The sequence below is a fragment of the Eucalyptus grandis genome, chromosome 2, assembly GCF_016545825.1.
Source record: "Eucalyptus grandis isolate ANBG69807.140 chromosome 2, ASM1654582v1, whole genome shotgun sequence".
NCBI classification, from domain to species: domain Eukaryota; kingdom Viridiplantae; phylum Streptophyta; class Magnoliopsida; order Myrtales; family Myrtaceae; genus Eucalyptus; species Eucalyptus grandis.
Genome location: NC_052613.1, coordinates 56697237 through 56764998, shown reverse-complemented (window position 1 = coordinate 56764998; position 67762 = coordinate 56697237). Strand labels below are relative to the sequence as shown.

At 40.9% G+C, this 67762-nt stretch overlaps 10 protein-coding genes across 13 annotated transcripts; 6 read left to right on the top strand and 4 right to left on the bottom strand.

The window, feature by feature from the left end:
- The first annotated feature begins 958 nt into the window (after positions 1 to 958).
- On the top strand, positions 959 to 3325 carry LOC104434068 (protein RICE SALT SENSITIVE 3). The gene is made up of 7 exons (XM_010047019.3): positions 959 to 1220; positions 1438 to 1488; positions 1609 to 1785; positions 1933 to 2038; positions 2167 to 2208; positions 2318 to 2374; positions 2574 to 3325. Exons 1-7 carry the CDS (start codon positions 1084 to 1086, stop codon positions 3102 to 3104), a joined length of 1101 nt encoding a protein of 366 aa, XP_010045321.2. The 5' UTR covers positions 959 to 1083; the 3' UTR covers positions 3105 to 3325.
- A 3938-nt stretch (positions 3326 to 7263) lies between these two features.
- LOC108957826 (WAT1-related protein At5g40240-like) lies at positions 7264 to 9426 on the top strand. Its single transcript, XM_018869279.2, has 7 exons — positions 7264 to 7485; positions 7592 to 7657; positions 7794 to 7907; positions 7991 to 8225; positions 8323 to 8481; positions 8577 to 8728; positions 8988 to 9426. The coding sequence occupies exons 1-7, from the start codon at positions 7298 to 7300 to the stop codon at positions 9145 to 9147; spliced, it is 1074 nt and encodes a 357-aa protein (XP_018724824.2). The 5' UTR covers positions 7264 to 7297; the 3' UTR covers positions 9148 to 9426.
- Positions 9427 to 10303: 877 nt separating this feature from the next.
- On the top strand, positions 10304 to 16480 carry LOC104435740 (WAT1-related protein At3g28100). Its single transcript, XM_018869280.2, has 8 exons — positions 10304 to 10454; positions 10714 to 11065; positions 11167 to 11232; positions 11359 to 11472; positions 12017 to 12260; positions 12351 to 12509; positions 12600 to 12751; positions 16061 to 16480. Exons 2-8 carry the CDS (start codon positions 10881 to 10883, stop codon positions 16218 to 16220), a joined length of 1080 nt encoding a protein of 359 aa, XP_018724825.2. The 5' UTR covers positions 10304 to 10454; positions 10714 to 10880; the 3' UTR covers positions 16221 to 16480.
- An 8348-nt stretch (positions 16481 to 24828) lies between these two features.
- LOC104434066 (WAT1-related protein At5g40240) lies at positions 24829 to 28059 on the top strand. The gene is made up of 7 exons (XM_010047018.3): positions 24829 to 25093; positions 25199 to 25264; positions 25415 to 25528; positions 25976 to 26219; positions 26316 to 26474; positions 26565 to 26716; positions 27650 to 28059. Exons 1-7 carry the CDS (start codon positions 24906 to 24908, stop codon positions 27807 to 27809), a joined length of 1083 nt encoding a protein of 360 aa, XP_010045320.2. The 5' UTR covers positions 24829 to 24905; the 3' UTR covers positions 27810 to 28059.
- Positions 28060 to 33555: 5496 nt separating this feature from the next.
- Positions 33556 to 58040, bottom strand: LOC104431583 (4-coumarate--CoA ligase-like 7). Of its 2 annotated transcripts, XR_005548377.1 has the most exons (7): positions 56386 to 58040; positions 56090 to 56279; positions 55559 to 55704; positions 55020 to 55087; positions 54817 to 54919; positions 54038 to 54241; positions 33556 to 33796 (listed from the first exon to the last, which is right to left on the bottom strand). XR_005548377.1 is itself a non-coding variant. In XM_039306534.1 (6 exons), the coding sequence occupies exons 1-6, from the start codon at positions 57397 to 57399 to the stop codon at positions 54128 to 54130; spliced, it is 1635 nt and encodes a 544-aa protein (XP_039162468.1). In that variant the 5' UTR covers positions 57400 to 58040; the 3' UTR covers positions 53889 to 54127. The 2 variants fall into 2 exon arrangements, 1 of the variants encoding a protein (XP_039162468.1); XM_039306534.1 differs by lacking the exon at positions 33556 to 33796 and having other exon boundaries at positions 53889 to 54241.
- Positions 33570 to 37225, bottom strand: LOC104434065 (4-coumarate--CoA ligase-like 7). Its single transcript, XM_010047017.3, is given in 7 exon segments — positions 33570 to 34000; positions 34579 to 34681; positions 34781 to 34848; positions 35322 to 35467; positions 35854 to 36043; positions 36150 to 36709; positions 36712 to 37225. Coding segments are annotated over 7 exon segments (1632 nt in total). The 5' UTR covers positions 37163 to 37225; the 3' UTR covers positions 33570 to 33886.
- On the top strand, positions 37979 to 41814 carry LOC104436172 (filament-like plant protein). Of its 2 annotated transcripts, XR_005548378.1 has the most exons (4): positions 37979 to 38432; positions 38832 to 39134; positions 39313 to 40667; positions 41469 to 41814. XR_005548378.1 is itself a non-coding variant. In XM_039306535.1 (3 exons), exon 2 carries the CDS (start codon positions 39783 to 39785, stop codon positions 40446 to 40448), a length of 666 nt encoding a protein of 221 aa, XP_039162469.1. In that variant the 5' UTR covers positions 37979 to 38432; positions 39313 to 39782; the 3' UTR covers positions 40449 to 40667; positions 41469 to 41814. The 2 variants fall into 2 exon arrangements, 1 of the variants encoding a protein (XP_039162469.1); XM_039306535.1 differs by lacking the exon at positions 38832 to 39134.
- On the bottom strand, positions 44624 to 47048 carry LOC104428538 (cation/calcium exchanger 4). The gene is given in 2 exon segments (XM_018866256.2): positions 44624 to 46007; positions 46010 to 47048. Coding segments are annotated over 2 exon segments (1908 nt in total). The 5' UTR covers positions 46785 to 47048; the 3' UTR covers positions 44624 to 44874.
- A 304-nt stretch (positions 58041 to 58344) lies between the features above and the next one.
- LOC104434061 (lactoylglutathione lyase) lies at positions 58345 to 61859 on the top strand. Of its 2 annotated transcripts, none has more exons than XM_010047012.3 (9): positions 58345 to 58456; positions 58710 to 58829; positions 58920 to 58981; positions 59294 to 59354; positions 59565 to 59644; positions 59735 to 59802; positions 60610 to 60699; positions 61119 to 61261; positions 61496 to 61859. In XM_010047012.3, the coding sequence occupies exons 1-8, from the start codon at positions 58346 to 58348 to the stop codon at positions 61217 to 61219; spliced, it is 693 nt and encodes a 230-aa protein (XP_010045314.3). In that variant the 5' UTR covers position 58345; the 3' UTR covers positions 61220 to 61261; positions 61496 to 61859. The 2 variants fall into 2 exon arrangements, with proteins under 2 accessions (XP_010045314.3, XP_010045315.2); XM_010047013.3 differs by lacking the exon at positions 58345 to 58456 and adding an exon at positions 58465 to 58626.
- A 1233-nt stretch (positions 61860 to 63092) lies between these two features.
- Positions 63093 to 64848, bottom strand: LOC104434062 (transcription factor RAX2). Its single transcript, XM_010047014.3, has 3 exons — positions 64577 to 64848; positions 64183 to 64312; positions 63093 to 63834 (listed from the first exon to the last, which is right to left on the bottom strand). Exons 1-3 carry the CDS (start codon positions 64827 to 64829, stop codon positions 63162 to 63164), a joined length of 1056 nt encoding a protein of 351 aa, XP_010045316.2. The 5' UTR covers positions 64830 to 64848; the 3' UTR covers positions 63093 to 63161.
- Positions 64849 to 67762: the final 2914 nt, after the last annotated feature.

The following is a 67762-nucleotide window of genomic DNA, read 5'->3' as shown; positions in this document are numbered from 1 at the left end:
TGATAGTAATGTATGGACTGATTCACAGCTCCCATTACCTGCATAATCCGACATGCTCGGCTAACTTACACATGGCGGTGCAGTTTGTTTTACATTGGATTGTATGTATGACTGATATTACAAGTTTCTGCCAAACTCAGATCAGGGAGAGAGAGAGAGAGAGAGAGAGAGAGAGAGAGAGTTTTCTGTTCGTTACTAAGAATCGAAACAAGAACACGCTCGGATATATTTCTCAAAAACTGACTTAATAAAAGTTTATTTAGCTTAGTTGAGTTCATCACTAAAACCGTTTTACACAATCTCGGCGCACACATCATTAGTCCTTGAAACAACGAGCGAAGACCAACGGGGGACTTCGAAAAACCAAGGCTTGGAAGGGAAGGAAGAGCTTGGAACTGGAGGCTGATTGTTGTGAACAGTGAAGGGGAAAAAGGAGAGATGGTGGGCCTCTCCAAATCATTTTCCTTTTTAATTTATGTCATGATTAGGTGTAGCCTCTATCTTTTTCATACACAGCGACGCAAAAACTCAACACGATTTTTTTTTTTTCTATCAATAAATGAAAAAAATCTAGAGAATCCGTGAGATCGATTTACATACTTGGGGATTAGAGATGGAAAATCATATAGAGTCTAACATGATAATTTTAATAATTCGCTAATTACATGATGTTAATGATGTGGTATATATGATATACTAACTAGACTAATCATATCTCAAAAATCTGGTGGTATATGTACACCGAAATCCAAAAGGAGTTAAAATTACATAAGTCTTGCATTAGATTTGTATTCTTCTCAGCAATATACAAGTTGAGAGAGAGAGAGAGAGAGAGAGAGAGAGAGATTTTCTAAAAGACAAGTACAAACGTGAGACATACTTCCCTCATGGTGGCCCTATATAAAAAGGGTAGGAAGGAAGGCTAGAGGAATAGGATTTTTTTCCTGGTGTCAAAGATAGCGATAGAGCAGATTAAAGTGGGGAGAGAGAGAGAGAGAGAGAGAGAGAGAGAGAGAGAGAGAGCGAGCGAGGGCTAAAAAATAGAAGGGAAAAAGGCCTAAGACTTCCTAAGAGCTAGATTCCATGGAGGAACACCTCAACCCACTAGCAGTCACTCATCTCCTTCAACACACTCTCAGAAGCTTGTGCCTGCATGAGAACTCCCAGTGGGTTTATGCTGTCTTTTGGAGGATCTTGCCTCGGAACTATCCACCCCCCAAGTAAGGATCTAAAAAAAATTTATTTGTATTCGTTCTTCCATATGCTTTCTATATTTTTATTTTCCACAAGAGAGAAGGTTCCAATAGATTTTTATTGAGGAAGGATCACACCTGAAGATTCCCTACCTGTTCATCAATAGTATACCTCGTCACTGGCATCATCATCATCATCATCATCATCATCCTCATTATCATTGCTCCGATCTTCATGCTTCAGATGGGAAGCTCAAGGAGCTTATGAAAGGTCAAGAGGAAATAGAAGAAACTGGTACCATCTCTTATTTCCGTCTAGATGGAGTTTCTTCTTTCCCATCCATACGGGTCATCCATTTTCTTTTTCATTTTATTTAACGCCATCTTTCGGTTCTGCCCACAATACTAATGGCAGGATATTGGTTTGGGAGGATGGCTTCTGCAACTTCGCTGCATCAACGGCGGTCGAGTCCGCCAGCGGCGACTACCCAAGCTCCTCGGCGTATGGCAACTGCGAATTCCCGCAGTACCAAGGACTGCAACCGGAGCTTTTCTTCAAGATGTCTCATGAAATATATAACTATGGAGAAGGGTAAGCAATGAATTTTCATGTTCATTTTATTCCATTATTTCTTCCTCTCCGGCCGAGCAATGTAACTGTCCTTGCCGATTCTTGTGGTTTAACCCCTGGATGGATTTAGATAGAGAGAGGAGAGCCAATGACTTTTTCTTTGTGCAGTATAATTGGAAAAGTGGCTGCAGACTATAGCCATAAGTGGATACACAAAGAGCCAAACGAGCAAGAAATCAACTTCTTGTCAGCATGGCACAATTCAGCCGAATCGGTGAGTAACTCGGCCTATTAGTCCTCCATTTTGTTACCCTAACTTACAACTTTATCACTAATTAATTTAATTGCAAGTCCTTTATGAATATCTTCTCTAACTTGATGACATGCTACATCCATCAACAGCATCCTCGAACATGGGAAGCACAGTTTCAGTCTGGTATAAAGGTGTGATAATAAGTGTAAAACCACAGTTTTTGAATTTAAACTAGATGTTTTAGACAGAATCTTTACACGTAAGTATTTTCGCTTTGATCGGAAGCTACATATGTTGCAGACAATCGCATTAATTGCAGTTAGAGAAGGTGTGGTTCAGCTTGGTGCTGTCAACAAGGTCCACTATTTCTCCCCTTCTCCGTCTTCCACTCTTAGAAAGAACAAAACTAACTTTGATCATGTCTGCGTGTTTCTCACCTTTTTTGCCCCTTTCTCCCCTAAAGGGTTGGGGAAAACAATAGTACTCTTCATGTATGCTGGCAGTCTAGTTCATTTTTCTCACTTTTTTTTTTACCTTCCTGAAACGTACATAAAAGGTGGTAGAAGATCTCAGCTACGTTGTACTACTGAGGAAAAGGTTCAGCTACATAGAGAGTATTCCCGGAGTGCTCTTGCCTCACCCATCATCTTCTTCGTATCCCAATGTGGGATACAGCGGTGCACCAGACGCCGCATGGCAGTTCCAAGCAAACCTTCAACCGCTGTCTGACTTCTGCGACCCGTTCAACCAGCCTTTCAAGGTCACGCCGTCCATGAGCAGCCTTGAGGCGCTCCTCTCAAAGCTCCCATCGGTCGTGCCGCCGCCGGGGTCCGAGTACTGCCAGGAGCAACCACCGCTGCAGTTCATGACTCCACCACCCCAGAGGCCGCCCCTGGTGTTGATGGCCGGGTCGGAGAAGGTGGAGGCCAAGGAGGAAATGGAGGAAGAATACGGGGAAGGAAGAAGCAATGCCGTCGGCGAGAGCAGCAGCTCAATGTCGGGTTACCGTCGACCGGCGCACACGCAGTATTTTTACCACCGTCAGGACGTGAACTCAACGAGCAGCGCCAGCAACAATGGGTTCTGACTAAGTGACATCAATACAACCTCCACATTCAATTTATAATTTAGGAAAAATGGATCTCTAACGTTTGTAACTTTATGTTTCAGTCTATCTGTCTCTCTTTCTCTCTCTGTGGGTACTCGCTAGACGAGGCTTGACTTGCATGGCAGAGAAGCAGTTCCATTGTCAGATGGATCTCTAAAGCTTAGTATGAAATAATGAATCCTGCAGTCCAGTCTTTTGTATCTGCTCCTGTATGACACTTTGCAGTGGATGATGGGAGAGAGACTAGAAAGACTTGTCACACATGCGAATGCGTTCGATGAGTACTTACATGCATATTGTATATGCATCCATATCCATCCTTCACAGTACATGGAAACAATGCAACATGACATAAAAAAGAATGGCCATCGCAAAACCAACCAGAGCCATGAGAACCGCTCTCCTACCTCAGTATGAATTCCCATTGGCAAGCATCACTAGCTTAATTTGCAGTTGATTTAAATCATAGCAGGTGTTGTATGTTAAGATAATTGTTTCATTGCATAATTAATTCTGAGATTTTTCATGAAGAACACGGTAACATAACAGGGAGAAAAACTAGCTAAGACACCAGAAGCTTGAAGTTGCCATGTAAATGGTTTGGCTCGAGTTTTCATCTCATTTGATAGTCCAATCAAATCATATTTGAAGAATCTATGGAGTCCATGAAGTCTTCATTTGGTTCTTAGATTATAGGTGATTTTTTTGCATCACGTTACCTAGGATAAATTTACCGCTCCATTAAAAGAGTGGATTTTCTTTGTTCAAGTAGATTTTTGAAAGAGTTCTTTTTTTTTTCTTTTTTTTTTTGGGGTCAAATTTTGAAAGAGCTGAAAGAGTTGATAAGTGTAAAAAAAAAAAAAAAAACAGAAAAAAAAACTGTCGGATATAAAAAGTTAGTAATTACCTACTTTCCGGTAATTTATCAACTCTTATATCAATTTACGATCATCGTTCGAGGAATTTACTACTATATTTTATTATTAAATTACCAAGTTGATATCTGTTAACACTTCTTATTTGATTTATTTACGAACATTTATTTTTTCTTTTTTCAATTGTTAACTTTTGTTCTTATTTTTCAATTTTTATTTGTCATTCCTCTAAATAATTATATTGATCAATTTTTTATACAAATTTACAAACATTTATATGTGCAACTTACCAACTGTTGTCATATTATATTTTGCGTTATTAATCCTTATTTGAGTTAGTTAGCAAGCTTTATTTATTATTTAAATGATCAACTTCTCATGTTATCTAATAGAACTCATCTTATTTTTTGCAAACTTTTACTCATTTTTATTACCAACATCTCAAATTTGCCAATATGAAAACACCAACTGTAATTTGAGTAACTTATGAATTTATCTCCGATTAAATAAACAACTATTTATCGGCTATCGTCTCTCCTTTAAGTTGATACTAAATGTATATTTCTTATATATACCGATTTTTTTTTTTTGGAATCACCATTTTTATTTGCATTTCTTATCGACTTTCTAAACTCACCAATTATTTATAGAAATTGTTAATATTAATTAGAGTAATTATCAATTTATTTCCAATTAAGTTAGCAACTCTTATTTGTGTTAGTTTCAATGTTTATTTGTATTTGTTAACAAATTACTAACTTCTCTTGTCTTTAAAGAAGTTCTCTTATCCTTTATACTAGCTTTTATCTACATTTGTTACCAACGGTTAATTTTGCCAACTGTTATGTGAAAGTACTAACCTTTATCCGTGTGAATTGCCACCTTTTCTTCAACTAGCATTAGGTTCCCACCTCTCATTTGAGCTGCTCAGCAATATTTGTCTGTTTATCCTTAACTTTATCAACTCAGACCTTTCTATTAAGCTATTACTTTTATTTGCCTTAGTTACCGACTTATTAAACTCACTAACTTCTTTTATTTACTTTTCTTAGAAAAAAAGTGCCAGTCGTTTGTTTTGCTAAATGCTAATAGTGTTTTGACGCTTACCAACACCTACTAAATCAGTAAGGAAAAAAAAAGAAATCGTATTTCTCGAGCACGATTATCCATCCGAGCCGAAGATGATATGTATCGTGGGCCGAGGCACCGCAATACAAGGAAAAAAGGCCACGGGCTAGACATTTTATGGTCTTTCTCTCAGTTGTAATTGGAAATTGGAAGATAAAGAAGGATACTTTGATATTCCTATTGGGTTAGGCCATTCCAGCCCCTTCAAAATTCATCCCTGGGTCTAAACTTCTCACCAAAAGATCAGAAGATAGGTGCAGGGCCGGCGATGCTCAGCAGCACGAGCTAAAACACAAATTATAGAGGGAAAACACAGAATACGAAATGGCACTATATGTTTACACGACTTAACATACCTTCATCGTAATTCAGTTATTTGACATGTAAAATAAAAATTAACATGTTTTAGGCCAGCACGAATTACAGGCATGATTATCACGTGCCAACATGAATCGCCAACCCTAAATTGATGGGGATAATTACCCAAAAAGTTCTAAATCTATTATATTAATATCAATTTGATCATAAACTTTTTAATGTGGCAATCTAGTCTTAAACATTATAACAATTTGCCAGTGCAATCCGCCTAGCTTTTTTTAGTTGGAAATTGTTAATGTGGACGTTTGTCATCCTATGTGACAAGATAATTTTGATAAAAAAAAATTGATTTATTGATTTATTATTTTTCCCCTATGGCCGCCCTAGAGTCGCCAGCATGGTGCTAGCTACTGGGTGAAGGTCCACAAGCCCTTATCATCACTACGCCAGAGCTGCCTTGCCCTCGCGGACCACAATGAAAATAGAAAAAGACAAAAGAAATAAATACCGTTTTCCTGAAAAATAACTCTTTAATTTTCCAATTTCATGGTATTTTGCTTAAACCAAAAGAACCCTCAATCTCTTTTCAATATCGGCCTTTCATCTTCATTTCAAGTTGTCATAAGGGAGAGGAAAGAGCGACCAGGACTAGGCCCAACGGATTTGGGCATTTGTATTGAGATGAAACACCGTACCTCTGAAAAAAAGATCTTGTTTCATTTCGGCGCAAAAGATTTCGGGTTGGATTAGGTCCACAAACACTCTTCTTCTAGCCTTAATTGATGTCTGAGATGGGAAATTCGTTCTAAGACAAAAAATTTCCCTAATTTCTTCTATATGCGGAATAATGCAGTAAAGAAATAAATGGGGAAGCATGTAATGTCCGGTTTCTGCTCGAAGGTCAAATTCCGATAATATCGATTGATTTGATCTCCATCTGAATGTGATCTTTAGAGCAAAAAATTTAGGTTTCAATAAATTCCCATTTATCACTCTCGACAAAATTCCACACTCTCAATGTTTATGTTATTTGGACTGAACATTTCATTTTCATGAATATTTTCTATTTTCGTTGTCGATTAGTCGATCAAGTTGGTGTTACTTGATGTGCTATTAGAGCTAGATAGTAATTACTTGAGTGCCAAACATATCAAATGTGTCTAATCATTTCGTGCTATAAACATGACAAGCTTACACACTAATTCATGTTTAAACGGACCAAGCAGGTCAATGCGCTTAAAACACAATTTATGTTGTGTCTTAAACGAGTCGACCCATTTATGATGTGAACCCGATCATGCCAAATCAAAACCTATTTAATTATGTATGTTGGCATGGTGGAAAGGGATTGTATCGAGAGTTGATGGCTCTAATAATCGGATGTACCGGGTAGCAGAAAATATCCTTTCATAAACAGAGGCGCTGGCCAAAAAAAGGGGAAAGAGAAGAAGTTGATTTCCCCAGAAACTACAGATGAATGGGCAGATCCTTATTGAAACGTCGAAACAAACCCAATTTTGGATTGGCCTAAATGAAGTTGCCCGCAAAGAAAAGAAAAGCAGCAGAACTGTATTTGTTATTCCATCATTATCGTTGTCGTTATGTCATAGCAGCTATACATGTTTTGTATATTATCACCTCAAAAACGACCTCCTCATCGTGCTCGCCCCTGTTCTTTTCATAGCCTACAAGCTCTACAGGTCCGCAAGCGACGGGTCATATTTGTATTCGACGATTTTAAAGTCAGACAAAAGCATCAAACAAATGGCGGGTCCCGCAACACGTAGGAAAACCTCCAGTTTTCTCCAACCATTAGCCCACGAGCTGAGAGAGAGAGAGAGAGAGAGAGAGATGGGGGGGAGAGCGAAGGGTTCACTCCCGTTTGCGGGGATGATCATGGTAGTTCTGGCTCAAGCGGGCAACATGGTGGTGATGAAAATGGCCATGTCCGACGGGATCAACAAGTACACCATGGCCTTTTACTGTAATGTCCTCTCCTCTCTCGTCCTCCTTCCTTGTCCCTTCATCATCTCTCGCAGGTTTGTGCTATGTCTATCACACATCAACTCCATTAAAGTCAGGTTTCAAGGGGCGGAAAAAGAAGATTTAAGAAACCATGTCTTGTTTGTTTGCTCTGTTTGGCAGGTCAGGGTCGTGTCCTCCTCTCGCTTTCCCTGTACTTCGCAAGATCTTCTTGCTCGCTCTGGTCGGGTGAGTGAGTGAAGTTTCTTCGTTTCACATGGAATTTGCTTTTCTTGGAAATCTTTTGAAGCAAAAGGTCTTAATCGACTGCTGAAAGTTTCATACGAAAAACAAAGTGAATTTTCGACTAGTTTGGATGATGCAGATGCGCATCACAGACGAGCGGATACGTCGGCATCGAATACAGCTCCCCTGTTTTGGGCACGGCCATGATGAACCTCATCCCAGCTTTCACCTTCATTCTCGCCGTTATTTCAAGGTTCTTTGTCTCTTCTTTCTTGTTATCTGCAGTGAACTTAATGATCCTTCATTTGAAAAAAATGAGATTGAATTAAAAATTAGGATGGAGAAAGTGAATTGGAAAAGCTCAAGCAGCCAAGCTAAGCTTGTGGGAACCATCGCATCAATTCTCGGTGCGTTCGTAGTCACTCTCTACAAGGGTCCACTGATTTTTAGCCCATCTTCGCCTCCTGCTTCTGTCCAACCTGGTCTTCTCTCGCAACAATCGAATTGGATTCTTGGAGGGTTTCTCCTCGCGGCTGAAGCTTTCTTGATATCATTAGCATACATTGTACAGGCTAGCACCGATGTCCTTAACTTTTTCTTAAAATATGAATGACACCAAACCGAAGAGAAGGAAGACTCGACAAGTAAAAGAAATTCCAATGTTGCAGGCAATTATCCTCAAAGATTACCCCGTGGTGCTGAACATAATGTTCTATGGAATGTTCTTTCAAACAATTTTTTCTGGGCTATTGTCCTTCGTTACAGTGAGAGAACCACAATCATGGATTCTTAAAGTCGATATGGGTTTGATCGCTATTTTGTACTCGGTAAGGACGTACTGTACTATCGTGGCTCCTAAAGTCTAGATTTTGGTCCGACTTCGAGGTTGAAGATAAAAGTCAGATTGATATTGTATATGCAGGCTTTGGTTGCTAATGTTTTCAGAATCACGTTGAGTACATGGTGTCTGAAGAGAACTGGACCTGTTTACGTCTCCATGTTCCAGCCCTTGGGAACTGTATTTGCTGTTGGATTGGGGTTCATATTTCTTGGCGAAAAGTTACACATTGGAAGGTACATGTACTCTTTCCTCTTCTCTATTGAAATGCCTGAGCCTTTTTTTTATAATCAAGAATCTAGTCGACTAGAAGAAATTCAGGAAGATGTGTTCATCAGAGAGAGAGCTCCTTCATGAGTTCAACTCTGGAGATCTGCCAGAGTCTCTCCGTTAAGGAATCAGTGTCGGTCATTACAAAGCACACATAAATGGACAAAACAGGGCAGCTTGACGTGGACATGCCTTTTTTGTCTGTCTCTTATTGGTTCTGTGCAGCTTGATCGGAGCAATCGTGATTGTGATGGGATTCTACGGGGTAGTGTGGGCCAAGTCCAAAGAGGAAGAGAAGACGATCGAGGGCAGCGGGGTTGAAGAGAGCTTGGCATCCTCCAGCGACAAGATTCCTTTGCTCCGAAACAAAGCTTCCAGAGTGTAGATATTAGTACGTATTCGTAGAGACATTTTCCTTTTGCGTTTTTCGAAATGAATTCGACTTGAACATTCCACTGTGAAAGAGATGTGGAGATACCAATAGAGGGGCATCGCCTGAAAAATGAAGAATTTCGAGAAGATTTCGACTACCATCTTCGTTTTGGTGCACGCACATTGACCTTTATGCTCGCTTTGGAAAACCTCTACTCTGCGCTTTGGCTTTTGTTAATGTATCTCAACTTGCATTTCCATCCTATATGATCTTAATCCCTTCTTGGGTCCAGTTGCCATTTTCTTACCCAGATTATCGTCATCACTCTCTTCGCGCCCCTTCTCTACTCCTCCTCCTCTCTCTCTCTCTCTCTCTCTTTGCCCCGTCCTCTCAGCTGTTGTCCCTCTTAGTCGATTTCGCTTAGTCCGTCCCAATCACGGATTTATACTGCTCGGAGCTGGAGAAGAGAGTTAACAGCTGCAGCGGATTATGGTGCCGTCTGGATGGCAACATGGCTGCTCATGAAAGTTCAATAACGACCCTGCAATATGGTGCAGCGGCTTGGCGAATGCTGGACAAGGCAGTTCAATGAAAGGCGGCGAAATCTAAAGAAAACGAAATGGAGCATAATTCAAGAGACGAATCTAGAATGAACTCGAATCGATTCTAATGTTCAACCGGAGAAGAAACAGCCCGGTAGGTGTGGTGGTGAGTAGCAGGTGAGTTGGTGGCAGCGTGATAACCTGAAGACGCACCGGTGAGCGCTGGGTCAGAGCAGGATAGCCTCAACAAATTCCCATTTTATCAACCTCAGGAAAAGTTTATTCTATCAATTTATATTTTAATCTGATTGAATTTTTATTTTCTTGCATATCTTTTATTCTTTTTATCGATTAGTCAATTAGTTTGTTGCTAATTGATGTGCTATTAGAACTAAGCGGTGATTACTCTAGTATTAAACATATTAAAGCGTGTTTAATCATGTCGTGTTAAAAAGATGTCACGTTTAAAAAATATATATATTGATTCGTGACTAAACGGGTTGAGTAGGTCAATTTAGGCAAAACACAATTTTCGCTATGTCTTAAATGAGCTTAACTCATTTATTACATTAACCGGTTTATATCAAATCCAAACCTGTTTAACTAAGTATCACTATGCAAACCGATCGTGTTGAGAATTGACTAGTCTAAGATTAGTATGAAGCAACCCGGGTACTCTAGAAGCAAATCCCCCAATATGCACAAGCCAAAGTTCAAACACTGGTGCTGGCTAAACGCTGGGAAAGAGAAGAAGTGGATTCTCCCCGTAAATTTCAGGTAATGTTTTATTGATGACTGAGCAGATCCTTTTTGAAACGTGAACAGATCTACGATCGTGTAGACGAAAGATCACCTGCAAACCACCCAATCAACGAAGGCGCCGTCCGAGAAAAGAAAAGTAGCAGAGCTATCGTCATCCTCTCATCGTTTTTGTAATTGCAATGATACACGTCTGATATACTATGACATCGCAAAAGCCACATCAATCAAGCTCGCCACCGTCGTTTTCATCGTTGGCAAAATCGACCTTCTGCAGGTCCTCAACCAAGAAATTCGCACCAAAAGTAGGTGAAAAGTCAAATCAAAGCATTAAATCCACGGCGGTCCCGCAGAACCTGGAAAAACCTCGGTTTCCTCCGACTATTAACCCACGAACTGGGAGGAGGGAGGTGTAGAGAGAGAGAGAGAGAGAGAGGGAGAGAGATGGACCTCGCGAGGGGTTCACTGCCGTTTATGGGGATGATAATGGTGGTCCTGGTTCAAACGAGCAACATGGTGGTGACGAAAATGGCCATGTCCGATGGGATGAACAAGTATACCATGGTCTTCTACAGTAACGCCCTCTCCTCTCTCGTCCTTCTTCCTTGTCCCCTCATCATCTCTCGCAGGTTTGTGCTCTGGCTAACACTCCCTAACTCCATTGATGTCAGGTTTAAGGAAAGAAAACGGTTTTAAGAAACCTTGCTTGTTTGTTTGCTCTCTTTGGCAGGCCAGGATCGTGTCCTCCTCTCACTTTCTCTGTCCTTCGAAAGATCTTCTTGATCGCTCTAATTGGGTGAGTGAGTGAAGTTTACATGAATTTGCAGACTCTGGAACTCTTTTGAAGCAAAAGGTCTAATCAACTGCTAAGAGTTTTATACGAGAAACAAAAGTTAATTTTGTAGTAAGTTGGATGATGCAGACTCGCCTGCCAGATGTGCGAGTATGTCGGCATGGATTACAGCTCCCCTGTTCTGGGCATGGCCATGATGAACCTCATCCCAGCTTTCACTTTCATTCTCGCCATTATTTCAAGGTTCTTTTGTCTCTTCTCTCTCGTTATCTGCAGTGCACTTAAAGAACCTTCATTTTATAAAAAAATGAGAGAAGCAGATGATAGTGTGGTAATTGGATGATGGGGGGTTAATTTTACATGGGTTCAGCTCGAGGTTGCGAGCGATTTTTATCAAAAATCAACAGTTCCTGTTTCAACTAGGTCCGGAGAGATTCGCTTTGCTACCACTTAATTCAGTTCTCATTTTCTGTGCATGTGTCCTTTCAATCTCGGCGCACTTAAAGAACCTTCATTTGAAAAATAAAATAAAAAAATGAGAGAAGCAAATGATGTTGTGTTATTTCTGTTGATGCTGGATCCCTAAAATTCCCAAAACGAGAGTTGCTCTGCGAATGAATATGTCCCTGAAATGGAACAAATTCAAGATAGTCCGGTGCTTCAGCAAGAGAAGGCAGCAGCACATTCATAGGAAAGACAAGAGACAGCAGCGCACAATGTGTCGTCGAAGATGATCACAAGATGAACTTATTCTATTCTTTGGTTTGTTGATGGAACTGATAATTAGGATGGAGAAAGTGAACTGGAAAAGCTCGAGCAGCCAAGCTAAGCTTGTGGGAACCATTACATCAATTCTTGGTGCATTCGTAGTCACTCTCTACAAGGGTCCGCCGATTTTCCTTTCACCTTCGCCTCCTCCTGTCCAACCTCCTCACCTTCTTTTTCTTCTCTCGAGACAATCGAATTGGATCCTTGGCGGGTTTCTCCTTGTGGCCGAAGCTTTCTTGATATCATTATGGTTCATTGGACAGGTTAGCACCGATGGCCTTACTTAGAATATGAATGACACTAAAACAAAGCTAAAGAAGAATTGACAAGTAAACATATCTCGAATCTTGCAGGCATTTATCCTCAAAGATTATCCCGTGGTGATGAACTTAATGTTCTATTCAACGTTCTTTTCGACTGTTCTTTCCGGGCTGTTGTCCTTTGTTACAGTGAGAGAACCGCAGTTTTGGATTTTGAAAGTCAATATAGGTCTAATTTCTATATTATACTCGGTAAGCGTGTGACATAATAACTTCTAAACTCTACATTTTGGTCTTGACTTCGAGGTTGAACGTAAAAGTAAATTACTATTGTATATGCAGGCTCTGGTTTCTGGCGTCTTCAGAGCCTCATTATGTACATGGTGCCTGAAAAAAACTGGACCTGTTTATGTCTCCATGTTCAAGCCCTTGGGAGTTGTATTTGCTGCCGGATTGGGGTTCATATTTCTTGGCGAGATGTTATACCTCGGAAGGTACAAGTACTCGCTCTTCTTCTTAATTGAAATGCCCACACCCCAACCTACTCTGTGATCAAGAATCTAGTTGATTAATAGTAACTAAGAAAGATGTGTCCATTAGAGAAAAAAGCTCCTTCATGAGCTAATCTCAAGCACAACAACACGTATTCTTTGTATATATAATATAAACAGGTTTGCTCTTCAGTTTAACTTTTTATACGAAAATTGCTCAAGTCTAAGGATTTGTCACGGTCTCTCTGTCAAGAAACCAGAGTTTAGTGGTTGAAAGCATACATAAATGAACAAAACAAGCAACGAAAATGAGTTGCATGAGGATTATAAAAGAATTATACCTTCTCTCTTCTCTCAAGAATTCTAGATATTTTTAAGTTACCTAAACATCTAGATATTTTTACGTTGAAAGATATTCTAAGAAGGGTGTAGAAATCTCGGAATATATTTTTCTATAAATATCCAGAGAGAGATAGAAATATCTGGAGATATTTATTAAGAAGTATCTAGGGAAGATATTTATTTAGAAATATCTAGATAATTTAGGAGGTAGAACCACCTCCATAGGCGGATGAACAGGCTTAAGCTCTCATTGGAGTTAGTGTGCTCTGAGTGAGCTTGGCTCCCATAAGTGCGTGTGCTTGGCACCCATGAGTATGTATAAGTTCTCTCAACTTTATATCGTAAGAAAATGCCTCAAACAAAAAAAGTATGTGTTTCTTTAACTGAGCCTTGCGTGCCTTACTTAACAATTGGTAGCATAACTACGCCTTTAAGTTCCACAGTTGGTATCAAAGCTACACATTGAAGTTCAACAAGTAGTATCAGAGTAGGCAGTTGAGGACTGTGAATCTGGCGATTGAAAGTTGTGGTACGCAAAAATAGTGGCTAGGAACCATTGTATGTGAGCAGATGATCAGGGACTGGAATATGCTGAAACTATATCAATTCACAGTCAAGGAATGTAATCGGTTGATCTGGAACCAAGCTTACTTGGTATAATCTCCGGCATTATAACCAACTCATGATGATAGATTTCTCAAGTTTGGCAATGGCGTAGAGAAGCTGAACAACTCCAATTATAATAATTGGAATGCCTGCATGCAATTTTACCTGCTAGGTTAAGATTTGTGTGATATTGTTTGCGATGACAATACCACATCACTCATGGATGATGAAGAGCAGGAAGAAGGGGAAGATTAATGTTGGTAGGAGACTCTATGCTCTTGTTGTTATAGGAGAAGATGAATTGCTACAGCATATCATGAGCACAAGGACACCTTGGCAACACTATTCTCTAGGACGAATGATGCCAACCTACAATGGTTGGAAAATGAGCTATTGACAATGAGCTAATATCTTTCCAAAGTTAATTTATTTGTGAAGAAATTTTAAAGTTGGATTCTTAGAATGCCATCTCTAGGAATAGGATGAGAATAATTATCGTTCATGGGTTACGGTCATAACATAATGGTATTGTTATAGCTACTCATGGCCTAAAGATCCGACTTTGACCGAGCTGGAGAATTTATTGGTCAATCAAGAGGATTTAGATAAACAAATGTCTGAGGTCTAGGGAAAGGATGATGAAAGTGTCCTCTTTAATAATAAGAGAGATTCAATGGCCAAAGGAGATTTGAGGCTAGCACTGGAGAAGAGAAATAGAGGAGAGGTCATGGAGACTGGCTGGGGAGACCAGAAGGGAGGAGTGCTCAGGGGGAGCTCATTGGGATTGGGATTATGATAAAGATGACAATGATGATAAAAGCAATAAAAGGTGTAGCAAATGGTGCTTCAGGTGAGGTAAAGGATGACACTTTGCCAGGGCTATTCAGGCACATAGAAGGAAATGCCGCAACCTCTACCATGAAAGAGAACCATAGTGAAGAGAGTTAGATTTCCAAGTGGTGAATTGGAAGAGCTCGCAGCCTCTCCCACTATCAAGTCAAATGATGCGACAACCTTTGTCACAATCTTGGATAAGAGCAAGCTAAGCACACACCCAAAAAGGTAAGTGGCGGCGCCAATGAGCAGCCTTGAAAAAGGGCTGTAGGAGATGCAGAAGATGGAGGCAAAGAATGGAGAAGATGTTGAAGGAGAAGAAAAAAATTGCTAAGGCAGAAGGAGGAGGAGCTCAAGGCCAAAGAAAGAGAGCATGAGAAGCTTTGGTGTGAACTTAAGAAGTTGCAGAAGCTTAAGAATTCAAGCCTACTGTGACATTCTCAGTTGGTCAAACTGGGAAAGATAAGAAGGAGAAAAAGAAAGGATGTATTTAAAAATTGTGGCCATCTCCACCTTATATCTCGATGGAAGGGCGTGGAGAAGAAACCCTATCAGAAGAAAGACGAAGTTATCTCCATCTAAGTGCTTCAAATGGAAGTGAATTGGTTAAAGCACCAAATGAAACTGCGAATGAAAGGCTTGGCCACATAAGCTACGATCTTAAAACTCTTACAAAAGAATAGCAAAGTATGAAGGCTGGGTTGAGTGGGATGCAGGAAAAAGAGACTGAAGCACAGGTCGAACTTGGCGTTGCCGAAGTCCAAACTTCACAAAATCTAGTCGAAAGTTGCAGTCACAGAGGTAATTGAAGTTTGAGGGCTTTATCTCAAACATCTGGAGTGAGCGCAAGAAATAGGTGAAGTCAGGAAGGAAAAACAGAGGTTAAAGGAAGAAGCCGAAAGGACAACTAAAGAGTTCCAAGAAACAATATGGCATGATGGCTAGATCCACATTGAGAAAAAAAATAATTGTTGAGAGGGAGTGTTGAAGAAACGCACCTCCTCTTTTCTCTTAAAAATTCTAGATTTTTCTAGACCACCTAAATATTTATAAATTTGGTTGTAAGAAATTTTAAGAAGAGTGTAGAAATATCATAGGATATATTTCTTTAGAAATACCTAGGGGAAGATATTACTATTGAACTATCTAAATATTCTAGGAGGTAGAACCACCTACTTAGGCCTATAGATAGGCAAGGGCTTTCATTAGAGCAAGCGTGGTGTGAGTGAGCTTGTCTCCCATAAGTGTGTGTGAGAGTGTATGAGATTGTGCTTGGCACTCTTAAGTTTGTATACGAAGTTTTTCCGACTGATATTATAAGAGTGTCACCATTGAAAAGTGCTCGTGTTTCTTTAAACGAGCTTTGTGTGTCTTACTCGATAGTTGGTATCGAGGCCATGCCTCTAAGTTCAACAGACTGCGTGATAATTTTAAGAGAATATCCTGTCTCGATTGACGCGGGCATGCCATTTAAAAGAAATATCTTTAGTTAACTTGCCTTTTTGTTTCTCCCTTTTGGGTTTTGTGCAGCATAATCGGAGCGATCGTGATTGTGATGGGATTCTACGGGGTGATGTGGGGAAAGTCCAAAGAGGAAGAGACGACGATCGAGGGCAGTGGGGTTGGGGAGAGCTTGGCGTCCTCCGTCCATAAGACTCCTCTGCTCCAAAACAAAGCTTCAAGCGTGTAGATATTCTTGGCAACATAAAGAAAAAAGAAGGAAAAAGACGGAAATTTGTACATATTATTAAGGCGTAGCCTTTTGTCTTTGGAAATTAATTCGAGATGACTATTCCAACAAGAACTAGATGTGGAAATGCTAAGATAGGGACAAATTTCGATTGCGGTATGCAATCTGGTGCACATAAATTAACGTGTATGCCCACTTTGAAAAACTTGTATTTAGATCTTTTGAGAAATGAAGGAAAATTATTTAAAAAGTTCTAAACTTATTGCATTTCTATTAGTTTGGTCCTAAAATCTTTTAAATTGATCAATTAAATTCATTCGACTAATTTTGACCTGGAAATCGGCGACGTGAACTCAGTTATCGTACCTTATATGACAATGGACAATTTTTGTAAATTTTTGAATTTTTTAATCTTTTTTTTAATCTTTTCTCTTTTCTTCCTTTTCTTTGTTTTTTTTTTTTTTTTGGTGCCAACGAGGGTCACTAGCAACCCTCGCTGGTTGCAAAAGCCTCACCTTGGTGATGCCGTAAAGGCCTTGGGGGAGGCCTTGGCAGCCCCATTGGCCATGGGCAAGGGGTGTCAAGGATGCAACAACTTCAATTATAATAATTGGAATGCCAGCATGCAATTTTACCTATTGGGTTAAGATTTGTAGGATATTGTTGACGGCGATTATACCACACCACTCACGGTTGATGAAGAGGGGGGAGGAAGTGGAAGATTAAGGTTGGTAGGACTCTCTATGTTCTTGTTGTTATAGTTGAGTGATGAATGTTACAGCATATCAAAACCACAAGAATCCCAAAGGAGGCATAGGTTGCCTTGGCAACACTATTCTCTAGGACGAATGACGCCAAACTACAATGGTTGGAAAATGAGCGATTGACAGTGAGCCAATATCTTTTCAAAGTTAAATCTATTTGTGAAGAAATTATAAAGTTGGATCCTTAGAATGCCATCTCTAGGACTATGTAGGGAATAATTAGCATTCATGGGGGATAGTCTAAAGATCCAACTTTGATCAAGTTAGAGAATATATTAGTCAACTAAGGGGGTTTAGATAGACAAATTTCTAAGGTCTCAATGAAGGATGATCGAAGTGTCCTCTTCCATAAGAAAAAGGGGGTTCAAGGGCCAAAGGAGAAATGAAGCTAGCATTGGAGATGAAAAAGAGAGGAGTGGTCATGGAGACTGGCTGAGGCGACCAGAAGGGAGGAGCGCGCAGCCATGGGGAGCTCATCGAGATTATAACAATAATGACAATGAAGATAAAAGCTTTAAAAGGCATAACGGATGGTGCTGCATGTGCATTAAAGTATGGCACTTTGCCAAGGTCTATCTATTCAGGCACGTTGAAGGAAATGCCGCAACCTCTACCATGAAAGAGAACGATAATGAAGAAGAGTGAGATTTCCAACTGGCCACTATAATAGAGGAATCGGAAGCGCTCGCAACCTCCTCCACTATCAAGTCAGATGATGCGAGAGACTTTGTCACGTTCTTGGATAAGAGCAAGCTGAGGACAAACCCGAAGAAGCGAGTAGCAGTGCCAATGAGCAGCCTTGAGAAAGGGCTGTAGGAGATGGAGAAGATGAAGGTGAAGATGGAGAAGATGTTGAAGGAGAAGGAGAAATGCTGAGGTAGAAGGAGGAGGAGCTCAAGGCCAAAGAAAGAGAGCATGAAAAGCTTTCGTGTGAGCTTAAGAAGTTGCAGAAGCTTAAGGAATTCAAGCCCACTGTGACATTCTCAATTGGTCAAACTAGGGAAGATAAGAAGGAGAAAAAGAAAGGATGTTTTTAAAAACTGTGGCCATCTCCACCTTACATCTCGATGGAAAGGTGTGGAGAAGAAGCCCTACCAGAAGAAGGACGAAGTTGTCTCCAAATTGAAGTGAATCGGTTAAAGCACCAAATGAAACCGCGAATGAAAGGCTTGGCCACATAAGCTATGATCTTAAAACTCTTACAAAAGAATTGCAAAGTATGAAGGCTAGGTTAAGTGGGATGCAGGAAAAAGAGACAGAAGCACAGGTCGAACTTCGCGTTGCCAAAGTCCAAACTTCACAAAATCTAATCAAAAGTTGCAGCCACAGAGGTAATTGAAGTTCGAGAAGACGGTGTTAATTAGGGCTTTATCTCAAATATCTTCAGTGAGCATAAGAAATAGGCGAAGTCAGGAAGGAATAACAGAGGTTAAAGGAAGCCAAAAAGACAACTAAAGAGTTCCAAGACGCAATTTGGCACGATGGCTAGATCCACGTTGAGAAAAAAAGAAAAAAAATTGAGGGGAGTGCTGAAGAATTGCACCTCCTCTCTTCTCTTAAAGATTCTAGATTTCTCTAGACTACCCAAATATTTAGATATATAGTTGTAAGAAATTTTAAGAAGAATGTAGAAATATCATAGGATACATTTCTTTAGAAATACCTAGGGGAAGATATTAATATAGAAATATCAAAATATTTTAGGAGGTAGAACCAACTACATAGGCCTCCAAATAGGCGAGGGCGCTCATTAGAGCAAGCGTGGTGTGAGCGTGCTTGGCTCCCATAAGTGTGTGTGAGAGAGTTTTTCCAACCGATATTATAAAAGAGTATTGCCAATGAAAAGAGCTTGTGCTTCTTGAGATGGGCTTTGTCTGTCTTACTCAATAGTTGGTATCGAGGCCGTGCCTTGAGTTCCACAGACTAACGTGATAATTTTACGAGAATATCCTGTCTCGATCAACGCGGACATGCCATTTAAAAGAATTTTTCTTTTTTCTTTTTTGGTTAAATGGCCTTTTTGTTTTTCTCTTTTGGGCTTTGTGCAGCTTTCGCGGAGCGATTGTGATCGTGGGATTCTACGGGGTAAGCGTGGGGAAAGTCCAAAGAGGAAGAGACGACGATCGAGGGCAGTGGGGTTGGGGGGAGCTTGGCATCCTCCAGCCGTAAGATTCCTCCGCTCCTAAGCAAAGCTTCAAGCTTGTAGATTGTCTTGGCAACATAAAGAAAAAAGGAGGAGGAAAATTACAAAACATTTGTACATATTCTTAAGACGCACCACCCTCTTGTCTTTGGAAATTATTCGGGCTGAATGTTCCAACGTGAACTAGATGTGGAAATGCTAAGATAGGGACAAATTTTGATTGCCGCATGCCATCTGGTGCGCATAAATTAACGTGTATGCCCACTTTGAAAAATATATATTTAAATCTTCTGAGCATTTAAGGAAAATTATCTAATTTTTTTTAAATTTATAGTATTTTGATCAATTCAGTCATAAACTTTTCAAATTTATCAATTAAATCCATTCTGCTAATTATGATTGGAAATCGTTGAGATGATAATCAATCGTTCTACGTGACATAACTGTACTGATGTGGATAATTTTTGAATTTTTATTTTTTTCTATGCAACGAAGTTCACTGGCAACCTTCGCAGGTAGTGTAGGTGAGGATTGCCTTGGCCACTATCGGTGATGCCATGAATGCCCTAGGGGAGGCCTTCTCATCCACAACTGGCAAGACCTTCCTAGTCGGAGGATCGCCAATGACCCTCACTGACACAGGAAAAGGAAATAAAAAAAAAAAGAGAGAGAAGAAGAAGAAGAGCAAATTATAAAAAAGAAGAAAAATCGAAAAATAAAAAACGTTACAAATTATTCGAGTACTAAACATATCAAAGTATATCTAATGATATTGTGTTAAAAAGGTAACACATTAACTCACTAAATTTTTGACCAAAAGAAAACTCACTAAATTAAAAATGTTAATTTGTATTTAAATGGGTGAAGCGAGTCAACTCCTGTCAAACACAATTTTTGTTGTATCTTGAACGAGCTGACCCATTTATGACATTAACTTGTCTGTACCAAAGTCAAACCTAGTTAACTACGTATCCGGTTGTGCATCCGGGTCGTGTCGTGTATTACTGATCTAACATTGTACGGCACAAATTAATGTATCCTTGAAGCGCGGCCTGATGCACATGTACCCCAAAAAGAAATTTCTTAAACAATTGTGCTGGCAAAACAGGGGGAAAGAGAAGAAGTGGATTTTCCTGAAATTTTTCAGGTTCCATGGCGAGATACTTTGTAGATGTTCGAGCGTATCTTTATGTAATGTGGACTGATATCTGCTTGCAGCTGCAGATCAATAATGAACTACCAGAAGCAACTCTAGTTTGGGATTTGGCCTAATCGAAGGCTTCTGCTAACTCCATTAATGTCAGGTTTATGGAGGAAAAGAAAGGGGAAAACAGTTTGAAGCCCTCGTCTAGCTTGTTTGCTCTGTTTGACAGGTCTGGGTCGTGTCCCCCTCTCACCTTTTCTATCCTTCGCAAGATCATCTTGCTCGCTCTGGATGGGCGAGTGAGTGAAGCTTCTTCATTTCGCACGAATTTGCAGACTTGGGATCTGCTTTTCTTGGAATTCTTTCGAAGCCAAAGGTCTCTATCAACTGCTGAGAGTTTCATACAAAAAACGAAGTGAATTTTTATGTAATTTGGATGATGATGCAGATGGGAAGAATTTTCAAAAAAATCATAAATTTATTGTAATTATGCTAATTCAGTCTTAATTTTTTTTGTCAATTTCGTCCTAAACTTTTTATAATTGTGTTAATTCAATCCATCCGGCTAAAATTGGCTGGTCGGCACTAACGTGGACGTTAGTCGGTGATGTGACATTTTTAATTATTTTTGAATTTTTAAATATTTTTTCGAATTATTTTTCTTTTCTTTCCATCCATCTTCTCCTCCTCTAGCTAGTCGACGAGGTCTGCCTCATCGGCTAGTGGCAAGGTTTGCCGCCGCCGGCCACTGGCGAAATCGAGCCTGACCTAGCGATAGTTAGGTCGCCATCGCCAGATCTAGCGAGGAGCCTCGCCAGCCACTAGCGAAGTCAACCGTCGCCTTGGCTAGGCGAGGCCCCATCGACCCTCGTGGCTGACTAGAGGAAGGAAAAGATGGATGGAAAGAAAGAAAAAAAAATTAAAAAAAAAATTCAAAAATTCAAAAAAAAAATTAAAAATGACACATCAGCATTCACTAGACAGCCATTGCTGGCTAATGTCCACATTAGCGTCGGTTGGTTATATTTTGTCGAATGGACTAAATTGGTATAATTACAAAATGTTTAGGACTGAATTGGCAAAAAAAAAGTTTATGACTAAATTGACACAATTGTAATAAATTTATGACTTTTTTGGTAATTCACCCTGCAAACTCACATCACATATGTGCGGGGACATTGGCATGGATTACAAGTCCCTTGCTCTGGGCATGTCCTTGCCTTCACATGGAAGGTCAATTGGCTGCAAATGAATATACAAAATCAAGTGCAAAGTAAATAGTTTCCTACAAGGCTTGATTCAACTATCATGAGACTTTTTCCCCTAGTGGCCAAGAAAGTAAACACATCCAATGCTTTTCATTAAAGCGATCAGGATAAAAAAGTCTTATATGGAACTTCCATAAGATTTACAAAGATAGGGGAGTATGGGTATGTTGTCTTCATAAATTCCTATGTAGGCTTAAGCAGGCTTCTTGGTAATTGTATGGTTGATAAATAAATACGTGCTCTTTACCAATAAAATAAAATAAATAAATACGTGCATTTCCACCCAAAGTGCTAACTTTGTTTTGCATATTATGGTTTGCAACACAAAGTTAGAAAACTGACTGGAGACAATCCAGAAAACTTTACGGAACCTAGGTTAGGAAAGAACTCTCTGATACCTCTGATATTATGGTAGGAATCGAAGAAAAGATGACAGAAATCGAAAAGGCGTTATGGAGGAATTGTAATTGTATTTTTCGATATTGTTTGTACATGTATATAAGGATATTTATATACAAAGAAATACAAATAGGAAAACAATATACAAGATAAAGTTCTTCCATTTTATTGACTGACCCTTCAATCTTACGGATTGACTGCATCAATTAGTTCATAATATAAGAAATTGAAATTGAAATTCTATCTTCAACGGACCATGATGAACCTCGTCCCAGCTTTCACTTTCATTCTCGCCATTATTCACCTTCACTTTCACTCTCGTGATGATGAACCTCGTCTCTTCTTTTCCGTTACCTGCGGCGCACTCATAGTACCTTCATTTGAAAAGAAAAAAGATGAGAGAACCTCGTCTCGTGATGCTGGGTCCCTAAAATTTCCTAGATAGGAGTTGCTTTGCAAATGAAAAAATCCCTGAAACGGGACAGAACCAAGAAAGTCCGGTGCTTCAACAAGTGGAGGCTGCACATTCATAGGAAACACAAGACAGAATTGCGCATTACGTCAATGGCCATTATTACAAGATAAACTTAGCTTATTCTTTAATAACTGAATTAAAAATTAGGATGGAGAGAGTGAGCTGGAAAAGCTGAAGTAGCCAAGCCAAGCTTGTAGGAGTCATCGCATCAATCCTTGGTGCGTTCTTAGTCACTCTCTACAAGGCTCCAGCGATTCTCCTCTCACCTTCGCCTCCTCCTTCTGTCCAACCTCATCACCTTCTTTTTCTTCTCTCGCGACAATCAAATTTGGTAGTTTCTCCTCACGGCTGAAGCTTTCTTGATATCATTAAGATTACCTCGCGGTGCTGAACATGATGTTCTATTCAATTTTCAACTATTCTTTCCAAACTATTATCTTTCGTTACTGTGAGAGAACCATAGTCATGGATTGTGAAAATCGATATGGATATGATCGCTATTTCATACTCGGTAAGCATGCAACATTACAGCTCCTATAGTCTAGATATTGGTCCGACTTGAGGTTGGCTCTGGTTGCTAGCGTCTTCCAATTTACATTGTATGCATGGTGCTTGAAGAGAACTGGACCTGTTTATGTCTCCACGTTTAAGCCCTTCGGAATTGTATTTGCTATTGGATAGGCGAGATGTTATACCTTGGAGGGTACAAGTACTCTCTCTTTTCTCTATTAAAATGCCCATTCCCCATCTTACTCTATTATCAAGAATCTACGATTATCAAGAATTTACGAAAGACGCGGTCATAGGAAAAAGCTCCTTCATGAGCTCATCTCAAGCATTTTAAACGATATTTTTAAAATATAAAATTGTCTTGCTCTTCAATTCAACTTTTTAAAAAACCAAATGGTTATGCTCAAACTCTGAAGATTTGCCAAAATCTCTCTATTAAGAAACTAGAGTTTTAGTATTACAAGCATACACAAACGAACAAATTGGGTAGGAAAACAAGTTGTACGTGATAATATTAAGAAAATATCTCACCTCGCCTGATGACGACATATCATCTAATAGAATTATCTTCAAACATTGAATATATGGATTTTTTGCAGCTTATTTGGAGCGATAGTGATTGTGATGGGATTCTGCCAGGTAGTGTGGGGAAAGTCCAAAGAGGAAGAGAAGAAAATCGAGGGCAGTGGGGTTGGTTGGTGGGAGCTTGGCATCCTCCAGCCACAAGATCCCTTTGCTCCAAAACAAAGCTTCAAGCGTGTAGATGCTCTCGGCAACATAAAAAGAATATATATATAAAGAGGAAAAGGACAAGAGATTTGTACATATTCATAAGACGTATCCTCTTGTCTTTTGAAGAGAATTTCGAGTTGAATATTCCAACGTGAATAAGATGTGGAAATATCAACGTAAGGACCAATTTCGATTGTTGTATGCATTCTGATACACATAAGTTTATGTATATGCCCAATTTAGATAACTCATGTTCCGCGGGACCTCAAGTTTTGTTACTAGATTTCAACTTGCGGGTTGCACTTATAATCTTTTTTTTTTGGTACAAAAAAAATGAAATAAAAGTTGCACTTATAATTTTTACATTAATAAAAAAAATTCCTATCTATACCCATTTCTCAAAAGCTATCTACTTCTAGTATTTAATATGAAGAGATCATTGCGACGTATATATTGATTTTACTAAATAAGTGAATATGTATTTGGGGTATTGTTTATTTGATACAAAAGTAACATTACGTGCTCAACCAAAATTCATAAATCACACATTAGATGTAACAATACCCTTTTGTAAGGCGAAATCCATGCTTTCTTAGAGGTATCGGTTATAAGTAAACAAAATTGAAAAATATTAATTTGCATATAAATTGAGTATGATATGAATACATAATTCATGAGTAATGTAAGATATATATATGACATGCCATTGTCGTTCTCTACATAATTACATTAAATATTCTGGATCAAAATGAAAATGATTAACTGTACATTTTGTCAAGATGCAAACACGGATCTCACATTGTACGGCATAGATTGACCTATCCTCGAAGCTTAGCCGGATGCACATGCACCACAAAAAAGTTGTTTCATTAGCAACCTTGTGGCAACATACTTTGCACATGATCAGGCGAATCTTTTCGAAACATGGGACCGATCTCTGCTCGCAGATGCAGATCAATAATGAACTAGAAGACAACCCTACCTTTGATATAGCCTTATCGAAGGCTCCTGCTGAGGAAACAGCATCATTCCCATCATCATCACGAATAGCCATTATACATCTCTAAATATACTGTAGACTCAAGAAAAGCCGCATCAATCCAATTCGCCCCCGTTCTTATTTTAAAACCGTACAAAATAGTCGAATAAATGGCGGTCCCGTAGGACGTGGGAAAACCTCAGTGTCCTTCAAATATTGTCCCAAGAACTGAGAGAGAGAGGAGGGGAGAGAGAGAGAGAGAGAGAGAGAGATGGAGGGGAGAGCGAGGGGTTTGCTGCCGTTTGTGGGGATGATAACGGTGGTTCTGGCTCTGGCGAGCAACATGGTGGTGATGAAAATGGCCTTGTCCGATGGTATGAACAAGTATACCATGGTCTTCTACAGTAACGCCCTCTCTTCTCTCGTCCTCCTCCCCTGTCCCTTCATCTTCTCTCGCAGGTTTGTGCTCTGTCCATTGCTCGCTGTCTCCATTAATGCCGGGTTTATGGGGGAGAAAAAGAAAGGTTTGAAGTCCTTGTCTTGCTTGTTTGCTCTGTTTGGCAGGTCAGGGTCGTACCCTCCCCTCACTTTCTCTGTCCTTCGCAAGATCTTCTTGCTGGCTGTGGCTGGGTGAGCGAGTGAAGTTTCTTCATTTCATACGAATTTGCATACTTGAAATTTGCTTTTCTCGGGGTTCTTTCGCAGCAAAAGGTCTTTAATCAGCTGCTGAGGGTTCCATACGGAAAACAAAGCGAAATTTGAGTGATGTGGATGATGCAGATTGGCGGCACAGATGTGCGGGTACATCGGCATCGATTGCAGCTCCCCTCTTCTGGGCACGGCCATGATGAACCTCATCCCAGCTTTCACTTTCGTTGTCGCCATTATTCTAAGGTTCTTTAGTCTCTTCTTTCTCGTTATCTGTAGCGCACTTAAAGAACCTTCATTTTGAAAAAAGATGAGAGAAGCAGATGATGGAGTGCTAATTGGATGATGGGGGGTTGATATTACATAGTTTTTATTTTTATTTTTGGTCGAAGATATTATTACATAGGTTCAATTAGGCCCGGAGAGATTCACTTTACCACCACTTAAGTCTATCATTTTAATCTCAGAGATTATGAACAGTTCTATTACTTCATGTCCTAAAATAAGAGTCGCTCTGCAAATGAATATATCCCCGAAATGCGATAAAATCAAGAAAGTGCGGTGCTTCAGCAAGAGGTAGGCGGCAGCACATTCGAGTAAAGACAAAAGACAGCAGCGCACAATTTGTCGTCGACGATGATGGAGAGATGTACTTATTCTATTCTTTGGTTTGTTGATGGGATTGACAATCAGGATGGAGAAAGTGAACTGGAAAAGCCTGAGCAGCCAAGCTAAGATTGTGGGAACCATTACATCGATTCTTGGTGCATTCGTATTCACTCTCTACAAGGGTCCGCCGATTCTCCGCTCGCCTTTGCCTCCCTCCGTCCAACCTCACCGCCCCCCTTTTCTTCTCCCGCGGCAATCGAATTGGATTCTGGGTGGGTTTCTACTCGCGGCCCAAGCTTTCCTGTTAGCATCATCGTACATTTTCCAGGTTAGTACTGGTGTCGTAACTTTTCTTAGATTAGAATGACACTGAAACGAAGCTAAAGAGAACTTGACAACTGAAAACAAATCTCGAATCTTGCAGGCATTTATCCTCAAAGATTACCCAGTGGTGATGAACATAATGTTCTACGTAATGTTCTTTCTGGCAATTCTTTCTGGGCCGTTGTCCTTTATTATGGCGAGAGAACCCCAGTCATGGATTCTGAAATTCGATGCGGGTTTGATCTCTATTTTATACTCGGTAAGCGTGTAATGTCGTAATTTATAATGTCGAGATTTCGGTCTGATTTTGAAATTCAAGACGAAAGTCATTTTAATATCGTATGTGTAGGCTGTGGTTGTTACTACCTTTGGATCAGCATTGGGTGTATGGTGTGTGAAGCAAACTGGACCTGTTTATGTCTCGATGTTCAAGCCCTTGGGAATTGTATTTGCAGTTGGATTGGGGTTCATATTTCTGGGAGAAACGTTACACCTCGGAAGGTAAGAGTATTCTCTTCTCCTCTTACTGAAATGCCTTTACCCCGTCTTTGTCTATAATCGAGAATCTAGTTGATTAAAAGAAATTAAGAAAGATGTTTTCACAAGAGAAAAAAGATCCATCATGAGCTCATCTCAAAGTATATCAACAGATGTTCTTTCCATACAAAAAATATAAATCGCCTTGCTCTTCATTGTAACTTTCTAAGCCAAACGATTATGCCATCCTCTGGAGATTCCCAAGATTCTCTATCAAGAAAATTAGAGTTCAGCTCATTACAAGCATACATAAATGAACAAAACAAGATAGAAAAATGCATTTTATGATATTTACATGGTATTCTAAGAGAGTTTCTCAATTTCGCTTAACGTAAACACGTCATTTAGTAGAATGAGTACAAGGGCAACTATGTGGACCAATGGGCTTACTGACCTTAATCGTTATAAAGGAAGATACCACCACATTAAGCCCGTTGCTAGAGAAGAAAATCAATATATATATGATATGTAGCTGTTCTTTTAGAACGTTTTTGAAGAATGTTCTATTAGTAATATATCTATTTGCATTGTGGGGATGTATTTGGGTTCAAAGTCTTGCGTTACACGCTTCATGTCAAGCGGATTTGCAAAGCCCTCCTTGTATGAAAACTTATGAAGACCCGCTTCATGACGTCCGATTTGAGAGAGATGATGTGAACAAGTATGGCCATCCCCTATTATGATGTATTATTAAACCTAAAACGGGGCAGATTATCCACTAAAAGTGCTACTGCAGAGCAGTTCATGAATGTCTTCATGGTGGTCTTGACTTTACGAACGATGATGAGAAAGTGTACTTCCGACTGTTTATGCATTGGAGAAATTGATTCTTATTTTGCGCCAAAGCGATTTTTAAATATCTGATCGATTGTTTACTTGCTTCTTCGTTTGTCTCAGCTTGATTGGAGCAATTGTGATTGTGATGGGATTCTACCTAGCAGTGTGGGGCAAGTCTAAAGAGGAAGAGAAGACGATGGAGGGCGGTGGGGCTGGTGGGAGCTTGGCGTCTACCAGCCATAAGATTCCTCTGCTCCAAAACCAACCTCCAAGTGTGTAGATATTCTTGGCAACACTTAAAAAAAAAAAAAAAAAAGTGAAAAAGACGAGTTTGAATATTTCGACGACCCAATATTTGAAGGCATCCCTAGAAAAACGAAGAATTTGGAGGAAATCTCGACTGCCATCATTACATCAGGGCACGCAGATCAATGTGCAAGCCCGATTTTGAAAACCAACACTGTGCACCTCAGTTTTGTTACTAGATTTTCAACTCGCATCTCTTACTTATTATCCTTATTCGTTTTTTATTTGTCAAATTGCAATTTTCTTTTTAAGATTATTCTTATAAGTTTCTCACCCATTTTTGAAAATAAAAATAAAAACACTAGCATCTCTCTATCTTTTCTCCTCCTCCTTTCTCTCTCTTCCTTCCCCTTACCCTCTCAAATGCTGATCTCCATGATAGGCCAAACTAGGAGTGAGCTCGGTCCAAGGTCAACCCTATATCGACCCAACCCTATTGGTTTTAGTCCGATTTTTAAGGAGATTAGGTTGGTCATTGGTCCTGGGACTTTTGGACTAGTATTATACGAGTTAATTCTCAGTCTTGAAAGTTTAGGGTCAGACCAACCCTAATATATTATTTATAATTTATTTTATATTGATAAAACCTTAAAATAAACGGCGTCAATAACATTAAATAACTCTTTAGTGAGAAGTTCAAGTAATTTTACATTGTTCTTTAATAACTTAGATTTTTAATATGTTTTACGGCATCAATAGTCATAATTTACGAATGAGAAAAATGTTTTTGTAAGGAATCCTCATGGCGTCCAAAATGACATAAACATCTCATTATGACATCATTCTCTAGTACTCATTCTCTTCTGACTTATTGTCATCTTAGTCTTCAATTTGCCAAAATCGAAAGAAATAACTTCTCTGCTCGCCACTCGACACTCGCCTCGCTTGCTTTAGATCACTTGTGCCGCTCGCTGCTTGATGCTTGCTTGGCTTGTTACTCCCCGCTTGATACTCAATGTTCACTTTGTTTGACGCTCACCCCACTCGACCCTCATCGCTTGCCTTTCTTAGCTGACCTTGCTCGTCATCAAATCCATTGGATTGGTCTGGTCCTCAATTGCCCCTTTAAGGAGTACAAAAAATGAAATAAAAAATTATTGGTTGGTCCAGAGTTGACTCTGGAATGGAACCGAACCCATTGAGTCAATCCGATCCTTATTTGTTTTTTCAAGAAATACAAAAAATGAAATAAAAAAATTATCAGTTGGTCCCGAATTGATCTTGGAACCGGACCGAACCCATTGGGTCAATCCGGTCCTCGATCCTAAGCTTAATAAGGTCGGTCCTCGCCTCCTTGGTCTCAAAAATTGAGGACCATCACTGTGTAAATTGGTCCTAGGGTTAGGGGGTAGACCGACCTAACCAGACCATGCTCACCTCTAGGCCAAACCAAGGTTGACATGACCTCGATTGGGGAGTGGAGCTCACGTTCAGAACAGAGCTCGCCAATGGCCACGAGCTCACCGCTCAATGCATGGTTTAAGCTTGCGAATGGCAAGCCGTGAATAGAGCTCGACCAGAGCTCACGTGGTCGAGTTCAATTCACAACTTGAGCCACAATCTCTAATCGTGTCTCGCACGGCCTCAAGCTTTGATTAGAGCTCGCTCTTGTGTGTGCGCGCACACCACCTGGGGGGTCGGTTTTGAAGCGGACGAGTAGCATGGTGCTGATTAGTCGATTGATACTTCGAGATAAGCTGATTGATTTATATGTAGAATATATCAAGTTACTAGAAAATGGATGTCAGTATTACAAAATGACTTGTGTTACAATATAAGACCTTTTCATTGATAATTTATTACGGCATTCTGCATTGAATTACGACAAAATATAGAACAAGATTGGTTTTGAGTAAACATCTCTTTATTTTTTATTTTGGATAATGACATAAATAGTTCTTGAACTTTTAATTTTTTCAATGTGAACCTTGCATTTTAATTTAATGTTCAATATAGTCTCTAAACTTATAATTTGATTAATGAGGTCCTTGAATTTTTGGTATATGTTCAATATAGTTCTTCCATTAATTCAATATTAGGGGCAACATTGAATATTTTAATGTAGTCATTTATAGGTACTCTCTCTTCTTTTCAACTGATATGCCCATACCCCAATCCTACTCTATAATAAAAAATCCGGTTGATTAATAGAAACTAAGAAAGATGTGTTCATCGGAGAAAAAGCTCCTTCATGAGCTTATCTCAAGCATTTCAACCGATATTCTTAAACTATAAAAGCGCCTTGCTCTTCAGTTCAACTTTTAAGAAAATAAATGGTTATGTTCAAACTTCGAAAATTTACCAAAGTCTCTCAATTAAGAAACCAGAGTTTAGTATTACAAACATGCACAAATGAACAAAACTGAGTAGGAAGATGAGTTGTATGTGATAATCTTAAGAAAATATCTCGTGTCACTTGATGAGTATATATCATTTAATAGAATTATGTTCAGGCATTGAATAAGCAAAACTATAATAAAGAAAAAAAGAAGATATATAATTGGTCCTTTGCTTGCCTCTTTGTTCATCTCTTTTGGGTTTTGTGGAGCTTAATTGGAGCGATTGTGATTGTGATGGGATTCTACTAGGTAGCGTGGGGAAAGTCCAAAGTGGAGGAAGATAAGACGATCGAGGGCAGTGGGGTAGAGGGGAGCTTGGCATCCTCCAGCCACAAGATTCCTTTGTTCCAAAATAGATCTTCAAGCGTGTAGATGTTACCGACCAAAAAAAAAAAAAAGGCGTGCAGATATTTGTATGTATTCATAGAGAAGTTCCCTTTGTCTTTTCATATAAACTCTAATTGAATATTCCGACGGCACAATATTATAGTGAGTACAAAAGAAGTAAGATACCATTGCTGAGACAGATCACCCAAAGGAAGCCCCAAGTCCGTATCCCTCAAAATATCTAATTAGAACTACATTTACTTAAAAGCTCAAACCGATGAGTTATGATCGAATTATAATACATTAACCATTCCAAATTACACAAATTCTTAGATATGGAACTTTTCTAACACAATCTCATATGTATATTTTAAACAAATACCGGAATATTACTTGAAAAATTGAAGAATTCAGAGAAAATTTCTGACTGTCATCCTCACTTTGGTGCGCTCATATTCATGTGCACACCCACTTATGATGTTTTAAAGAGTCAATTTGCAAATGTACTTGTCTAGATGTCCTACGGAAAAAAAAATGTTAAATTCAAACAGCTAAGTTTTATTCCGGTCTTGGGCAATTACCGTTTATATTCGAGCGAACGGGATGGGGCTTTAGGCACAATGTAAGATTTCTAGCGTGAAAATTTTTCGAGCAGTTACATTGATTGACATTTTAGTAAAAAAGAAACTGACTATTTTAGTGTTACTAGAGATTTGTGTGATTGAAAAATCGGATGTGTCAATATTTTAATATAAACCATCCAACAGGCTAATTGACAAAGGGAAGTTAGCAAAACTGATACCAAATTATGCCAATTGGCCATCTATTTGCCCCATATTCATGAACTAGGCCAAGATTCATTATGAACCATAATCTTAACCCCTTAAATTGAGCAAATTAAGGCCTATTTGGTAATATCTTTGTTTCGGGGAATAATTTATTTTTAGATATAATCTTTTTTATTTCTATTCCTTACAACAATTTTTGAGTAAAAGATCGTGTTTTATAACTATACAAAAGTTCTATTCTCGAAATAAAAAAGAACATAAATGTGTTTGGTATGATCCACAATTTTTTTACAATGTAGAATTTCTTTTAATTTTTTAAGATGTTTTAAGATTTTTTTCTTTTCTTCTTTTGCCTCGCCACCGCTAGCCTATCGTAGATGGCGGGCGGTGGCGGCAAAGCCAGCAGGGGGCTGGGTTGTGGTGGGGGCGGCGAGCGGCAAGGAAGAAGAAGAAAAGAAAAAAAATGACTTATTTGTAAAAATTATTCTTAGGAGCAAAAATTACTTTTTTATTTTCTATTTTAAATTTATTCCTAGCCACTTTTTTTATTCTTCGAATAAAAAAATTAATTGACATTACTAAACGGAATTTTCTTTTTGTTTTTATTTATTCCGGGGAGCAAAAAAACAGGAAAAACAAAAGAAGAGAAACGTTGCCATGCACGTCCTTATCTTTTAAAATCTTGGGGTAATAGACAAATGAAGAATTGGAAAACAATTGTTTTGCTCTTGATTTCTTCTACTCCTTTTAAAATGAAATCTAATGCCATTGCAACTCGGCTTCTTCAAGCCGAATCGTCATCGTGAACTGTCCCCAACCCTTAGGCTGCGTTTGGTAGTCCGGATTTGAGTCCGGATAGGATAATTTGTTATCCTATCTGATGTTTGGGAATGTCCACCGGATCGGACAAACCTGGATATATTCGGATAAACGCCGAATAAAAATCCGGGGAGGGGGTGGGATAAGCCTCGATTGGATAAGATTTTTTTTTTTAAGGAAATGAAGAACTTAACAAAAAGAGAAGATATCACTTGCCGTTTTCAATGGTGGCCACTGCGGAGGTGGCCACAATTCCTAGATCTAGGTTTTTCCATGGCCTTTAATTAATTGAATTTTCTATTTTTTAATTTTATAATTTAAATAAATATCATATTTATTTTTTCATCTTATCTTGAAGTGTACCAAACACTTGATAGGATTAGATATATCCGCCTTTATTATCCAAATGATTTAATATCCTACTTTATCCTATCCTATCCCGATTATTATCTGGACGACGAAACATAGGATAAAGAGTAACACCTTTGAAATCACAGCAACCACAAAGGTCATCCGCCAGACTCGCCGAAACTTCATTGGTTCCAATCACAGATTCACGAAGCATGCATCACAGCTTCAGAGTGGGAGAACTAAACTTAAATTGTTTTCCTTTTTCAATTTTCTTTCGGTTTTGCCGGTCCCATTAGGACATAATTGGTGGTAAAGAAAATGATTGAAAACGAAAAGGAAGAAAAATTGCATATGAAGTTAAAATTGTTAGATGAAGACGGGGACCAAGAAAATGAAGATGATCATGGACAAGGAGTTTGGTAATTTTCAATGAGGATTTGACCAAGGGATTTTTCCACGTTGGACTTCAAAAAAAATAAATATTAAAATGCCAAGTTGGACTTCATAATTCAATAAAAAGAAAAACTACATATTTCAAAATATGTCACCAAGCAAACTGAACTAATAGATTTTTCTTTGGTATCATACTCGAGTGATCATTTGAAAATTTTAGTACCAAAATGAGTAATATATGAAAATTGTAGTACTTGTAGTGTTCTTTTCTTGCTAAGTCGATCAATTTAGCATTAAAACATAGACCATACAATTCCTTTCAACCCTGAAGAGAACCAGAATTTTCGGTATTCTAGTACTACTCTGTCTGTATGACTTGACTGATTGATAAGCATGAAAAATACTGCAGTAAGAAGCAATGATCCAGCATTTCTATCACACTCGTGCATGATGTTCAATACCGCAACTCTTAAAAACCTACAATGCTTTTATTGCTTGCATAACTTCGATTCTGGTCATCGTGCCAGCGAACTGTGGGTATAATCTTCTAAAATTGCCATGACTTGCAATCAGCAAGAGATTATAATGCCATACTGAATATTTCCTTCATAGACGACGCGAATTGATCTTTTAATGAGGTTAGGACAGGAAGAGACCTTTGGTTCCTAGGCAGTCACCTGTCTTCAGATTCCACAGCTCGAAATCGAGGGAAAGTAATACAGATACACGTTCTTTTTAATTTGCATTAGAAGTTGCACTACACAAAGCTTCAAGACACAAAGCTTCAACAATCTGGGAAGAACGTGGAATACACGTCCCAGGAAAAGTGATTCTCGCAAATCCTGTACATGTATTCTATCAAATAGTACTGTTGCAGCTGTGCTTCTCTTATTTGTTCTATCATACTGCAGAATTGCAGATTAAAGAACCTTACTACAACTTATTTGCAGCAACAATAACATCAGCAGGGTGCAATATAATCGCCGCCGCCGGGGGTCGGGGTCGGGGGGGATCCACGCATCGAGCATGCACAGTTATATCTTTGCTCGTACTTTTGCAATCAGCTCACGTCTCAAAATTTTGCCGGAAGCAGACTTTGGGACGCTGTTGACGAATGTCACCCTCCTTAGTCTTTTGAATGGTGCAACCTGAGAGACGAGAAGAGAGTTTCAGTCGGGGAAGTGTTAGCTAATAGAATGCCCTCTCCTCCTAGCAAAACATTTTTCATGAAGACATTATTTCTATGTGAGTATATGTCGTCTTGCAGTAAGTTGATGAATTACACGACACTGTTCCTTCATGAGACTCATGCATGTCGAATTTAAAGATGCCCCGGGAACATGCCCTTTCTTTGACATCCTAAGCCCCACTACAATATGTTTAAGGTATATTCCATGAGTGATTGCAGAATTTCAAGGGAACTCAGCAAAAACAACAAAGAAAGCCACCTTAACTTGCTTGCACATATAGCGTATATGCCCTTTCACTTTTTTTGAGCAGAGAATAAGGAATTGAAATCAGAACAATCTTTCAAGTATGAAGAAACTATCATATCGAGCATCTTTTTTGGCCCTTTCCACTATCTATTGCCAAGTTTAGTCATCTGGCTTGATTGCTGAAAGCCTCACATGGATCATCTCGATATTGAAAGCAATATGATCCAACCAAGTCGGCTAAGCTGCTATTTGAACATAAACTAGGTTTGATTAGCATAGCGTGGTCTCACCTGATTGGCAATGAATTTCTGGACTTCCTCTTCAGTTAGAGAGCTGGTAGGTGAGCGAACGACATATGCAATAGGAACTTCACCAGCTTCAGCATCAGGAAATCTACACAGCAGAAATTGATCAGTCTGAAATGATGTCCCAACTCTAATATATCTGTCAATCAAATTGAGGCTACAAAAATGTCACTGGAGTTTCACTTACGGAATGACAACAGCATCTAAAATTTCAGGATGTGAAAGAAGGAGTCCTTCAAGCTCAGCTGGAGCAATCTAGCGAATGTATAAAACAGTGAGTATTCAGAGTAAATGCTGATAAAAAAAAAATGAACTTCATCACAACCAAAACAAATAATGTTGAAAATTGACAATGAGAAGACGTTGAGAGAAAGTCGATAATACAATGCCTACTTTAAGTTTTCCTTCCCACCATATCTAAATTGCTTTAACGATTATTGGAGTGATTTAGGATCATAGAAGTTGGAAATTATGTATGGTTCTAATAAAAAGAAATAAATAAAATAACCTAAACACGGCAACAATTGAAATGATAACTATCAAAAAGAATAATAAAAAGGTTCAATACAAATTGATCTAAGAACATTTCCTGAAATGTAAGGTTCAAACAATCTCCTGTTATCATAGTCAACAAATGCAAGGTATTGAAATCTCTGTTTTCCTCAATTTTTCTTCCCACAAAATGAACTAGGAACGTATCACTTATAAAAAAAACATCCGGTGCCTACCTGAAAACCTTTGTACTTGATGAGCTCTTTGATTCGATCAACAACATATAGTTGCCCTTCCTCATCAAAATATCCAAGGTCTCCAGTGTGCACCCAACCCTTGTTATCAATTGTCAATTTAGTTGCTTGTGGATTGTTATAATATCCTGTAAACAAACTTAGATGTCAGTCGCAATCAGATTAAATGCGGAAGCAACAGTAAGTAATTTAATGGAAGCCAGAACTGAAAGTTACAACTAACTATATACAAAGAAAGGAAAAATCTTAAGCTGCCTCAACTATGTAAAGGTTACAAATTTGGATTCCTCTGTAGATTGATACATGCTATATCCAAAGGCCTTCACTCAACCAAAGCTATCGATCATCTTGATAGAACCTAGTTGAAATCTATATGACAAGAAGCTCCTCCTCCTCCTCCCTTGTATTCTTTTTTTACTATATGAGCTCGATTATACTCAGAGATTGCAATCCATTACCAAATATCTGCATTTGAAAATCAGAACGCTCTGTCCAGATTCTGGCAAATCCATACCTTTCATCATGTTAGGTCCACGAACCCATATTTCCCCTAACTGATTAGGGGGAAGAGATTTTAGTGTATCCACGCTGATAACTTGAGCTTCAACTCCTGCAACTAGTTGTCCAGCGGAACCAGTATGCCGAGGGCCGAAATTTGCATTCTCCACAGAGACGATCCCACAAGTTTCTGTCATACCATAACCCTGAAAAACAAGGCCCGGAATTTGCGCCGAAATCATTTTCTTCCTAAAGCTACTGACCAGATACCGATCAACAATAAATCTAATGTTTGGGATGCATCTGAAATACCTGCATCACGTCGGCCTGTGGGAAATTCTTAGCACAATCCTCCATCACATCCTTCCCTAAAGGTGCAGCGCCGGAACCAATGTGCTTCAAGGACGAGAGGTCATACTTCCTCACCGCACTCTGCTTAGCCAAAGCAAGTACAATGGGGGGGACAACCCACAAATGCGTGATCCTGTACTTCTCGACCGCCCTTAAGAGCGAGTCGAATTCGAACCTCCCCATCGACACGAGCGCGTTCCCCTTCTGGAGCTGCGAATAAGCGATCACCGCGAGCCCGAACACGTGGAACATGGGCAGGACGCAGAGGAACACACGGTGCATGTCCCCCGCCATTTCTTGATCCATGGTTACCATCAGGGATGCCGCGATGAAATTCCCGTGAGTCAAGATCACGCCTTTGCTCGTCCCCGTCGTACCGGAGGAGTACAAGAGCGCCGCCACGTCGCCCTGCTTGACACCGACCTTGGGGAAACGGGAAGCGCCATCTCCGAGGCTCACCAGGTCGTGGAAGCTCAGGATTCTCGATCTGGACGAAATCTGCGGAGGTAAACTCTTGGAACCCCCAAGATCACGGCCGGGAGATCCAAGTCCTTGACTTTTTCCCACAGTCCGGGGACAGTCACGATCAGCTTCGGATTAGAGTCCTTGACTTGCTTGGACAGCTCGAACGACGTGTACAGGGGATTCGCGGTGGTGGCAATGGCGCCGATGGAGGTGACCCCGAAGAAACAGAGAGGGAACTGGATGGAATTCGGGGCGAAGATCAGCACCACGTCGCCCTTCCTGAGGCCCAGACTGAGCAGGCCGTGAGCGAGCTTGATCACCCTCGATTCGAACTGCGCGAACGTCAGCGTCTCGTCCGTGTCGGCTTCGACGAGGGCGGGCTTGTCGGCGTAGGAGGCGGAGTTGCGGAAGAGGAAGGAGACCATTGAGAGGTCGGGGTCCCTGGGGAGCGCCAGGGACGGCCGGAGCGACCGGTAGATGCCGTCGCGGCCGTACCCGGATTTCTCCATCCGACGTCGAGCTCTTGTGTGGGAAAAGAATCGAACTTTGCCCTTCTCGAGCTGTCCCGCCCGGAGCGAGCGAGTGTCGAAGAAGGGTGGGCGTTTTAGGGAATTCGTGGAGATCAAAGTTTCAAGCTTTTCGAGGATATCCGAATCGCTGCAACTGCAAGCGCGGTCACCATTATGACAGGACGAAGGTGCGGGATGGACGGTTGGTCAGCCTTTGTTGGTAAGCGACGTTATCAACTTTGACGCGCGGGCGGGATGAGGCCCGCCCCGTGGAAACGTCGAGCTGGGAGGAGCAGGGAAAGAATCGTTGAACACGTGACGTTTGGAATTGTCTCCTGTTCCTATCCTTTTCTCATCGGAGAAAATATTGGGTGGTCCGGGACCACCACGTCAGCGTGGTCCCCGGCCACTCACGAGATGCCATGTGGAGGGGTGGGCTCCACTTGTGTCTTCTGCCTTCTTCCCCTCTCTCTCTCTCTCCTCTTCCTAGCCTGCCGATGCCCTCTCTCCTCCTAGCCTGCACGCTCTCTCTCTCTCCTGTCTTAAAATATTGGGTGGTCCGGGACCACCACGTCAGCGTGGTCCCCGGCCACTCACGAGATGCCATGTGGAGGGGTGGGCCCCACTTGGTGTCTTCTGCCTTCTTCCCCTCTCTCTCTCCTCTTCCTAGCCTGCCGATGCCCTCTCTCCTGTCAGAGCATTTACTGCGGACGTTTTTCTCTTTCCTTCGTTTGAGAAAGAAAACGTCGTTCGGACGCACGTCCCTCTCCATTTCTTTCCTTTCGAATTTTTGAATCTGAAATTCTCTCTCGCGCTCGTTCCCCTGCCGTCGCCGACGAACCACATTACGGCCGCTGCTACTCCGGTGCTCGCTCGCTTCTCTCTTCGGGCTCGTTGCTGCTCCGTCGTTCGTTCCGCCATTCCCGGGGTCGCAGATGCAGCACGCGTAGGAGAAGCAGGCCTCTTCGAGCTCCCCTCAACGTCGGCGAGCGTCGCCCGCCGAGCGAGACCCCCACACACCGGAAGGCTCGGAGGCGAGGTTGCTGGAGAAGCTGGTGCCGTACGCGAAACGCGACGCCGACGGCCCTCCACCTCCGCCGGTTGCCTCCGTCGGCGTCGGAGTCCGTCGCCCCCGACTCCGACGCCGACGCCCCTTCGCCTCCCTCTCGCGACCTCCGCTCCGCTCTCTCCCTCTTTCCTCTGCGGAGCGCCCTTACTGGCCAACCCCGCGAGCAACCTCTTTCCGAGTCTCCGTCTCCTTCGCGGCCAGGTAGACGTCGTCCATCTCTCTCTCTCTTTCTGGTGTCACGGATTCTTCTTTCTTATTTCTGTTCCATGGTGATGAGCAAGTGTACTCTAGCTTGATGATGCATCATGGGTAGGTTCGTTTCATAAGATTGAGATTAAGCTACACTGGTGCGGAGGTTGTTCGTAATGGGATGTGCGTCTCTTGTGCCGAATAGAGTGTTGGGTCGTGCCTTGGAAGCTGAAAAGATGAACTTTAGTTGTTTCCTTGTTCTGATTATGCTATTAATTAGTCTGTGATATCACAAGTTCATTCGATGTTGGGATTGAAGTTTTGGTGTCGGGTTATGTTAATATTGGGAAGGTTCATGCTCTGTGTTAGTTTTTGTTCACACACTGGATTCTCTCTGTGGTGGGTTTGCAGCTTCGGTTTGACCAATCGGCTGGGGCGTGCTCGAGGGGCTTTGATCAACTCGATTCTTGCTCTGCTGGCCATCCTCTTAGAAAAAAGGCGGCTCGTAATTAGTTGTGTCTTGGCTTTGTAATGGACCAAGAGTCCCGAGTGGATGAGGACTTCCCCCTCTTCCAGAAATGCTCCAAACAACCTAAAGCGCCACCATCATCATCGATAACTACTTCCTCCTCCTCCAGTCTTGCAGCCGAGACGTCAATAAAGCAAGTGGAGAAAGTGAAGGAGGATACTAGCCTTACTAGCACTAATGTCTGGGTAACAAGATTTGAAGCTTTCAATCAGAGCAAGAGTGAAATCGCATGGAGTTTTAGATTTGAGGATGACATCTACTTCAACCGTTCCTGCGTTAAATCTTTTTGACATTGCATTCGGATTTGCATTTTTGTGCCTATGTACTTCGTCGTAAGTTTTTATCTTCGATATTCAATGGTAGGATGGGAGAAGGCTGAAAATGAAGTCTTGGTGCTAAAGAAACAACTGGAGGCTGCAACACAAAGGAACTCGACACTAGAAGATCGAATCAGTCATCTTGATGGAGCTCTTAAGGAATGTGTGAGGCAGCTCAGATAGGCGAGGGAAGAGCAAGAGCAGAAGATCCAAAAAGCTGTGGTCAAGAAAACTGGTGAGTGGGAATCAACAAAGGCCGAGCTTGAGACTAAGCTTTCCAATGTCCATGCCCAGCTTCAAGCAGCCAAGAGTGAAGCTTCTTCAGTTATATGTTCTGATCTCGGCCCTAAGCTTGATGCTGCTGAAAAGAGAATGTGGCCCTCAAAGCCAAAGTCCTTTCTATGTCGGAGGAGCTAGAACTTAGGATTATTGAGCGTGATTTGAGCACCCAAGCAGCAGAAACAGTCAAGAAACGGCATTTAGAGAGCATAAGAAGGTAGCTAGGCTGGAAGCTGAATGCCGCAGACTCAGATCTTGAAAAATAAAGCAAGTGCGACAAACGATCTTAAGTCTTTCTCTGCATCATCAGTTTGTGTAGAGTCCTTCGATGATAGCCAATCAGATGTAGGGGATAGGTTGGTAACAGTTGAGAATGACGTGCAGAAAGCGAGTTGCTCGGAGCCAAGTGATTGTGAGCTGTGCCACTCTGAGTCATGGGCATCTGCTCTAATAACTGAACTCGACCATTTTAAGAAAGAGAAATCCTTCGGAAAGAATCTCATGGTCTCTTCAGGAGAACTTGATTTAATGGATGATTTTCTGGAGATGGAAATGCTTGCAGCTTTACCAGATGCAGAAAGTGGAAGCTGCAGCCATGGAGTGGGGCCTGCTCTGGATCAAAACAGATCTGATGAAGTCACTCTCAAATCTGAGCTTGAAGCCATGATCAATAGAACGGCAGAGCTGCAGGAGGAATTAGAGAAGAAGAAAGAAGAAAAGGAGAAGCTAGAGATGGCTCTAAGTCAATGGCAAAAGCAACTTGAAACGTCATGGAGTCAGCTCAATGAGGTTGAGATGAGATTGACAGAACTCAGCAACATGTTGTCTGCAGCACAAAAATCGAAGCAAGCTGCAGAGGAGGAAGCAAGGATTACCCATGAGAGGATGGAAGTAACAAAGTGAAGACTGATGGATGTTGAAGAGGAGATGCAAAACTTGCTCCTTAATGACAAATTACTACAAGAAGAGGTTGAAAGAGAGCGTGCTTTGTCTGCTGAAAATGAGGCAAAATGTGGGGAGCTGGAGGATGAAAATCTAAATATGAAAGGGGATGCTGAACTGCAGCATGAGATCAAGCTTCAGCGTGTGTCTGTCTCTGATGAACAGCTTAAAGTAAGGCAGGTTAGTTCTCTATGGCTTGTGGATGTTAGTCTATATCCAATGGAAAGCATGATAACATGAGTAAATTATTGAGATGGTATTGCTCCTTTTACATAATTTATCAAGTTTGCCGACAAACCCGCTACTGCATTTTGAGTGGCAATGTTACAGTTGCATGTAGAGTGAGTTCCATCTGCATGAGAAAAGAGAGATGCCTCTCTTGGTACATTCACATCCTGTGTCTGGACATCTGATTTGGGTGCTTTTTTATGAGATATGACTTCAATCTCCCAGGTCAATAGTTATTTATTTATAGCCATCTCAAGGAAGATGAAATGATTATTTTCCAATAACGCAGTGTGGTTTTGATCTTCATATTGACATATAGCTATGTTAGAAACAGGAGGGCCGCATCAGCATCTTGTACTTTATTAGTACAAACTGTATGATTGGGGCACAATTTAAACAAATCTCAAATTTCACCGTTGCATTGAAGACATTCAGAAATTAATATAGAATTTCAAAGCACTTGACCTTTGCTGTAATGTAATTTTCGAGCTTAAAAAGCACTTATAGTGCTGCGATAGGGTGCTTCTAAACTAACTTAACTAGAAAATTCTCATGCTAGGCGAACTTTTTTTTTTTTTTTTTTTTTTTTTCTGTGGGTTGTGGTGCTTTGAGCAACACTGCGCTTGCTGACACCATCGACTATCTGATAGGATCAGCTTACCAATGTTTTATTCATGCTAAATGGGCGATCATGACTTAGTCTGAATTTAGTTTCCTCCTTATGTTCTCATTTAGTTTTGTTATGTAAAACAGGAGCAAGAGCTAGCAGTCGCTGCTTGCTAGTTTGCAGGTGCCAGAAGACTATTTCATCTCTCGCTTAGCAATTAAAATCTCTAGTTGCAGTAGACGACTTCTTCGCAGATTCCGATCCAATGTGCAATCACACGGATGAAGGATTACTAAGCCCCGAAAACGAGCTGCACCATTTAAGCAGCCACCGGTCCTCATTTCTGCTGAACAAAGATGAAATAATCATGGTTTAAAGATTTGATTATTCAACTAGCTGAGGCAGGAAGATGAAATGAGTGAGGTGAGATGGGAAGAGTGTCTACTTTGATCTTTTGCCTTGTGAATAAACAACCACCGTTGTAAATGCATTTATGACATATCTGAAACCGACACTCGTGAATCTCAAGTGTAGCGATACATAGTCACGCTTTTGAATGATAAAAGGTTTCAATTCCTTCATAGCATGTGGATGTCCAAATTGCTTAAACTTGCCAATTGTCTTGTTTGGTGTTAGTGAGTTGTAGCAGAGGTTGTAAGCTCATCTTGGCCCTCAGCAATCCCATGGCGGGCCACCTAGAAGAGTACACATGCCCCTAACTTTCGGTTTAGGATGTAGGGGTGCCTCGGAATTCTGTTAAAGCTTTCGGGAATAAATTTGTACGTGTTCTCGTACTCAAAATTAATCTATTAAACTTTGCACGCACCTAGTTTAAAACCCCATTGTGTTATTGAGCAAAAAAAATTTAGTGTCTAAATCCGATACCTCAATTTTTTTCTCTATTTTTTGCTCAACAACCATTTTTCAACCTTTTTTTTTTAAGTTTTCGGGAATAAATTTGTATGTGCTCCCGTACTCAAAATTAATCCATCAAACTTTGCACGTACCTTGTTTAAAACCTTATTGTGATATTGAGCAAAAAAAATTTGACATCCAAACCCAATACCTCAATTTTTTCTCAATTTCTTGCCGAACAACCCTTTTTCAACTATTTTTTTTTAAAGTTTTCGGAAATAAATTCGTACGTGTTTCCGTACTCAAAATTAATCCATCAAACTTTACAGGCACTTACTTTAAAACGTCATTGTGTTATTGAGTGAAAATAATTTGGCGTCCAAACCCGATACCTCAATTTTTTCTCCATTTTTTGCCGAACAACCTTTTTACAACTCTTTTTTTTTTTTAAAGCTTTCGGAAATAAATTTGTACGTGTTTCTGTACTCAAAATTAATCCATCAAACTTTGCGGGCACTTACTTTAAAACCTCATTGTGTTATTGAGCAAAAAAAAATTGGCATCCAAACCCGACACCTCAATTTTTTCTCCATTTTTTGTCGAACAACCCTTTTCAAACTCTTTTATTTTTTTGTTAAAGCTTTCCGAAATAAATTCGTACGTGTTTCCGTACTAAAAATAATCCATCAAACTTTGCACACACCTAGTTTAAAATCTCATTGTCTTATTGAGCAAAAGAAATTTGGCGTCCAAACCCAATACCTCATTCTATTTAATTTTCGTATAAAATCTCATTGTCTTATTGAGCAAAAGAAATTTGGCGTCCAAACCCAATACCTCATTCTATTTAATTTTCGTATTGCTCCTACGCAACTCCTTTTCATTTTATTTTCCACCTCTGATTTGATTTAGTGGAAAAACTGAATGCCAAGTTGCCAAACGGTCTAGCTAAAGGTTTTTCCTAAGGAAAAAAAAATTAAAAGTCAAACTAAAATGGTCACGAAAGTCGCTAATTATTTTGTCTGGCGGAGAAAGTTTGGGGCATGTGTACTCTTCTAGGTGGCCCGCCATGGGATTGCCAGGGGCCAAGATGAGCTTGCGACCTCTGTTACAACTCACTAACACCAAACAAGACAATTGGCAACTTTAAGCAATCTGGACATCCACATGCTATAAAGGAATTGAAACCTTATATTATTCAAAAATCTAAGTTATGTACCGCTATAGTTGAGATTCACGAGTGTCGGTTTCAGAGATGTCGTGAATGCATTTACAACGGTGGTTGTTTATTCACAAGGCAAAAAATCAAAGTAGACACTCTTCCTATCTCACCTCACTCATTTCATCTTCCTGCCTCAGCTAGTTGAATAATCAAATTCTTAAACCATGATTATTTCATCTTTGTTCAGCAGAAATGAGGACCGGTGGGCTGTTTAAATGGTGCAGCTTGTTTTCGCGGCTTAGTAATCCTTCATCCGTGTGATTGCACTTTGGATCGGAATCTGCGAAGAAGTCGACTACTGCACCTGCAAGCTGGCTAGCAGCGACTGCTAGCTCTTGCTCCTGTTTTACATAACAAAACTAAATGAGAACTTAAGGAGGAAACTAAATTCAGGCTAAGTCATGATCGCCCATTTAGCATGAATAAAACATTGGTAAGCTGATCCTATATAGTCGATGGTGTCAGCAAGCGCAGTGTTGCTCAAAGCACCACAACCCACAGAAAAAAAAAAAAAAAAAAAAAAAAAGTTCGCCTAACATGAGAATTTTCTGGTTAAGTTAGTTTAGAAGCACCCTATCACAGCACTGTAAGTGCTTTTAAGCTCGATCAGAGTGCATCACACAAAAGAACAAGATAACATAAAACATAGCATGATCATGCCTTCATTCGTCGAACTGACAGCAAAAAGACAAACTTGAACTCATACAGTCATACGAATACCATCAATTGCCGCTTTGATTGCAAACTTAACTCATTGCAGATCCATTTTACTCGAATCGGCAATTGCATAGGGATATTGGGTATGGTGCAAGACGCTTGCTCCATATTGGCAACCTCTCTGCTTTCGTTATTGATTGTGACATTCTTCTGTCTAGGATGTGCGGTGCCAACCAGAACAAAGGGAGGAAATATGCATTACCAGAACGAGAAAGACAGAATTTCCATATAACCGAGCCACATTTCTCACTCTTATCCTGCATGTAGCTACATCTAGGTCCAGTAATGTGCTGGCTAGTTTCTCCAATCACTAGCTGAAAAGCAACCATTCCAATCCAAAACACAAAACATATTTATGATCTGATACTTTGTGTCATTTATTCGTTCATTCATTTGCAATCTGACAGTTTCTACGTTCTTCTGAAAATGAGAAATAACAATGGTGTCAGAAGCACAGATAGCATGTCACAAGCCAATCTCACAAGTATCCTATGTCGACCTTCAATATGAAAAAAGCAGCAGCATTTGGAGATGATGGACTCTCACAAAGATAATTCAATACTGTACATCGAATGGATACATTCTTAAGGCCCAGCTTACAGCTCAACTATTCTTATGTAACTTTTTCAATGTGCAACACTAAAATGAGCTACATGATCCAGGCAACAGGCACAAAGCAGTCTCTGTGGCGAGAAGGGGGCATCCATATTTTAAAACACATTACCCTGACCAGAGTTCCATGCCTCATGACTTGACCGTCAACTAAGACCATTCAATGAGACCACACCCATAGATGTGATTAACCTTGAAACCAGAAAGACCAGATAAATTGACATAAGGCCGATCCCCAACATCTTGTTCGGTCGCATGTCATGTCGGGGCAAGACGATGAGTGACCAAAGAATTCCGCTCATCAGAAACCCCATCGTGTAAAATAGACTGCTATCCTGGGGGACTACAAATGATGCAGGTCTACTAGACCAGGCTCCAAGAAACAGTGAAACTCCCAGACCAGCAAGTGTGTTAAACATAGGCCCAGCATAACAACCCGACATTGCAATCTGCACACCATCTCCACCATTCATTGCCGATGCTACATTTGACATCAGATCACCCATAGAGTTTCCCCAGGCCAAAACTGTCAAACCAAGGATAGAAGGATTTATGCCAAAAATAACACCCAGCGCTACCAGCAAAGAAACAAGCTCGTTTGCGACTATGTAGAACCAGATTATACTCATGAAGAATCCTCCAAAGACCCAAGGAAATAAGAACTTGCGTGGTGGTTGATCAGCTCTGGTGTACACATATGCAAAAACACCAAGTACGCCCCCAGCACATATGCCAATAGCATATGCGATTTCTCTGCTCAGATTTCAAACATCGTCTTGCGTGTTCCATAAAAATGCCAAAAAAATAGGTGCTAATGAAGCACTGGCGACAGCATATGTCTTTGACCATCTTTCTTCCTCGACTATAGGGATTGTCAGCCGCCTTGGTAGTGTCAGCGGATCTCCAGTAGAGAATAATTTCGACCATGTGAAGGAAGAATTTCCATTGGCCATTTCATCATCATTCCAACCCCACAACTGCTTTGGGCTATCCGGATTCACTTTGACAGCCTCATTTGAATAAATTGCAACATTTGAAGCCCACATCCAGTGCGGCAACTCGCTTTGCAGATGAGGTACATCACCATCAGAGTTTGACTCAATCAGTGAGGCATAAATAGATTCGTCTTCCTCACTTCCTTGAGAAAAGATACTTCCTCTGACAGGAAGTAAAGGCGTAACAGAATCTAGCCTTAATTTCCTGGATTGTTTCCTCAGCATCTCATTGGCGGCAACTGCAAAGGCATAGAGCCCATATATGGAAACAAATGCAATAGCACCCCAACACTGACCTCGCCAACAATCAAAATAATACCAAGGCAAATCAAAGTGAAGAGGAAGAAGGATACATCTCTGATAAAACACCTCCTATCAATCTGGACCCTCTGCTCTGCCCCAGAGAAAGAAACAGCCCCGACGACAACACAAGTAACAAAAACAGCACCACCCAATACGCTATTGAGACCCACTGCCCCTGCATCTTTCCCCATAAATGCGGCAATGCTGGCAAACACATCAGGAGCCCCATTACCAAGCGGAAGCAGAGAAACCCCTGCAACCGTGGGCGGCAACTTCAGAAGACTAGAAAGCTTCTCCAAACTACTACAGAAGTAATCTGCTGCAGTGTTGCCCAACAAGTAAAACAGAGCAACCAGCCACAGTGCCAGCACGGCATACCCCACACCCGTGAATTTCTCGCAATCACAGTAGAAGAACGAAATGTAATGGAAGAACCCACCGGCGTTACACTCAGGATTGGCGATCAGATACTCGCACTTGCTCTTATAACCTTTGTGCTCATACAAACCAGCACACAGTTTAGGATTCTTCGCAGACAAATCATTACCGACGGACTCGTCCACACTCACCGTCCCATTCAACCCGGAGGCAACCGGCGGAGGCGGAGGGCCGTCGGCGTCGCGTTTCGCGTACGGCACCAGCTTCTCCAGCACCCTCGCCTCCGAGCCTTCCGGTGTGTGGGGGTCTCGCTCGGCGGGCGACGCTCGCCGACGTTGAGGGGAGCTCGAAGAGGCCTGCTTCTCCTCCGCGTGCTGCATCTGCAACCCCGGGAATGGCGGAACGAACGACGGAGCAGCAACGAGCCCGAAGAGAGAAGCGAGCGAGCACCGGAGTAGCAGCGGCCGTAATGTGGTTCGTCGGCGACGGCAGGGGAACGAGCGCGGAGAGAGAATTTCAGATTCAAAAATTCGAAAGGAAAGAAATGGAGAGGGACGTGCGTCCGAACGGCGTTTTCTTTCTCAAACGAAGGAAAGAGAAAAACGTCCGCAATAAATGCTCTGACAGGAGAGAGAGAGAGCGTGCAGGCTAGGAAGAGGAGAGAGAGAGGGGAAGAAGGCATAAGACACCAAGTGGGGCCCACCCCTCCACATGGCATCTCGTGAGTGGCCGGGGACCACGCTGACGTGGTGGTCCTGGACCACCCAATATTTTCTAATCCTTCCCGGAGATCGATGGTCGGGGGACACGGCCCGTCGGCCCATGAAGGCGTTGACTTTTCAACCTCCCCCCATGTCGGCCCAGGATCGATGGTGTCTTCGGGACCCTGCTTTGAGGCTAATCCTGTATGCCCAAACGAGAAACCACCATTTGCATGATCACCTTCCAGTGTCTTCTCGAAAGGTGAGCGCTCTCTCTCTCTATCTACATATCTCTCTCGCCATCCCATCTCCACGGCCGCCGCTTCTTCTTATTCTTAAACGCGTCATTTAGTAGAATGAGTACAAGGGCAACTATGTAGACCAATGGGCTTACTGACCTTAATCGTTATAAAGGAAGATACCACCACATTAAGCCCGTTGCTAGAGAAGAAAATCAATATATATGATGTGTAGCTGTTCTTTTAGAACGTTTTTGAAGAATGTTCTATTAGTAATATATCTATTTGCATTGTGGGGATGTATTTGGGTTCAAAGTCCTGCGTTACACGCTTCATGTCAAGCGGATTTGCAAAGCCCTCCTTGTATGAAAACTTACGAAGACCCGCTTCATGACGTCCGATTTGAGAGAGATGATGTGAACAAGTATGGCCATCCCCTATTATGATGTATTATTAAACCTAAAACGGGGCAGATTATCCACTAAAAGTGCTACTGCAGAGCAGTTCATGAATGTCTTCATGGTGGTCTTGACTTTACGAACGATGATGAGAAAGTGTACTTCCGACTGTTTATGCATTGGAGAAATTGATTCTTATTTTGCGCCAAAGCGATTTTTAAATATCTGATCGATCGTTTACTTGCTTCTTCGTTTGTCTCAGCTTGATTGGAGCAATTGTGATTGTGATGGGATTCTACCTAGCAGTGTGGGGCAAGTCTAAAGAGGAAGAGAAGACGATGGAGGGCGGTGGGGCTGGTGGGAGCTTGGCGTCTACCAGCCATAAGATTCCTCTGCTCCAAAACCAACCTCCAAGTGTGTAGATATTCTTGGCAACACTTAAAAAAAAAAAAAGAAGTGAAAAAGACGAGTTTGAATATTTCGACGACCCAATATTTGAAGGCATCCCTAGAAAAACGAAGAATTTGGAGGAAACCTCGACTGCCATCATTACATCAGGGCACGCAGATCAATGTGCAAGCCCGATTACCCTCTCAAATGCAGATCTCCATGATAGGCCAAACTAGGAGTGAGCTCGATCCAAGGTCAACCCTGGATCGACCCAACCCTACTGGTCTTAGTCCGATTTTTAAGAAGATTGGGTTGGTCATTGGTCCTGGGACTTCTGGACTAGTATTATACGAGTTAATTCTCAGTCTTGAAAGTTTAGGGTTGGATCAACCCTAACTATATATATATGTCTAATTCTTTTATATTGATAAAACCTTAAAATAAACGGCGTCAATAACATTAAATAACTCTTTAGTGAGAAGTTCAAGTAATTTTACATTATTTTTTAATAACTTAGATTTTTAATATCTTTTACGGCATCAATAATCATAATTTACGAATGAGAAAAATGTTTTTGTAAGGAGTCCTCATGGCGTCCAAAAGGATATAAACAGCTCATTATGACATCATTCTCTAGTACTCATTCTCTTTTGACTTATTGTCATCTTAGTCTTCAATTTGTCAAAATCGAAAGAAATAACTTCTCTGCTCGCCACTCGACACTCGCCTCGCTTGCTTTAGATCACTTGTGCCGCTCGCTGCTTGATGCTTGCTTGGCTTGTTACTCCCCGCTTGACACTCAATGTTCACTTTGTTTGACGCTCACCCCACTCGACCCTCATCGCTTGCCTTTCTTAGCTAACCTCGCTCGTCATCAAATCCATTGGATTGGTCTGGTCCTCAATTGCCCCTTTAAGGAGTACAAAAAATGAAATAAAAAATTATAGGTTGGTCCAGAGTTGAGTTTGGAACGGAACCGAACCCATTGAATCAATCCAATCCTTATTTGTTTTTTCAAGAAATATAAAAAAATGAAATAAAAAAATTATCAATTGGTCCCGAATTGACCTTGGAACCGGACCGAACCCATTGGGTTGATTCGGTCCTCGATCCGAAGCTTAATAAGATTGGTCCTCGCCTCCTTGGTCTCAAAAATTGAGGACCAAAGATCACAAATTAGTCCTAGGGTTAGGGGGTAGAGCCGACCTAACCAGACCATGCTCACCTCTAGGCCAAACCAAGGTTGACATGACCTCGATTGGGGAGTGGAGCTCACGTTCAGAACAGAGCTCGCCAATGGCCACGAGCTCACCGCTCAATGCATGGTTTAAGCTTGCAGTAATGGCAAGCTGTGAATAGAGCTCGACCAGAGCTCACGTGGTCGAGTTCAATTCACAACTTGAGCCACAATCTCTAATCGTGTCTCGCACGGCCTCAAGCTTTGATTAGAGCTCGCTCTCGTGTGTGCGCGCACACCACCGGGGGTCGGTTTTGAAGCGGACGAGTAGCATGGTGCTGATTAGTCGATTGATACTTCGTAGATAAGCTGATTGATTTATATGTAGAATATATCAAGTTACTAGAAAATGGATGTCAGTATTACAAAATGACTTGTGTTACAATATAAGACCTTTTCATTGATAATTTATTACGGCATTCTGCATTGAATTACGACAAAATATAGAACAAGATTGGTTTTGAGTAAACATCTCTTTATTTTTTATTTTGGATAATGACATAAATAGTTTTTAAACTTTTAATTTTTTCAATGTGAACCTTGCATTTTAATTTAATGTTCAATATGGTCTCTAAACTTATAATTTGATTAATGAGGTCCTTGAATTTTTTGTATATGTTCACTATAGTTCTTCCATTAATTCAATATTAGGGGCAACATTGAATATTTTAATATAGTCATTTATAGGTACTCTCTCTTCTTTTCAACTGATATGCCCATACCCTAATCCTACTCTATAATAAAAAATCCGGTTGATTAATAGAAACTAAGAAAGATGTGTTCATCGGAGAAAAATCTCCTTCATGAGCTTATCTCAAGCATTTCAACCGATATTCTTAAACTATAAAAGCGCCTTGCTCTTCAGTTCAACTTTTAAGAAACCAGAGTTTAGTATTACAAACATGCACAAATAACCACCGGTCGGTGGCGTGGATGGTAGATCCTTGGCCCTCCCCGGTGGAGGCCAAGGTTTGAAGCCCCTGCGAAGCAGGGAGGCTGAAGCACTGTGTGGTGATTTAAGCGTGACGTCGGGGTGGTGGTTTCCCTGCTAGCGTCATTGGAGGGTTTACGACGCACTGTCAGTGCAAGCTGGTTCCTCCTGTTCCAAAAAAAAAAAAACATGCACAAATGAACAAAACTGAGTAGGAAGATGAGTTGTATGTGATAATCTTAAGAAAATATCTCGTGTCACTTGATGAGTATATATCATTTAATAGAATTATGTTCAGGCATTGAATAAGCAAAACTATAATAAAGAAAAAAAAAAAGATATATAATTGGTCCTTTGCTTGCCTCTTTGTTCATCTCTTTTGGGTTTTGTGGAGCTTAATTGGAGCGATTGTGATTGTGATGGGATTCTACTAGGTAGCGTGGGGAAAGTCCAAAGTGGAGGAAGATAAGACGATCGAGGGCAGTGGGGTAGAGGGGAGCTTGACATCCTCCAGCCACAAGATTCCTTTGTTCCAAAATAGATCTTCAAGCGTGTAGATGTTACCGACCAATAAAAAAAAAAAGGCGTGCAGATATTTGTATGTATTCATAGAGAAGTTCCCTTTTGTCTTTTCATATAAACTCTAATTGAATATTCCGACGGCACAATATTATAGTGAGTACAAAAGAAGTAAGATACCATTGCTGAGACAGATCACCCAAAGGAAGCCCCAAGTCCGTATCCCTCAAAATATCTAATTAGAACTACATTTACTTAAAAGCTCAAACCGATGAGTTATGATCGAATTATTAACCATTCCAAATTACACAAATTCTTAGATATGGCACTTTTCTAACACAATCTCATATGTATATTTTAAACAAATACCGGAATATTACTTGAAAAATTGAAGAATTCAGAGAAAATTTCTGACTGTCATCCTCACTTTGGTGCGCTCATATTCATGTGCACACCCACTTATGATGTTTTAAAGAGTCAATTTGCAAATGTACTTGTCTAGATGTCCTACGGAAAAAAAAAAATGTTAAATTCAAACAGCTAAGTTTTATTCCGGTCTTGGGCATTTACCCTTTATATTCGAGTGAACGGGATGGGGCTTTAGGCACAATGTAAGATTTCTAGCGTGAAAATTTTTCGAGCAGTTACATTGATTGCCATTTTGGTAAAAAAGAAACTGACTATTTTAGTGTTACTAGAGATTTGTGTGATTGAAAAATCGGATGTGTCAATATTTTAATATAAACCATCCAACAGGCTAATTGACAAAGGGAAGTTAGCAAAACTAATACCAAATTATGCCAATTGGCCATCTATTTGCCCCATATTCATGAACTGGGCCAAAATTCATTATGAACCATAATCTTGACTCCTCAAATTGAGCAAATTAGGGCCTATTTGGTAATATCTTTGTTTCGGGGAATAATTTATTTTTAGAAATAATCTTTTTTATCTCTATTCCCTACAACAATTTTTGAGTAAAAGATCGTGTTTTATAACTATACAAAATTTATATTCTCGAAATAGAAAAAGAACATAAATGTGTTTGGTATGATCCACAATTTTTTTTACAATGTAGAATTTCTTTTAATTTTTTAAGATGTTTTAAGATTTTTTTCTTTTCTTCTTTTGCCTCACCACCGCTAGCCTGTCGTAGATGGCGGGCGGTGGCAGCAACAGCCAGCAGGGGGCTGGGTTGCGGTGGGGGCAGCGAGCGGCAAGGAAGAAGAAGAAAAGTAAAAAAATGACTTATTTGTAAAAATTATTCTTAGGAGCAAAAAATTACTTTTTTATTTTCTATTTTAAATTTATTCCTTGACCACTTTTTTATTCCGAAGAATAAAAAAATTAATTGACATTACTAAATGAAATTTTCTTTTTGGTTTTTTTATTCCGGGAGCCAAAAAAAAAACAGGAAAATCAAAAGAAGAGAAACGTTGCCATGCATGTCCTTACCTTTTAAAATCTTGGGGTAATAGACAAATGAAGAATTGGAAACAATTGTTTTGCTCTTGATTTCTTCTACTCCTTTTAAAACGAAATCTAATGCCATTGCAACTCGGCTTCTCCAAGCCGAATCGTCATCGTGAACTTGGAACTCCTTTTAAAACGAAATCTAAGGCTGCGTTTGGTAGTCCTGGATTTGAATCAATAGGATAATTTGTTATCATATCGATGTTTGGGAATGTCCACCGGATCGGAAAAACTTGGATATATCCGGACAAAACGCCGGATAAAAAATCCGGGGGAGGGGGTGGGATAAGTCCGGATTGGATAAGATTTTTTTTTTTTTTAAGGAAAGGAATAACTTAACAAAAAGAGAATATATCACTTGCCGTTTTCAATGGTGGCCACTACGGAGGTGGCCACAATTCCTAGATCTAGGTTTTTCCATGGCCTTTAATTAATTGAATTTTCTATTTTTTAATTGTATAATTTAAATGAATATCATATTTATTTTTTCATCTTATCCTGAAGTGCACCAAACACTTGATAGGATTAGATATGTCCGCATTTATTATCCAAATGATTTAATATCCTACTTTATCATATCCTATCCTAATTATTATCCGGACGACCAAACATAGGATAAAGACTAACACCTTTGAAATCACAGCAACCACAGAGGTCATCCGCCAGACTCGCCGAAACTTCATTGGTTCCAATCACAGATTCACGAAGCATGCATCACAGCTTCAGAGTGGGAGAACTAAACTTAACTTGTTTTCCTTTTTCAATTTTCTTTCGGTTTTGCCGGTCCCATTAGGACATAATTGGTGGTAAAGAAAATGATTGAAAACGAAAAGGAAGAAAAATTGCATATGAAGTTAAAGTTGTTAGATGAAGACGGGGACCAAGAAAATGAAGATGATCATGGACAGGGAGTTTGGTAATTTTCAATGAGGATTTGACCAAGGGATTTTTCCACGTTGGACTTCAAAAAAATATATATATTAAAATGCCAAGTTGGACTTCATAATTCAATAAAAAGAAAAACCACATATTTCAAAATATGTCACCAAGCAAACTGAACTAATCGATTTTTCTTTGATATCATGCTCAAGTGATCATTCGAAAATTTTGATACCAAAACGAGTAATATACGAAAATTGTAGTACTTGTAGTGTTCTTTTCTGGCTAAATCGATCAATTTAGCATTAAAACGTAGACCATACAATTTCTTTAAACCCTGAAGAGAATCAGAATTTTCGGAATTCTAGTACTACTCTATCTGCATGACTCGACTGATTGATAAGCATGAAAAATACTGCAGTAAGAAGCAATGATCCAGCTTTTCTATCATACTCGTGTGCATGATGTTCAATACCGCAACTCTTAACAATCTGCTGCAATGCTTTTATTGCTTGCACAACTTCGATTCTGGTCGTCGTGCCTGCGACCTGTTGGTATAATCTTCTAAAATTCCCATGATTTGCAATCAGCAAGAGATTATAATGCCATACTGAATGTTTCCTTCATAGACGACGGGAATTGATCTTTTAATGAGGTTACAGGAAGAGACCTTTGGTTCCTAGGCAGTCACCTGTCTACAGATTCCACAGCTCGAAATCGAGGGAAAGTAATACAGATACACGTTCTTTTTTATTTGCATTAGAAGTTGCACTATACAAAGCTTCAACCATCTGGGAAGAACGTGGAATACACGTCCCAGGAAAAGCGATTCCTGCAAATCCTGTACATGTATTCAATCAAATAATTTGAAGCAACAATAACATCAGCAGGGTGCAATATAATCGCCCCCGCTGCCGGGGGGTTGGGGGGGGGATCCACGCATCGAGCAAGCACAGCTATATCTTTGCTCGTACTTTTGCAATCAGCTCACGTCTCAATATTTTGCCGGAAGCAGACTTTGGGACGCTGTTGACGAATGTCACCCGCCTTAGTCTTTTGAATGGTGCAACCTGAGAGACGAGAAGAGAGTTTCAGTTGGGGAAGTGTTCGCTAATAGAATGCCCTCTCCTCTTAGCAAAACATTTTTCATGAAGACATTATTTCTATGAGCATACGTCGTCTTGCAGTAAGTTGATGAATTACACGACACTGTTCCTTCATGAGACTCATGCATGTTGAATTTAAAGATGCCCCGGGAACATGCCCTTTCTTTGACATCCTAAGTCCCACTACAATATGTTTAAGGTATAATCCATGAGTGATTGCAGAATTTCAAGGGAACTCAGCAAAAACAACAAAGAAAGCCACCTTAACTTGCTTGCACATATAGCGTATATGCCCTTTCACTTTTTTGAGCAGAGAATAAGGAATTGAAATCAGAACAATCTTTCAAGTATGAAGAAACTATCATATCGAGCATCTTTTTTGGCCCTTTCCACTATCTATTGCCAAGTTTAGTCATCTGGCTTGATTGTTGAAAGCCTCACATGGATCATCTCGATATTGAAAGCAATATGATCCAACCAAGTCGGCTAAGCTGCTATTTGAACATAAACTAGGTTTGATTAGCATAGCGTGGTCTCACCTGATTGGCAATGAATTTCTGGACTTCCTCTTCAGTTAGAGAGCTGGTAGGTGAGCGAACGACATATGCAATAGGAACTTCACCAGCTTCAGCATCAGGAAATCTACACAGCAGAAATTGATCAGTCTGAAATGATGTCCCAACTCTAATATATCTGTCAATCAAATTGAGGCTACAAAAAATGTCACTGGAGTTTCACTTACGGAATGACAACAGCATCTAAAATTTCAGGATGTGAAAGAAGGAGTCCTTCAAGCTCAGCTGGAGCAATCTAGCGCGAATGTATAAAACAGTGAGTATTCAGAGTAAATGCTGATAAAAGGAAAAAAATGAACTTCATCACGACCAAAACAAATAATGTTGAAAATTGACGATGAGAAGACGTTGAGAGAAAGTCGATAATACAATGCCTACTTTAAGTTTTCCTTCCCACCAAATTGCTTTAACGATTATTGGAGTGATTTAGGATCATAGAAGTTGGAAATTCTGTATGGTTCTAATAAAAAGAAATAAATAAAATAACCTAAACATGGCAACAATTGAAATGATAACTATCAAAAAGAATAATAAAAAGGTTCAATACAAATTGATCTAAGAACATTTCCAGAAATGTAAGGTTCAAACAATCTCCTGTTATCATAGTCAACAAATGCAAGGTATTGAAATCTCTGTTTTCCTCAATATTTCTTCCCACAAAATGAACTAGGAACGTATCACTTATAAAAAAAAATCCGGTGCCTACCTGAAAACCTTTGTACTTGATGAGCTCTTTGATTCGATCAACAACATATAGTTGCCCTTCCTCATCAAAATATCCAAGGTCTCCAGTGTGCACCCAACCCTTGTTATCAATTGTCAATTTAGTTGCTTGTGGATTGTTATAATATCCTGTAAACAAACTTAGATGTCAGTCGCAATCAGATTAAATGCGGAAGCAACAGTAAGTAATTTAATGGAAGCCAGAACTGAAAGTTACAACTAACTATATACAAAGAAAGGAAAAATCTTAAGCTGCCTCAACTATGTAAAGGTTACAAATTTGGATTCCTCTGTAGATTGATACATGCTATATCCAAAGGCCTTCACTCAACCAAAGCTATTGATCATCTTGATAGAACCTAGTTGAAATCTATATGACAAGAAGCTCCTCCTCCTCCTCCCTTGTATTCTTTTTTTACTATATGAGCTCGATTATACTCAGAGATTGCAATCCTTACCAAATATCTGCATTTGAAAATCAGAACGCTCTGTCCAGATTCTGGCAAATCCATACCTTTCATCATGTTAGGTCCACGAACCCATATTTCCCCTAACTGATTAGGGGGAAGAGATTTTAGTGTATCCACGCTGATAACTTGAGCTTCAACTCCTGCAACTAGTTGTCCAGCGGAACCAGTATGCCGAGGGCCGAAATTTGCATTCTCCACAGAGACGATCCCACAAGTTTCTGTCATACCATAACCCTGAAAAACAAGGCCCGGAATTTGCGCCGAAATCATTTCCTTCCTAAAGCTACTGACCAGATACCGATCAACAATAAATCTAATGTTTGGGATGCATCTGAAATACCTGCATCACGTCGGCCTGTGGGAAATTCTTAGCACAATCCTCCATCACATCCTTCCCTAAAGGCGCAGCGCCGGAACCAATGTGCTTCAAGGACGAGAGGTCATACTTCCTCACCGCACTCTGCTTAGCCAAAGCAAGTACAATGGGGGGGACAACCCACAAATGCGTGATCCTGTACTTCTCGACCGCCCTTAAGAGCGAATCGAATTCGAACCTCCCCATCGACACGAGCGCGTTCCCCTTCTGGAGCTGCGAATAAGCGATCACCGCGAGCCCGAACATGTGGAACATGGGCAGGACGCAGAGGAACACACGGTGCATGTCCCCCGCCATTTCTTGATCCATGGTCATCATCAGGGATGCCACGATGAAATTCCCGTGAGTCAAGATCACGCCTTTGCTCGTCCCCGTCGTACCGGAGGAGTACAAGAGCGCCGCCACGTCGCCCTGCTTGACACCGACCTTGGGGAAACGGGAAGCGCCATCTCCGAGGCTCACCAGGTCGTGGAAGCTCAGGATTCTTGATCTGGACGAAATCTGCGGAGGTAAACTCTTGGAACCCCCCAAGATCACGGCCGGGAGATCCAAGTCCTTGACTTTTTCCCACAGTCCGGGGACAGTCACGATCAGCTTCGGATTAGAGTCCTTGACTTGCTTGGACAGCTCGAACGACGTGTACAGGGGATTCGCGGTGGTGGCAATGGCGCCGATGGAAGTGACCCCGAAGAAACAGAGAGGGAACTGGATGGAATTCGGGGCGAAGATCAGCACCACGTCGCCCTTCCTGAGGCCCAGACTGAGCAGGCCGTGAGCGAGCTTGATCACCCTCGATTCGAACTGCGCGAACGTCAGCGTCTCGTCCGTGTCGGCTTCGACGAGGGCGGGCTTGTCGGCGTAGGAGGCGGAGTTGCGGAAGAGGAAGGAGACCATTGAGAGGTCGGGGTCCCTGGGGAGCGCCAGGGACGGCCGGAGCGACCGGTAGATGCCGTCGCGGCCGTACCCGGATTTCTCCATCCGACGTCGAGCTCTTGTGTGGGAAAAGAATCGAACTTTGCCCTTCTCGAGCTGTCCCGCCCGGAGCGAGAGCGAGTGTCGAGCGAGTGTCGAGCGAGTGAAGAAGGTGGGCGTTTTAGGGAATTCGTGGAGATCAAAGTTTCGAGCTTTTCGAGGATATCCGAATCGCTGCAACTGCAAGCGCGGTCACCATTATGACAGGACGAAGGTGCGGGATGGACGGTTGGTCAGCTTTTGTTGGTAAGCGACGTTACGTTATCAACTTTGACGCGCGGGCGGGATGAGGCCCGCCCCGTGGAAACGTCGAGCTGGGAGGAGCAGGAGAAAATATTGGGTGGTCCGGGACCTCCACCTTTGTCTTAGCGGTCCTCACCCTCGTTTGCCGGCAACACTAGCAGTCACACTTGACATTTGTTAAGTCACCGTCCTCGACTTCTCGATAGCCTCCGGAGTAGGGGCGGCCGTAATGTGGTTCGTCGGCGACGGCAGGGGAACGGCCGCTTGATGCACGGCGGAGCAGCAACGAGCGCGGGGAGAGAGAAATTTTCAGATTCAAATTTTCGAGAGGAAAGAAATGGAGACGACAGAGGAACGAACGGGGCTTCTCTTTCCTTCGTTTGAGAAAGAAAACAAAAGCTTAAGCCGCAATAAATGCTCTGACAGGAGAGAGAGCGTCCAGGCTAGGAGGAGAGAGGGCTCGGTAGGCTAGGAGGAGGAGAGAGAGGGGAAGAAGGCAGAAGGCACCAAGTGGGCCCACCGCTCCACATGGCACTTCGTGAGTGGCCGGGGACCACGCTGACGTGGAGGTCCCGGACCACCCAATATTTTCTCATCGTTGAACACGTGACGTTTGGAATTGTCTCCTGTTCCTATCCTTCCCGGAGATCGATGGTCGGGGGACACGGCCCGTCGGCCCATGAAGGCGTTGACTTTTCAACCTCCCCCCATGTCGGCCCAGGATCGATGGTGTCTTCGGGACCCTGCTTTGAGGCTAATCCTGTATGCCCAAACGAGAAACCACCATTTGCATGATCACCTTCCAGTGTCTTCTCGAAAGGTGAGCGCTCTCTCTCTCTCTCTCTATCTATATATCTCTCTCGCCATCCCATCTCCATGGCCGCCGCTTCTTCTTCATCTCGCATTTCCCTCCTCACACTCACCTCAAGACTCGCCTTTTCCGCTCCTGTTCCATTCTCTCCTCCCACCGCCCTCGCCACTGGACCGAAGGTCCCGAACCACCGAGGTTTCTTGATCTGTCGCTGCCTCGTTCCGTCCGTTTCTTGATCCGTCGTGGTCTTTCCTTTTTGCAGCGGTTGAATCGGTTGCGGTTGTTTTCCATGGCGTCGGAGCCGAAAGAATCTCCCTCCAACAATCCGGGACTCCACGCCAGCCCCGATGAGGCCACCAAGGGCTACATCATGCAGCAAACCGTGAGTGCCCTCTTCGCAGTGTCCTACGTTCTTGGTTTCGAATTGGAGGGATTTCGGTTTGAAGTCATGCTTGAGCTCTAATCTTGGCAGATGTTCCGAATTAAGGACCCTAAAGTCAGCCTCGATTTCTACTCTCGCGTTTTGGGCATGTCGTATGTCGTCCTCATTCCCCTTAACTTTTTTTTCCTTTTATGGTATTGCCGTCTGACATGTGGTCCTTTCTGGTTTTACATTGTCTATTTCCACTCATGTGATACGATATGCGTAGCTACGGAGTTGTAGGCCACGCCAATGCTTTCTTGATTTGGTGTTTCAATGAATTATTCATGTTGGAAGTGGGAATGCAATAACACCGATCCTCTGAGTAAACTTGTCATCTTCTCTCTTTATCCAGCATGACAATGCTCTCAGAGGATTCTAAAATTGCTAAACGCGAAAATGCCATGTCATGTTGGATATTGTAGGTTGCTTAAGAGGTTGGACTTCCCAGATATGAAGTTCAGTTTGTATTTTATGGGCTATGAGGTATCTTTCTTTCCATCTTTTTCCATTGTCGTTTATGCATCTCTCCCCACCACAGGGGGGAGGGATTTACTGGCGAGCCAATTTTATTTTGTTAGACACCATTCTTACAGCTGAAGTGGCATAATGTCCTCTTGGAAAAGCTTTCTTATAACATTTGCTATTCCGGACCTGATGGAGATTCTAATGCCATTCATGATTTTTCTGGTGTAGGATACCAAATCAGCTCCCAGTAATGCAGTGGATAGAACCGTTTGGACTTTTGGTCAGAAGGCTACAATTGAGCTAACACAGTTAATATTTGCCATTTCAATAAAGCAGCTACATGAATCCTGATTATTTCTACTGTCAAGTAATTTCTTTTATCTGAAAATCGCTTGCAGTAATTGGGGCACTGAAAGCGATCCTGACTTCAAGTACCACAATGGGAACTCGGAACCCCGTGGCTTTGGTACACTTTTTTTCGAAAATAGAATGTTGTGTTCAACATGACTTCTAATCTTTGTTTTTAATACTGTGGATGTGATTTTGTGAGCCCACCCACTCTGAATCACATAAAGTTTTACATTTCTATGTGGGTTAGTTACAGTTTGACTGTTCACTCCACTGGCGAATACGGTCATTTTCCTGTGAACTTAAATTTGTCTATTGTAGTATCGTTGTCCAAATATGTCGTTGTGTAGATGAGCACTTAGTCACGGCTTTGGCACAGGAAGTTAAGCCAATGGTTTTAATGTAACTTTTGATGAGCTTCTTATGTTAATGCTAGCTTTTAAAAGAAGTAACTTACTTAGCAATTTCCCAGTGAGTCTAAAAATAATTAAAGCTTTCCATGAGTCTTTTCAAGATAGGTCATTTAGGATGTCCAAACATTTCTGATGTATTTGTTACTTCGTAATTTGTATCCTGTCAATTTTGGAATGATATTGGATATCTGCTGCTTGTGTAACCAATTTATCTACTGAAGCAATTTGTGCATCGGCGATTTTCTCATGCAAACCTCTGAACTTTGCGAAGGATGAAATTGCTAGATACATACCCGTGTATGGAGTGGTGAGGTGTCTCTAGCCAATGCATTGACTATATAGTGGACACTTGTAAGATTGGCAAGTTTGCTTTTAGCAGAGTAATTGGTTTCACAATTCGTTACATGTCACTGATAATAGTTTTGAAGATCTTCTTGGAAAAAAATAAATAGAAAGGATGTGTCTAGTACTAGTGCTTAACGCAGCCTAACTCTTCTTTGCCTTGCTTCCAGGACACATCGGCATCACAGTTGATGATACATACAAGGCCTGTGAGAGGTTTGAAAAACTGGGAGTTGAGTTTGTGAAAAAGCCAGATGATGGTATGGCACCCTACAAAATCCATGAAAACATTAATTATTTTGGTTCGTATTAATGGCAGTTGGATGCTTGGTGGAGTTTAGTTTATGGTGTGTTGAAACAAGATATATATCTGACTAGTCTGTGTTTATTTTAGCTCTGATTAGCCACATTAACAATAGTTCAGTATGGTCTGATGCTTCATGTTTGTGAGGAAGTCCATTAGAATGTCTTAATCATAGAGTCCAAAGGCATGGCGCACACTGCACAGAGTTACCCAGGAATGCTTTGTAGCTCGCTTTTGTTCTCTAGCCTCAGGCCTGTTTGCTTAATAGTCTATCTGTGCTTATAATCATGTGTAAAATTACAGAATTTATTCTCTCTGGAGTGTTCTTATGTGCATATTTTATTTGTGGTTTTAAATGTGGAAAATCTGACGCAGGGAAAATGAAAGGGATAGCATTCATCAAGGATCCTGATGGCTATTGGATTGAAATCTTTGACCTCAAAACTATTGGCAGCACTGTAGGAACGGCTGCCTGATTTTGACTTCGCTAAAAGTCGGAGCCTTTCATGCATCTAAAGGTATTCTATCACTCAGCAAACCTCTGAACTGTATACATATATGATGGATTGGGAAGGTGTGTACTTTTGCAGTTAACATGAGCACTTCTCGCGCATTTCTTCGGAGAAGGGGTTGTTAAGTCTTTTGTTTAGTAGTTGTTAGTATGTACCAGTGTTCGGACTTCAAAGGATGACATATATAGAGCACTTCTGAAGAGTTGAAGCAGCAGCCATAAGTGTCTTGTTTCCTTGCAGATTGCTCACCTTCTGCAGACACCGGAGCAATAGAGATCAGGAGGATGTTCAATAGCAATATTTGAAATTTGGCTTTACAATGTCTTTTGCCTGTTCTTGAAACTAGATTAAAAATAAGGAAATCATGTGCTCAAGTTTTATCTGGTTGGTAATACTTCTATAAGTACAATAATATATCGGCCTCGATCGGTATGCATGTCTTTGCTGTTTATTAGTTCCATACCGTGGCTTGAGTGGAGATAACGATGTCGAAGTTTGCATGTTGTTCTTGTTGTATCTGGATACAAAATGTAATATCGATACTTCTAGTCCATGCCTGGGGTGATTGCGATGGTAATAGTACCGTTGCCTTTGATTTTTTTTTTTGGGTACTGTGCACTTTCTAGCTAATGTGAATGGACAGAAAATGGTTGTGCGATGGGGCCATGGCATCGTGTATTGATGAAAGGGGTGGACAATCTCTCTTTTCGTCTCCTGTCTCTCGTTTTCTTGCTCGTACAATGCTCTGTTTTCCATTACTTGCCTGGTTAACAACTGTCCAGTTGAATACGTTGTATGCACGTCAACACAGCAGACGGCAGTTATTATCTTAAAATAAATGATTCATAGATATCTGAAAGACTAAATTGCTGCTCCGTTTCTGCATGTCGATCCCCACATAAGACGAATTCATTCAAAATTTGTGAAGCTGGGGTGAGCCTGTGAGAGATGTTTCCGCACCTTTGACCATTGTTAGTTGCCTGAAAAGGACACTCCCATTATTAGTCTCCCCTCTGCTTGGAAAAGTCCCCTATTAAAGCTAAACGATTGACCTGGTTAAAGAAACGGTTCACATTGCTGGCAGTTCCAGTAACTTGTGAATGACTTGCTCTTGAAGCATTGGAGATTATGGGAGAAAAAATGAGACTGCGGAGGCAATAGGTAGATTCCAGAGGAGCAAAGCCAGTGATTCCATCAGAAATTTTTCTTACAGTAATCTTGGAGATGCAAGAGTGACTTATAAGACGTTTGACAGGGCAATCTTTGTGCTCCTTTGGCATTTCTCGGAGGACTTCCTCTCGATCTAAGACACAAGTGAAACTGAAACTGAAGGTTGTTGTCAATTTTTAAGCTGTCATTTAGGTTCTTATCCCCCACGAGAAAACAAAGAAACATAACTTCATAGTCTCTAAGAAATCTGCTTACGACAAATTCGTGTTATTTTCCTAATAGAATCAGGAAATGTTAAGCACGATCGCTTCTTTTAATTGAAGAGATCCGAACACACCATCAAATATAGAATTTAAGGGGATCGAAGAGAAAATGATACTCTGAATACTTCATCTACTAATCAATTGACTTTCCCCCAAGAGTTCGAATGAACTAGGAAATTGTCATTTGCTTAGGTAGCAAATGGTCAACTCTCCGGAAGTGTTGGTGTATTGTCTTTGTCGCATCAGATCCCTAACGTTGAGCGCCTTTCTAAGTTTTTTTTTTCCTTAATCAGGGGACAACCCTTATATGAACTTTTCCGGTCGTCCCAATGCCTATCCATGCGATGTCAAAACTAAGAAAGGAGCACATCAATGGGCAGAAAAAAAGACCCTAGTCCTAGAAATTGAATTGGACCCGATCTTTCTACAATAGATATTTCTAAATATATATGATCTTATTTATAGTCAGCGAATCAGAAATAGTACATTGGCATGAGCTTCAGTTCTTCCTTGTTTTCATCTAAGATGGAACCGTTGCAGCTTAAACTAGTACTGCCCATCAGTTTCTTGACATCTTCCAAATCATAGCTCTCGGCAATATTTTCGCCAAAATAGCCATTCGTCTTTTCGACACATTGGTAGGCATAGTCACTATAGATACTATAATCCTGAAACCCCATTTCTTCTTGCTTGATGATCTCTCTTGTTTGGCCAATCTGACCACCGCTGCTACCATCAGAACAACTGCAACTTCCTTCACCCCCAAACATGAAGTTGTTACTCTCTTTCAGTGGACTATAATAACCTTCCGGGGCTTGAAAAGATGAGCAATTGTTTGGGTTTCCCAAGGAATTGTTGTCATTTGTCGAGAGATACTGTGGCAAAGAGGCGAATTCATGACTTGCGAATTGCTTGTTTAGACCGCAAGCATAGTACTGGGAACTGCTGTCTAAGGACAATGGTGGAAGCATTTGAGAAGATAAAGATAGTGGGGAGTTCTGGTATGAATCTGGGAATGGTGGTGGGGCTTTTCTCTGGTTGAATTGAGGAATCACGCTCATGAGCTTTTTCTTGAGCTTGGTGTTCCAGTAGTTCTTGATGTCATTGTCTGTTCTGCCCGGTAGCTGAGCAGCTATTATTGACCACCTAAAATTTGGGGCAAAAACTGTGAGGCTACTGTCATCAACAGAAAATAGCCGGTCATATATGGAGTCCATAGTTGCAGATGGAATCCTGATGCATGCAAGTGTTTCTCTGGAAGAGAGATGCCAAGATGAATACACCCATCACCCTTTTCTGTTTAATCCTATATTGTTCTTCTCTTGGATTCTTTCGAAACTTAATGTGCTAAACAGTTTCATAATCTTTTTACCAAGTGACAGGAACAAGGTTCGCAATTTCATCATATAAGCATCAGATGAGTAAGCAGCTGATTTTTCCCAGCGTGGGGATTTTGTCCTAAGTGAAAATGATGAGAAGCAGAAGACTCAGTACCTGCTCCCAATGGTAGCATAAAGGGTGCAAATAACTCTGTCCTCCTCAATGGAAAATTCACCATGTTTAATGTTGGGCCTGAGATAATTAAGCCATCTCAGCCTACAGCTCTTTCCACATCTCTTGAGATCTGATCCACAAGTAGAAAACTCAATCAGGAGATCAAAGAAAACAATCAGACGATGAAGAGAGAAGCAAGCTAGTGAGAAAGTTCTGTGCATAGAAAGCTCCAACTAAGTTGTTCTTATCTTTCATCTAGTTCTAATACTTCTTGAAAGAAATGAATATGTTCAGTGAGACAATATCAAGGAGATATATGTTCGATTAGCATGAGAACTGGGTTTATACTTGCTAATTCCGTCTTGCTCAGAATTGAAATAATTATAATTGTTACCAGCTTTCTGAGGAAGAGCGATCCAATTTCCACCAGTGCCATTCTTCTCTATGTAGTCTCTAAGTTTAGCATCTTCCTCTGGCGACCATGGACCTCTCTTCACATTTGCCTTGTCACAGCATGGAGCCCTCCCCATCTCTCTCTCTCTCTCTCTCTCTCTCTCAAGTCTTGATGTTTTTGCTCTGCAGATGAGACAGCCTTTCTGGAGTACTGGCAGCTTTCTCTCTTCTAAATGAGACTTTGGAGGCGACATGGTGAGATATGAGAGGCATGCCCTTATATTGAGATTCAAGGCAGCCATCTACTGCTTCTGAGGACCCCATCTTACAGCAAATAACACACTTGTGTATCGTCAAACACACACAAGTCAAATGGAAGCCCCTCAATTTCATCAAGCCATTTTCTTTTTGTCAACTCCTTCACTAAAAAAATTTCAAAATATAGCTAAACAAACTGAAAAATTTCCGAACTTTATTGTTAGGGGTGACAACGACTTTCGCTCTGTAGTGATCTGTTTCTTCTGCTGAAGGATCCAATGTCTTGTTTGGTAAAAATTTGGTTGTCATTTTAATTGGTACTCTGACTTTATAAGTTGTCTCTTCACATGCATCTTATAGATTATAAGACAAACATTTTCCATTTTCCATCTGAGTTTCGATCTGTCATTGTACTAGATAGAAAGGGCTGCTCTTAAATCTCGAAAACCCAGATGACTGTTCTACAGATAATGTAGTAGATAGAACGTTCTGATAAAGACTAAGATTGAATAGGATTTTCCTAGTGTTTAAAGGTGTGAACTTCTTCATAATCTAGACATACTTCTTTAACTTGATTTCAATGGCCATCAAGTATAATAATCGAAACTTTTTCCCCCTTCACATCATCGTCAGTCAATATTATAAAAATGGATGCGTTATCAACTGGTACTACTGTTTTGCAGAACCAAGGCATGTTCTTCTACTAATTCATACGAAGTCTTGACACATGTTTCTTAGAACCGTTGTGGACGTTGCTGTCCCGTATTTTCTTATTTCTCTCTCAATGAGAAAACCTTCTAACTTTTCCCGCTACACATGTAAACTCGAACCCGAAACACATACAGGCGTCTACCTCATGTGTAAAACGGAGACTGCATAACCAAACAAGATCGCCGCCTCGTGTTGACATGGGGGCACAGAAGTTTACTACAGGAGGGTCATCTATTTAAAGAAAAGGCGATGTCTTCGGGCCTCTTCTGGGGATCATGGAATCTTCCAAATAGGAAATTCAGTACCCTCTCCTCATTTCTCTTTCGTGTACAAAAATTCAAATAGATATAACGAAAAGAAAAAAAAGCATGACAAAACCATTATCAATAAACAAACCATGCAGTTATAATATAAGGGGAAAAGATTAAAAGATGGCATAGGGTCTATATCTGCATTGACTCTCGGACAGGAAAAGATGCATGCTCATGTTTTTATAATCCTCAGTTGTTGGGTTGGCAATGTTTCGCTAGACAACTAATAATGCAGGCAGTAATTCAACTATGTTTCTTTTTTTCTTTTTCTTTTTTTTATGCAATCATAATTAGGAGTGATCAGTTCCCGGTCTAATCCAGTCCTACCCTGGAATTGGGAACCGGACCAGAGGTCCTTGAAACTAAACCGAACTGGATCGATCTGGTTTTTGGGCAATCTAGCGGAACTAGTCGTGAGGCAAAAGGAAAAGATTGAAAGAGGAGAAGAGGCCTGCATGAAACATTTAAAAAATAAAAAATACTCGTTTCAGGCGGTCTAATTCCTCCTTGAAATCAAGAACTAGACCATCCCAACACTGGTTCCATTTTTAGGAACCAGGAACCGGAATGGCACTCTAAAGAACTAGCTAGTTGGTCTAGTTCAGGTAATTCCCGATTTGGTGAATTCGTCTTGCTCACTCCTAATCATAATAGAAATTTTAAGACTGGCACTAACGCCTATAATCATCGGCCTATTGTGTTGTTCACTTCCTCCTTTTAATCTGATCGTTTCAAGGGAAATCTCAAGATGCTCACTTTTTACCTGAGGTCGTCGCTTGGTATTTTAAGTGACCAATCTATGTACGTCAGTCTGATTCCAACTGGGCATGAACAGGAGCATTTATTAGGAAGATAAGGCGAACGGCGATTGCTTATTGCTAGAGAAGGGTCGTGTTTTCCACCGACCAAACGAGCATATTGGTCAATCATGAGCGTCATTAGTCACCAACGTGTGACTTTAGCTGAAGAAAAAGCTATTGATCGCTAGAGAAAGATGGCCCCTGATCTCTCTCTCTCTCTCTCTCTCTCTCTCTGTCCCAAAACTAAATTCAGCCGCACCTTGCCGCCACTCCAGCCGTTGCCGCTCTAGAGAGAGAGAGAGAGACAGAGAGAGAGAGGTTCTGCGAGTGATGATGGCGGCCAAAGGAGCCGGTGTCGGGGTGACCACAATAGTGGTGAGCTGAGCTCGGGAGGGGTAGAGTGAGGAGAGAGATATAAAGGTTTTCTAATCGTGGGTAATTTTTATCTTATTTTGTTTGTGACCATGACTCATAAACTAATTATAAGTGTATATTTATTTCAAGAAAAACTTCATAAAAACCGAAAATGCTTTTCATAGAAATTGTTTTCAAAGAAAATGTCATCTCTTCTTTTAAGATTAAGAAATTCGTTTTTATTATTTTAAACATAAATATTTTCTTTGACCGTAACTTTTTAGCAAACAAAATGCGTGAAAGTCTGGAAAAATTTTAGGAGTTCCTTTCAATCATTGATTGACTGAAAGCATTGTCTAGTTCATTGGGTGGTTGGCAACCAGATTGCTTAGAAAGATGAAAGACAAAGAGAAAGAAGGTACGATTTGTTTTCCGGGAAACTTAACTCAGTATGATCTAATCAACGAGGTCATCCTCATCATCACCTGATTAAAAACGCGACAGAAGTCAACCAGGATTCGATTCCTATGGACAAGATGGAGTCGCCCCTCTCGGATTGACGCGGCACGGTTGCGTGCGCACCCAAAAATGAAAAAAATTCAATGACTAGCGATTCATTTTCAAGATGCCAACGCTTCTATCTAGGACGGTTTTATATGCACTGCATTTTTCCTGTAAGTTCCTTCATAGGATGTGGCCACCACATGTTTTTACTTTGAAAACTACAACGACAAAAAGCTTTTCGGTCTCAAG

Bases quoted from the DNA above. Each gene is read 5' to 3' on its own strand.
- LOC104436172 (XM_039306535.1), top strand. From the start codon at position 39,783: ATGCCGCAGACTCAGATCTTGAAAAATAAAGCAAGTGCGACAAACGAT.
- LOC104434061 (XM_010047013.3), top strand. From the start codon at position 58,513: ATGGCCGCCGCTTCTTCTTCATCTCGCATTTCCCTCCTCACACTCACC. The intron at 58,627-58,709 runs GTCCCGAACCAC...TCCTTTTTGCAG, and splicing joins CCCTCGCCACTGGACCGAAG to CGGTTGAATCGGTTGCGGTT. The intron at 58,982-59,293 runs GTATGTCGTCCT...TGGATATTGTAG, and splicing joins TCTCGCGTTTTGGGCATGTC to GTTGCTTAAGAGGTTGGACT.
- LOC104431583 (XM_039306534.1), bottom strand. From the start codon at position 57,399: ATGGAGAAATCCGGGTACGGCCGCGACGGCATCTACCGGTCGCTCCGG. The intron at 56,280-56,385 runs GTATTTCAGATG...CTTGTTTTTCAG, and splicing joins CACAGGCCGACGTGATGCAG to GGTTATGGTATGACAGAAAC. The intron at 54,242-54,816 runs GTGAGACCACGC...CTCGTCTCTCAG, and splicing joins AGAAATTCATTGCCAATCAG to GTTGCACCATTCAAAAGACT.
- LOC104434062 (XM_010047014.3), bottom strand. From the start codon at position 64,829: ATGTCGCCTCCAAAGTCTCATTTAGAAGAGAGAAAGCTGCCAGTACTC. The intron at 64,313-64,576 runs GTAACAATTATA...CTTGTGGATCAG, and splicing joins CGCTCTTCCTCAGAAAGCTG to ATCTCAAGAGATGTGGAAAG. The intron at 63,835-64,182 runs GTACTGAGTCTT...CCCAAATTTTAG, and splicing joins TATGCTACCATTGGGAGCAG to GTGGTCAATAATAGCTGCTC.
- LOC104435740 (XM_018869280.2), top strand. From the start codon at position 10,881: ATGGACCTCGCGAGGGGTTCACTGCCGTTTATGGGGATGATAATGGTG. The intron at 11,066-11,166 runs GTTTGTGCTCTG...TCTCTTTGGCAG, and splicing joins CCCCTCATCATCTCTCGCAG to GCCAGGATCGTGTCCTCCTC. The intron at 12,510-12,599 runs GTAAGCGTGTGA...TTGTATATGCAG, and splicing joins TAATTTCTATATTATACTCG to GCTCTGGTTTCTGGCGTCTT.
- LOC104434068 (XM_010047019.3), top strand. From the start codon at position 1,084: ATGGAGGAACACCTCAACCCACTAGCAGTCACTCATCTCCTTCAACAC. The intron at 1,489-1,608 runs GTACCATCTCTT...TACTAATGGCAG, and splicing joins AGAGGAAATAGAAGAAACTG to GATATTGGTTTGGGAGGATG. The intron at 2,209-2,317 runs GTGTGATAATAA...CATATGTTGCAG, and splicing joins AGTTTCAGTCTGGTATAAAG to ACAATCGCATTAATTGCAGT.
- LOC108957826 (XM_018869279.2), top strand. From the start codon at position 7,298: ATGGGGGGGAGAGCGAAGGGTTCACTCCCGTTTGCGGGGATGATCATG. The intron at 7,486-7,591 runs GTTTGTGCTATG...TCTGTTTGGCAG, and splicing joins CCCTTCATCATCTCTCGCAG to GTCAGGGTCGTGTCCTCCTC. The intron at 8,482-8,576 runs GTAAGGACGTAC...TTGTATATGCAG, and splicing joins TGATCGCTATTTTGTACTCG to GCTTTGGTTGCTAATGTTTT.
- LOC104434066 (XM_010047018.3), top strand. From the start codon at position 24,906: ATGGAGGGGAGAGCGAGGGGTTTGCTGCCGTTTGTGGGGATGATAACG. The intron at 25,094-25,198 runs GTTTGTGCTCTG...TCTGTTTGGCAG, and splicing joins CCCTTCATCTTCTCTCGCAG to GTCAGGGTCGTACCCTCCCC. The intron at 26,220-26,315 runs GTTAGTACTGGT...CGAATCTTGCAG, and splicing joins CATCATCGTACATTTTCCAG to GCATTTATCCTCAAAGATTA.